Source organism: Periophthalmus magnuspinnatus, chromosome 3, assembly GCF_009829125.3.
Source record: "Periophthalmus magnuspinnatus isolate fPerMag1 chromosome 3, fPerMag1.2.pri, whole genome shotgun sequence".
In the NCBI taxonomy this organism is placed as follows: domain Eukaryota; kingdom Metazoa; phylum Chordata; class Actinopteri; order Gobiiformes; family Gobiidae; genus Periophthalmus; species Periophthalmus magnuspinnatus.
The window spans coordinates 9,980,756-10,052,844 of record NC_047128.1 but is presented as its reverse complement, the minus strand read 5'-3'; the positions used below and the strand labels follow the sequence as shown (position 1 = coordinate 10,052,844).

Genomic DNA, 72,089 nt, shown 5'->3' with positions numbered 1-72,089 from the left:
TGACTAGCACAGAAGTCCAGTAACAAAACACCACTCGGGTTCAGATCAGGGAGGCCGTTCTTCCCAATCACGCCCCTCCAGGTGTCACTGTCGTTACCCACATGGGCGTTGAAGTCCCCCAGGAGAACAACGGAGACCCCAGTGGGTGCACTGTCTAGTACCCCTCCCAGGGACTCCAAGAAGGCCGGGTACTCTGCACTGCTGTTTGACCCGTAGGCCGACACAACAGTGAGAGACCTGTCCCCAACCCGAAGGCGCAGGGACGCGACCCTCTCGTTCACCGGAGTGAACCCCAACATGAAGCAGCTGAGCTGTTGGGCAATGAGCAAGCCCACACCAGCTCGCCGCCTCTCCCCGTGGGCAACGCCAGAGAAATGGAGAGTCCAGCCCCTCTCAAGAAGTTGGGTTCCAGAGCCCAAACTATGCGTGGAGGCGAGGCCGACTATATCTAGTCGGTAACGCTCAACCTCCCGCACAAGCTCAGGCTCCTTTCCCCCCCAGCGAGGTGACATTCCATGTCCCCAGAGCCAGTCTCCATGTCCGGAGATCCGGTCGTCGAGGTCCAACTTCAACTGCCGCCCAGATCTTCAAGCACCGGCCCCTTACGGATCCTCTTGCGGGTGGTGGGTCCACATGAGGACGGCCCCACGTCACTCCTTCGGGCTGAGCCCCCACCAGGCTCTCGCTGTCGAGCACCCACCCCAGGCCTGGCTCCAGGGTGGGGCCCCGGTAACGCCGGTCCGAGCGACGTAGCTTGCCTTGTTTTTTCACTCTTCATAAGGGGCTTCTGGATGTTCACAACTCCAGCATCAAGCACGGCTGATCTGGATTCTGGATATAAATAATAATAATAATAATAATAATATAGTTGACTAATGGCTGCCGCAGCTGGCTGAGCTGCCATGTCATCATTACCGATTTGACCATGCAATCCCTTGTAATGTCTAATCATCGATGATGTATTATTGTTGTATGCCAACTGTTTGTCACAGACCAAGCACTTTACCTGTAAAATGAGTATCTATTAGCAGGAGTAAGACAGAAATTAAATAAATGCTCAGCAGGCTTTGTTGGTTGAAGGTTCACACTTCTTTGTACAAAAAAAGATTCAGTCAAATTTTGTTACATAATAAATTAGCTATGAAAAATGCTAAGTCAAAGGAATGGTGTTATTTTAAACAACTATGTTCCAGCAAACGATACAAAATGTAGCCTACTAAATGTCTTTTGCAGACCCGAATTTGAAAGTAATTGCGTTTGTTAATGTTTGCTGACTAGAAGTCAAGTAAATGCTTGTGGAACTGAGGCCTACATCAATTAGCTTACTATATAATTTAACCTTCTACTACAACAATCATTTCTTCACATTAGAGAGTTTTCAAATACAGTAAGTGTCATTAGGCTTAGCCCAATTTATTGACACCTTATTGTGTGAGATCATTTCAAAATATCTCCACACAGGGAAGTCTTCCTTTTTCTAGCAGGCTCCATCTGTAAAGGGAGAGGATTTATTTGTGCATTATGTGACAGCAGAATGTGTTCATACCAAAATAAATATAATTTAAAACTCAGACACCCATTTTAATCAATCACCAGAGTGAAAGAATAAAGTGCCTGTTACGTACACCAAGACTAGAGGAATATTCTTTGTACAAGTTCACAAAAGGATTCAGTAATTTCTCAAATACAGATTATCTCTCCAACAAGCTCACTCACTACAAACGCCAACAACACCCACGAGGGGTCGCTGCAAGCAGATTCTGTAGCAGTGGTGAACTGTAATGGAGTAAAAGTAGTAAAGTACTGTACTTAAGTAAAGTACAGATACCTAAAATGTGTACTTAAGTACATTTTAAAGTGGCTACTTTTTACTTTTATTTCACTGCATCTGAGAGCAGGTATCTGTACTTTCAACTCCACTACATTTTTGAACTGGACTGAAAAATAATATTTTTTATTCTAGTTTGAGACCTGCTGAAAAGGCTGAGGGTTTCATAATTTGAGCAAATAAAAATATAGAAATAAAATCAGCCTAAAAAACGATTGATTCAATGTCTGTTGAACAAAATTCAGCTCAAATCTTTATCAAAATCAATACATTTGAAGCGTTATTATAGTAAAAACTTATTATACTGGTACTTTAATACACAAACTAAAAATAATCACGTTCATCATTTGTTCATTGTTGTTTTTTTTGTTTTTTTAAAATCGAGTTTGACAGTTATTCACAGTGCTTCACTGTGAATAATTTGGATGATTGCCAATTGCCAATCTCTACTGAACTAAAGAGAAAAGGGGCAGTTAACTTGAAAATGACTGTTTCATGACATCAAAAGTTCTAACAGAGCATTTTGACCTTTGGAGATGTAGACAGACTAATAATAAAGGATTACTCAAACACATGTGAATGGAACAAAACACAACTCCAGGTATGTTTTTGATTAGGTAACAACATTCTAAAATGCCTTAAAGCTCACTAAAGTTAGTTTTGCAAAATATAGGACCTTTACGTATCAAATCAACATAATTTTTGACTGGATCCCTAAGCTTTATTCAGACCCACTGGAGTTTGTTTATGTCCTTGAGAGCGAAGACTTGCACATTAACCTCCATTTGGTCAGCACGGCTGGTGACCTCAGCTATGTGTGTGGTCTGCCTATTCAAAACAAAACACCATCTGGGGTTAACTGTTTGGGTTTAATGATCATAGAAACAAGTACATTAACCAAGACCACAAAGGCGCATCACATTTTAGTGACTTTACAAGAGGTCAGGCAGGATATATTATTTTGTATGGAGCCCTGTTTAATTTTAGTGATGGAAGAAAATACACAAGTACTACAACTACAGTGAGTACCACTGTCACTACTACATTACTACTACAACCACCACTACTAAAACTACCACTATAACAACAACCACAACTACCACTACAACACCAACCACTACTACAACTACTTCAACAACAACCACTACTACAAGTACCACTTCAACAACAACCACTAGTACAACTAACACTGCAACAACAACCACTACTACAACAACTACCACTGCTACTACCAAATACTACCACAACTACCACTGCTACTACCAGTACTACCACAACTACTACTACCACTACTAGTACTAGCACTACCACAACAACCACTACTACCATTACTACTTTTACTACTATCACCACTACCACTAGTACCACCACTACTACTGCTACCAAATGCAAATGCTACTAGTAATACTACGCTTCTACCACCACAATTATGTGGTACTACTAGTATATTGTATATTGTGGTACTTCTTGTGTGTGCGTGTGTGTGCTTCTGAGTTTTTAAGCTTACTATTTGAATGTCTTCGCAAATTCATGGTATTTATTTATTTAATTTTATTCTTAAAATTTTATCTAATCTCTGAGCAGCTTGATGTTCCTGTGACTATAGTTGTACATATTATTCAGAGATTTAAAATCCATGGGACTGTAGCCAACCTCCCTGGATGTGGCTGCAGGAGGAAAATTGATGACATTTCAAAGAGACGGATAATACGAACGGTAACAAAAGAGTCCAGAAAAACTTCTAATGAGATTAAAGGTGAACTTCAAGTTCAAGGAACAGCAGTGTCAGATCGCACCATCCATTGTTGTTTGAGCCAAAGTGGACTAAAGGGGAGACGACAAGGAGGACACCGTTGCTGAAAAAAATCATAAAAATCCTTGTCCAGGCCTGTTTCATGAGTTTATTTCTTTTTTATAATTCTGTTGAAGCATGGTTGAAAAGCAATGTCTGACTTTCATTGGTTAAATTTCATAGATTTTTTATTTATTAATACTTTTGTCAGATTCAAGTTATTTCTTACCATTGTGAGTTTTTCTTTCATTAACCGAAGGGTACCAACAATTTTGTCCACGTGTGTAACTGACTACCACTACTACAACAACTACTACGTCTACCCTCTACTCAAGTCACTCCAGGGCATCTGTAATCTAGGTCGCTGGTATGGACGCTGGATGGTATGGAGATTTGAGAGTGGGGGTGCGGTGCCGGTCTGCAGCTGCCTTTGTCCTGGCCACTGATTTGAGAAGAGCTGCTCTGGTCCTACCCCAGACCCTGCAGTAGCATTGGAGTACATACATGGTTGGCTATTTTGGCTATTTGGCGGTCGAGAGCTTCGGTAGGGCGATGAAATGGGCTGCCTTGGAGAAACGGTCAACAACAGTGAAGATGACTGTTTTACCTTGGGACGGCGGGAGACCCGTCATGAAGTCCACTGCCACGTGGGACCACGGTTGTTTTGGGATTGGGAGCAGTGGGAACAGACCGGAAGGTGGCGAGAGGGAGGCTTTACCCCTGGCACACACCTGGCACGCTGAGACATAGGCCCTGGTGTCTCTGTTGATGGTGGGCCACCAAAAGTGACACCTCAGGAGGGAGAGTGTGCGGTTGACCCTTGGATGGCAGGCAAACCGAGAGCAGTGGACCCATTCCAGTACCTTGGAGCGGACAGGATCTGGAATAAAGAGAGTACCAGGTGGGCCATTATCTGGATCAGGATGGGTGCGTTGAGCCTCCCGGACCAGGTCTTCAATTTCTCAGTGGACAGCCGTGATCACACAGGTAGGGGGTATGATGGGCTCTGGAGAGGTGGTAGTGTCCTCCTGGGAGAACTGACATGAGAGTGCATCTGGCTTGATGTTACGGGATCCTGGGCAATAGGTGAGTATAAAGTTGAACCTGCTAAAGAATAGTGACCAACGGGCTTGACGGGAATTAAGACGTTTGACGGATTGAATGTAAGAGGTTTTTATGATCAGTCCAAAACCAGAAAAGGATGTTCCACCCCCTCCAACCAGTGACGCCATTCTTCCAGAGCAAACTGGACTACCAGCAGCTCTCGATCTCCCACATCATAGTTGCTCTCAGCTGGGGACAGGCGACGAGAGAAAAAGGCACAGGGATACAATTGATTGTGGGGTTCAAACCTTTAGAAGAGGACTGCCCCAACACTGGCGTCTGGCGTCTCCACGAGGAACTGGCGGGAGGATTCAGGCTGACATAGGATGGATAGGTCCTTCAGCTTTTCGAAGGTGCACTGAGCTTCAGGGGTCCAATTGAACAGTCTGGAGGGAGAAGTGAGTTTAGTGAGGGGTGCGACGAGACGGCTAAGGTCCCTGAGGTCCCTGCCTGTAGAAACTGGCAAACCCAATAAATCTCTGTAGTTGTTTTCTGTTTGTAGATGTAGGCAAATCAGTAACTGCTTTGATCTTTTCTGGATAAGCTTTTACCTGTCCACGCCGCACAATAAACCCCAGGAAACTGATCTCATCTGCGTGGAACTCACACTTCTCTACCTTGACGTAAAGTAAATTTTTTAGTAGATGCTGGGGGACCTGGCACATGTGGTGTTGGTGTTCCTGTGAGGACTTAGAAAAGATTAGAATGTTGTCAAGGTATACAATTACAAAAAGATTAATAAAGTCCCGAAGCACATCATTGATGAGAGCCGGGAAGATGGCTGGAGCATTGGATAAGCCAAAAGGCATGACAAGGTATTCGAAATGTCCCAGGGGAGTTCTTCCATTTGTCCCCTTTGCCCTGTATGCGCACCAGGTGATATGCGTTCTGAAGATCGAGCTTGGTGAAAATGGTGGCTCTGTGGAGTGGTGATGAGTGGTAGGGGGCATTTATTTTTAATGGTGATACTGTTGAGACCCCTGTAGTCAATACATGGTTGTAGTGTTTTGTCCTTTTTAGCGGCGACAAAAAACCCAGCGCCCACGGGAAAAGAGGACGGATGGATAATACCAGCAGCTAGGGAGTCCAAAATATATTGCTCCATAGTCTCCCGTTCTGGTTTGGAGAGATTATAGAGATGGCTGGAAGGCAAGGGGCCGCCAGGCAGGAGGTCTGTAGCGCAGTCATATAGTCGGTGGGAAGGAAGCGATAGCGCCCGACTTTTACTGAAGACATCCCTGAGATCATGGTACTTATTAGATACGGAGGAGAGATCTGGCTCGTCCGGAGGATGAGTTGGGAGAGAGTTGGCGCCCCCAGTGGGGGACAGGGCAGACTGCAAGCAGTTAGTGTGACAAGAGGGGCTCCACTCCGACACCTTTCCCCTAGCCCAGTCAATGATGGGGTTGTGAGCCATCAGCCAGGAATGGGCCAGGATGGGCGGTGTAATGGGGGCGGAAATGACATGAAAGTGCCTTGTCTCATGGTGGTTGCCAGACAAAACTAGGTTGACAGGCTCAGTGACGTGCATTACCTTAGCTAGTGTCTCCCATTGAGCACTAGGGCTGTGAGGGGTTGATCAAGTGGCTCCAGCCTTACCCCCGACTGCTCGGCCACCTGCTGGTCCAGGAAATCCTTCTCTGCTTCGAGTCGATGAGGTCTTAGACTGGTAAGGTAATAGAGTGAAAGCACAAAGTAGCATCGAGTTGAAATCTATTTTTCCTCTATGGAATGTGATGCTGACCCACCACTAACCCCAGTCCTACTGATGGGTGCCCTCTTTTGGCTGAACCGGGCAGGTGGCTAAAAAATGTCCCTGTTTGCCACAATACAGGCACTCACCCCCCTGGCAGCGTCCCGGCTGCATTGGCTCCTCTGGCGAGGGTGACCCCCCTGGCAGTGTCCCGGCTGCATTGGCTCCTCTGGCGAGGGTGTAACGGAGCGGATCACAGTCCGAAAAAACGAGCGGCGTCTCTCTTTCTGGCGAATCATCACGAGAAACCAGTTCGCCTTTTAACTGTTCACTTAGTCTTTTCATGAAGATGGCTTTTAGCACGCTATCGGACCAATCCACCTCCGCAGCCATGTCCAGAATTCAATAGTGCAATCTGCCACGGACCTGGATCCCTGGACAAGGCTTAAAAGGTGGAGAGAGGCGTCAACTTGATAGTGTGGGTGATCGAATGCCAGTCTGAACTCTCCCACAAAACCATCAAAAGTCATCAGGTCTAAAACAGTGTTCGTAAATTTAGCCTCTCCTAAACGAAATTTACTGCCTCTGGGAGTGCTCTCCCCCTCAATAATCCACACATGTAATGTATTTTAGCCGCGTCAGATGTAAAGCTGGCTGACCAACATTGTTGAAACATGGAAGTGCATTGAAAAAGGAAGCCCTGAGGCTGCAGGGCTGCGGTGGTTCCAGACGGCGGCGGGAGCTGGTTAGAGAGCTGAGTAACTTACTGGGTCAGAGTGTGGTTACAGTCGAGCAGGGTCCAGATGGTTTGTTCGTGTTGTCCTGTGATTACTTTGTGATGCGAAAATGCTGGTGTAGTGTTTGATCCGGCCCCAAGTCTGATTGGTCCACTGTGGCCGGATCGTTGTGTTGTAATGACTGACAGGAACGACCAAAGAGACAGAACTTGGGGAAGGTTGAACAGTGTTTATTTACAGCTTTACAAAGTGCAAACGAAGGTAGATCGATCAGTGGTTTGAGGGCGGGTGTTTGCCATTGTCCAGGGGTTGAGCGTGAATAGCAGAATCTGAGACGAGGTGAACAGTACTGGTAGAGGAGAGCAGGGTCGAAGACAGAGGAGCTGAGTGGGTCCAGGGAGCAGGATCTGGTGAGGAGCAAAAATATCGAATTCAGCAAAAGTTAAAAAGTGCAAAATCATGAACTGAGCCAAGCAGAGTTGTACCACAAAGATACACAGCCGATCTGGTGCTGAGTATCAGGTCCTGTCTCCCTTTATCCTCCCCAGGTGCAGCTGATTGCGGATTAGGCGCAGATGTGCACAGGAGGAGCCCAAATCTCCGCCCAGCTCCAGGCTCAGATACAGAAGGAAGGGGGTAAAAGTGCAAAAGAGGGCAGGACAGACTGGGATCATGACAGCTTGTGACTGTAATGTTACTTGAGAGGGGCTTGCAGCTGAAATTGTGGAGGACCAAGGGGCCGAGGATCCAACATTCAGTGCCAGATCTCCCGTGGTACTGTTCTGCTTGGCTCAGTTTAGTTTTTGCATTTATGATCTTGATACTCAGCTGGTTATTTTTTTCATTCTTTGCCAGATCCCGCTCCTTGGAACAACTCTTCACCTCTGCCTCTGACCCAGCTCTCCGCGACTGGTACGAACACCTCAGCCTCCGACTCAGCTCACCTTGACCGGTACGAACACCCCAGCCTCTGACCCCGCTACCCATGACCTGCTCGAAGACTACAGCATACAACAACGATCTCAACTGTCTGCTCTGTCATCCTACAATTACATTTCCGTGTCTCTAAATGAACTTTGCTCAAACTTTTTACCCTGAGTCTGACTCTCCCCCAGTCTTTACGACACTTGGGTAAAAGTTATGGTTCTTCTTCCCACTGTGAGTAAGTCTAAAGTGACTTGAGCTTTATGTTGACAATATTAAATGATTTGAATATTTGTGTTTCTTGCAGCTCCTTCAGATATGATTTACTTTGCATCATTTTGTTTGTCCTTTGAAAATACCAGATTTTGTGCTTTATTTCATGTTTGTCCTTCAAATTACATTATCCTCAAATTATAAATCAGATGTTACTCTTGAGTAATACTTTTCCCAAATACTTTTTACTCTTTCTTGGATCACTACTTTGTATTTCTACTTGAGTAATATGATTTTGAGGTAACTCTTACTTGAGTAAAGTTTTGGCTACTCTACCACCTCTGTCCAAACATTTGACTGATACATTTGTTTCCTGGCCCTGCTCTTAAATTCTTCCTCTCACCTCTCTGTTTGGGTGTTTGCTCTGTTTGGTCCAACCCCGATAAGAGACAGAGCTAAAGTGGGCAGGTGTCTCCGAGCTCTCCTGCTGTTCCTGCTCTCCTCCCCTCACTCCCAGAGTCATGTCAGGAGATCTGGATGTCTTTGTCTGTGTGGGCCTGTTACAATAACATGTTGAAGTAGGGCTGCACAATATTGGAACATTTTGTTACTTTCTGACTCAATAATTTCAGTTATAATAAAACAAAAAATACATGCTTTCATTTACTGGTGAAACTTTATCAAAAAACAGGACTAAATCAAGGCTCATTTTGGACCAGTGGTGGAATGCAACAAGGTAAAAGTAGTAAAGTGCTGCACTTACAGTGAGTACCATATTTTTCGGACTATAAGTCGCTCTGGAGTATAAGATGCACCAGCCAAAAAATGCATAACAACCCTGAACAACAACTTTTGAACAACTCGCCAACTCCGGAGGAAATTCAGCTTTCCGCTTCCTCTTCTGCGTGGCTGTCTTCAGACTCAGCAGACTAAGTTTTTCCTTTAGGGGGCATTAACAAAAATCCAGTCTTTCTCAGAAGTCTTGAATTACCGTAATGTTGAAATTTTAAATTCTCAATGGTACAGGAGTAGTAGACATTGATACATAAGCCTCGAGTGTCCTTGTGCAGTTGTCTGTGTGACAGTAACAAAAAAAGGGAAATTATATACTCAGATTCGATTTATATTCCTAAGTATAAATTGCCAAACTATGACAAAAAAGTGTGGCTTATAATCTGGAAAATACATTTTAGGTATCTGAACTTTACGTAAGTACTTTGGATATGGATACTTTTTACTCTTACTTCACTACATTTGAGGGCAGATGTCTGTACTTTCTACATTTTTGAACAAGACTGAAAAGTAAAAGTATTTTTTAATCGTAATTTGAGACCTCCTGAAAAGGCTGAGGATTTATTTTTAACCTAGGAAAAATTGATCGATTCAGTTGTTTCTGTTGAACAAAATTCAACAAAAATCTTTATCACAATCACTATATTTGAAGCTTTATTAGATCTCAAAAGGTCTGTCACCTGCTTATTTCTATGGAGATGTTATTGTCTTGTCTGGAAAGTTCCACAGCGTAGCATTAAACCCAGTATTAGAATGCAATAAGGGGAGTGACTTAACATGGTTTGCAAAGGGAGGGGAGACTCAGAGCATGAAAAATTAAAGTGAAACTTAGAAAACATGTTAATACACTGTTTTGGGTGAATATAGACCCTCTTTAATGCCCCATAGAAGTAAAATACCTCTCTTTAATACCCCATAGAAGTAAAATACCTCTCTTTAATACCCCATAGAAGTGGAATATCCCCTCTTTAATATTTCATAATTCCTCTGGTGTAGTTTCTACTCAAATCAGTCATTACAGAAATAATGCATTCACTGTAAATTAGTTTGGCTTGGGTTTCTGGTTTGATTGTCATTATGATGTTGTTTGGTTGTGGCCTGTCCCAGTGGACTCTTCCTCCGCAGCTCCTCTGTGTACCTCCAGGGTTCCCGCCGCTCTCCCCCAGAGTCACATGCTAGATTAACTACACAACACTCAAACAAATGTAAACATATCTCAATGCTCCTTCATATCACCACTCATACCCACCCACTCCCTCTCACCCTCCTCCTCTTTCCAACTGTGTGCCTCGTGTCTGTCTTGTCACCATGGACAGCAGATCCTTCAGCTGCTCTCCCTTTCTCCCGACCTCCGCAACACTAATGCACTCCCACATAGGCTGCCAAAAGTATTAAAAATCAGATACTAATCAATACTGAAACTAGTATAGACCAGATATTCATTTGAGCAGGTATCAAAACTAAAAAAGGTGCATTCAAAGAGCAGATATTAACGCTTCATGGACAGCTAGAATGATCTTGCTCTTGTATCAGAGTATAAGACCACATAGACTAGTATACACCCATAGACCACCATGGACACACTTTGTTGTCTGACATGAAATCAAACTAAACTTCTTGTTTTAGGTCAATTAGGATTACCTAAATTATTTCTATTGGCTAAATTCCAGAACAATGCGAGAAGGATTTTTTAGACAATTTTTCATTACTTTCTTCAAAGTCAGAAGTTTAAGATTACTATGCATTTGGGAAAACCTAGATGATGATGCCATGTCTTTGGAAGCTTCTGATAGGTTTATTGACTACATTCGAGTTAATTAGAGACACAGCTGTGGATGTATATGAAGGCACACTGCTCCTTTGTGTAACATCATGGGAAAGTCAAAAGAAAGCCAAGATATCAGGAAGACAATTGTGGACCTGCACAAGTCTGGTTCATCCTTGTTCATCCCCAGAGATGAACGTGCTTTGGTTCAAAATTTGCATATCAACCCAAGAACAAAAGCAAAAGACCTTGTGAAGATGCTGGCTGAAACTGGTTAGAGGGTGTCATTATCCACAGTACAAGTACTGTACCGATATGGGCTGAAAGGCCACTCTGCTAGGGAGAAGCCATTGCTCCAAAAGAAACATAAAAAGCTGAGCAGATTTATTTAAGAGGGCAACAAAAGTGGCACAAATGAGAGTTTATAACTATTATCCGCATAACTCCTAAAGCTATGCACTCAATAATGCCTGCCTGATGGTAGAATTTCATATTCACCATGCAACAGGTGAGAGGAGTTCCCTTAAACTGGTCTGAGCAAGGACAGTGTTTTGAAAAATGGCAAAACTCAACACTGGTCTCTGAAAGTTGCGAAAAGTGCTTATAAACTCATTGTAGTGATTAGGATGCTCATTTAAGATAATGTATAAGGTCAGTGAGGAATAACTTTGGACCACTGCAAACAAATGAACTAGCTCTGTTTTTCATGTTTTTAAGACGATAAAAATCAGATACAGCACCTTAAGAGTTATGTAACTCTTAAAGGTGATTGAAACTGATTTTTACCTCTGCTGTTATCATCAGATTCAGAGTAGAAATGTTGACTGATGTTGATACATGACCTTTAGAGTGAGAATGCCATAGCAGCCAGCGCCGCCCTGTCTATTGTTTAACCGTTTCAATCGTTGAATCTACAACTCACATTTCACTGACTCATAATGAGAGAGAAGGAGAGAGAGAGGGAGAGTGACAGAGACAGCGAGAGGGAGTGTAAGAGAGAGAGGGAGAGTGGGAGTAAAAGACATAAGGAGGGAAAAAGAATGAGGGTAAGAGAATGGCAGAGGGAGAAAGAGAGGGTTAGAGAGAAAAAGAAAGAGGGAAGAAGGGAGACAAAGAGATAAGAAGGGAGGGAGTGAGAGGGTAAGACAGAAAGCAGGAGAGAGAGAGAGGGGGACACAAAGAGAGAGAGACAGAGAGAGAGGGAAGGGTGGGGCCAGGTAACTCTCACAGTACAGGAGGGAGGGGCCACCAGGAGCCATGACAACAGCACCGTATAAAAGCACACTCCACCTGTTACCAGTCTCAGTGTCACCATCAGACCAGGTCAGGGCATCTACAACCAGACCAAAAATCAGACCCACATCAAGACCAACAATCAGACCAGCGAGAACATCTACAACCAGACAAACAATCAGACCTACAACAAGGCCAACAGATCGGTGTGCGCATCTACAACCATACCAACAACCACATCTACAACCAGGCCAACAACAAGGCCAACAGACAAGCCAGTGCATCTACATCCAGACCACCAACCATACCAACAACTGTATCTGCAACCAGACCAACAACTGGGTCAACAACCAGACCAACAACCACATTTACAACTAGACCAACAACCACATCTATAAGCAGACCAACAACCACATCTACAACCAGGCCAACAGCTGCATCTACAACCGGCAAATAATCAAACCAGCAACCACATCTACAAGCAGACCAACAACTGCATCTACAACTGGGCCAACAACTGGCGCTAACAATCAGACCAACAACCACATCTACAACCAGACCTACAACAAGGTCAACAACCTGGCCCACAACCATATCTACAACCAGACCAACAGCCAGACCAACAATCAAATCTACAACCAACAAGGTCAACAATTAGACCAACAACGAGGCCAGCAAGGCCAACAACTGGACCAACAACTGGACTATGCACCAAGCCAACAATCAACAACAGTACTAACAGCAAGACTAACTGCTTCATTTACAACTAGGCCAACAACCCAAGAAAACAAAGCCATCAATTGTACCAACAGTTAGGAAAAAAAATCAAACCGCAAAGGCAACAACCGGGCCAACTACCAAACCAACAACCAGCCTCACAACCAGCTTCGACTAACCATGCTCAGCCTCATCAAACTACCTCCTGTCCTGTCCATCAAAGATGTGCCTAAAGTAAGTCCTTCCCAGCTTTACTGTTCTGAGGTCGCAAAAAACAGATATGTGGAAATATATACGTGATCCCTACAGCGGTGCAATACACCCCAAAATGACTGTTGTTGTTATATGCTATACTATTCATCATAAAAAATGAAAGGAATGCAACAAAGGTAGACATGTTTTGTGTTTTGTGACTGATTCTTTTAGTGGCCATTTACTGTTTCCATTATTATATTACGTTGTACAATACTTTTTCATAACTATCTTCGTAATTGCATAATCTGACTTAGAAACTGCCCCTCTGCAGGACTACCAAAAATATTCACCAAATTCTATATTAATTTTAGGATGAAGCTCTCAAAATCTGCACAAAACATTTTTGCTTTTTACTCTTTAAGTACATTTTTAAATGGGTACTTTTACTTAAGTACATTTTTTCATGAGATACTTTTACTTGAGTATTTTTTTCCCCAGTATCTGTACTTTCACTTAAGTAACAACATTGAATACTTCTTCCACCACTCCTAATCAGCGTCTAATCAGTTAGTAGTAGTAAGTAAGAAGTTGTTGTTTAATGACCTTTAGTATTGTAACAGTTTTTGTTCTTAATATTATTCTACATTGTCTAGTTGTATAGTTTACTTAAATACATGCCACTGTTTAAGTAAACTACCACTTTTTTTTAGTTAGAAAAATATATTTGGGAAATCAAAATTTGTATTGAGTATCAAGTTTTTCTATAAATATCAAAATAGAGTTTGATATATAGTTTGGTGACTCTAAACTACAGGGTAAACAACTTTCAGATTTTGTTCACTGCTAAATAATCGCAGTCTTTCAGTTTGATTACAACCATACAAATTGCTATTTTCATTTGATTGCCTTGACCTAACCGCCCTCTTCTCTTCTCTGCCCTAACCTGCTCTCTTCTCCTTTGATCTAATTCTTCTCCTCCGGTTACTCTCCTCTGCTGTGCTCTGGTCTCCTCTCCTCTACTCTCCTCTGCTCTCCTCTGGTTTCTTTCCTCTGGTTCCTCTCCTCTGGTATTTCTCCCTTGGTTGCGCTCCTCTGGTTTCAATCCTCTGGTTCCGCTTTTCTCCTCTGCTCTGGTCTCCTCTCCTCTACTCCCCTCTGCTCTCCTCTGACTCATCTCTTCTGGTTCCTCTCCTCTGGCTCATTTTCTCTGGTTCCTCTGGTTCTGGTTCTTCTCAGGTCTTTCAAGAAGACTCCATCATGTCTGGGTACCGGCCTCCTCGCAGCTCAGCCACAGACTGTGTCCTCAGCCTCTTCCAGATGACCAACGAGACACTCAACATCTGGACTCACTTCCTGCCCACATGGTAGCACCCCCACAGCAGCACACCCACAACACGTGCTAGAGCACAGGGGCACACATACAGGCATCCAGGGAACACTGTGAAACTCTGTACCTGGTTGGTTTAATATGACTTTGATTCAGAATATCTGTCTGGATTTGAAAGTACTTTTCCTAGGTAGATTTAATTGCCATATATAAATTACAGTGCAGTGACACAGTGACTCCAGTGCAGGGGTGTCCAAACTATGGCCCGGTGGCCCCCAGATCAATTTTTGTTGGTCCTCAGGCCTTCCGATGCACTGTGAAGATTATATGCTGGCAAAAGAACACACACACACACAAAAAAAATAAAATAAAATAAAAATGTTAAGTAATGTGTAGTGTATTTACAATATCTGCAAACTAAATATACTAGGGTATAATATGAATATTAAATTTGCCTTATTAGTAATAATAATAAATTTTATTCCGAGTCAGCATAATTTGCAAAGAAAATTGAATGGGTCAGGCTGGAATGCAAGGTTTGGCATGGATATGTTTGCACTGATCAATTATAGCTACTTAATGTAATAAAAAATATTATGGTTAATACCACCGTATTTACAAAAAGCTTGTCCAACAAGTTCATAAACATCCTTGTGTCTTGCATAAAGACACACCTCTCACTCACGTGGACAGAAGCTGTTGTGGTTTGTACATGACATCACAGTCTGAGAGTACAAGATGGATCTTGCAGAACTTGTATGACTCGTATTCAGAATCTTCTGTTTGTGTCCACAGTTTAATCTGTCACTGATATTGTGGAGACATGGCATCTGCAGCCATTCACCAAATACATGCTACAGTTGGATTTATGAAGGACATTTAATATTGATATTTCACTGAGTGGTCACATTATAAATTATATCTGTCTTATGGTACATAGGTAAGACTGGTCCAATTAGGCAGAACCCATTCTACAAATTCCATTCCCCCATTCCACAAACAAGGCTGCCTATTGTTAAAGGTGGCACAGTGGCATGGGCTAGCACTTCTGGCTCACAAGTCATAAGATAGCAGTCATAAGATAGCAAGCATTAGCCAACAGTTTGTCAGTTAGTCTCTCACCTTTTTATTGAAAATCAAATACCTAAACAGGAGCATGAATGCTTGGATTGACCAAGTTCCTGAAAATATGCTGTTTAGCACAAAATTTGAGTATGGTGTCACCATGTAACATTCTGCCATACAGCTCCTCTTTTTGATTGGATAAGGGTCTTCGACCAAGAAAACCAAATTATAACATAACTAAAAAGGGACATCATGTCCAATGTTTTTGTAACTAAATAAGTAAACACTTTTGACTTGAGCATATTTACCTTGTATTTAAGGCACACAGATAGTTCAAGTTTATGAAATTTAAAATCTAAATCTTACAGTTGCTTTCAGCAAAAGTATAAAGAATGCATGAAAAATACTACTCATGCATACTTACTGTCCATGCTATGTTATGAGCTTACATGCATGTCTGTGGTCTCAGGTATTTTCTATGGAAGCTGCTGAGCATGGTGTTCATGTACTCGGCATGGCAGGACTCGTACATGTGGCCATTGGTTGTTTACCTGATCTCCATCTGCCTGTACCCCCTAGCCTCCAGCTGTGCCCACACCTTCAGCTCCATGTCTGCCCGTGCTCGCCACATCTGCTTCTTTTGGGACTATGGAGGGCTCAGCTTCTACAGCCTGGGTACACACATATATAGATACATGCATTATGGACGCAGTTAGCAAATTGCAAAGACTTTAAACTATAGGTCTAGCTACTTTTATAATATTTAGTTTTCTTGCACAAATACTCAATAGTCAGACCTCTTCAAACATGTTCTAAAGTACATGAGATTCTTGGATTAGTTCAGATTTCCTGGACATGGTTGTGACCAAAAACACCTCTGAATATTTCAATGCTGCTGCAGGCTCAGCCATCACTTACTCCTTCTATGTGTTCCCGGACAAGTGGATCAACAGCTCCTTCCACCAATACTTCATCCCCATTGCCGTGTGCAACAGCATCCTGTGTACCAGCCTGGCCTGCTACTCCAGGTACCCCCACACGTCCCACAATGCACTCACGATTATGAACCTATGTTACCTATGTTATTAAAGGGGCACTATGTAGCTTGCCTGGAGGAGGGTCTGCCAACTGCTTGTCTCCATGGAGATGTTAAGGGTTTGCTATGCCTGGAATGTTGCACTGCATGGCATTCAACCTATTCATCTCCAGGAGACAAGCAGGTGGCACCGGCAAAGTTAAAGATCTGTGATCTGTGGGGGAAGCACATTCACAGTTTTCATGTTTCATGCTCACTTCCTATTTGGAATTCACCTGGTAGCACGTTAGCTATGTCAATTTACATATACTGTCTATGTGTTCCACTCACTAGAAAAGTTAAAGTTCAACTTGAACATAGTTTCATCACATAAAATGTTATGAATTTACAGTGTGTATGTTTTTGTGGCGCTTAATCCTGTACTCTCACACACTCTCACAGCCCAGAGCCAGCTGTATACTCTTGTGTTCCTCACATACTTTGATTACCTAGATAGAACCTTACTGTGTTCTTCTTCTGTGTTTCCTGTTCAGAGTGGGCCTTCCCTTCCTTCAGTATAATTTTGACTCAGTGAAGAGGTAAACAGATTTTGATAAGCTTATGTTGACTTTATTTTGCCTGTGACCTCTTCTGAATGTCTCATATGTCCTGCCTGTGTGCCCCGTTTGTGTTACTCAAGCTTCTCCTTACTCGTTACTCCAGCTGAAATAAACAAGTGATGCAGTGTCTTGACTTGACAGCACTGTTGGGAGGGTTTGCCAGTTTCATAAGAGATATTTCACCAAGGCCAAGGTCTTCCTGCCCAGCCCTGACCCGCCTGTCACTGTGACCTGCTGTCACCTCAGCTGTTTGGCCAACATGGCTGACCTGAGATCTCTACAGCAAAGCTATAAAAAAGACAAAAAAGTACTGGACTTTTTAATGAATACAATTGGAATGTAATCCTTACATTCCAAATGTATTTATGAAAAAACCCAAAACAAAAACAACAGGCATAGTGCACTAATAGTTTCCAAAAAAATACCATTTCTTATTATTCTTTATACATTATGTAGGCATTGTTGCAGCCTTATACAGTATGAGTGTATTATGAGTAATATTAGAATTTGTATTATTTACACATTTTGGTTCTTACAGACAACAGTGGCATGTGTTCTATGTATGACTTGCTCAGTATATTCTAGAACATTGTCTTTATGTAACAGTGAGCCTGATCTTTTCCTTTGTTTGCAGGTTTCCAGGGAGGCAGAGTTCAAGGCTGAGTAAGGCTCTTCGTGTTGTGGCATTTGCGTATCCGTACCTGTTTGACAACATTCCTCTGTTCTACAGGGTATGAGCCTGGCCTCCAAACACCCCCCCCCCCCCCATTATTGACCATAACCCTAATTTGTATTGACTGACAAGAATCCATGTTAGATCATACATGGAAACAGAACCTTTATTTGAAGTAACGATACTTCTCCATGAGTACACTGAAGTAACTCTTGCCCACTCTAAGTAAGTCTACAAATGACAAAGGTTTATGTTGACAGGATTAAATTGAACTTTTGTGTTTCTTGCAGAGCTTCTTCTTATGATTTTTTTTTTTGTTTTTGTGTGTGATCTATCCTTTGAACATAGCGGATTAGGTGCATTAATTCATGTTTTGTCTTTACTTTTAACGTAACTTCACATTATGAATCTGATGTCACGTCCAGACAGTTACTATTAGAGGGCCCATATTACACTATTTTCTGATCTATGTTGTAATGTTGTTTCCTCATCACAAACATACCTGGAGTTGTGTTTTGTTTCATTCATACACAAACCCTGCGGCTGAGGTGTTCTCTCAAATAGAAAACACTCTGTTCCGCATTGCAATGTCACGTGGTAATACAGGAAGTGCTCCCCTGTATTTTAAATTCCATACACCTTCACTAGAATCATCTGGATAACTTCAGCCCTGGAACTGAAAATCTCCACTGCTTCATGACATCACAAGTTGGAACAGAGCATTTTGAGTTTTAGAGATGTAGACAGACTAATAATAATTACTCAAACGTATTTGAATGAAACAAAGCACAACTCCAAGTATGTTTTTGATGACATAACAATATTATAATATGGCTTAAAGGTCACGAGAGTTACTTTTACATAATATAGAATCTTTAAAGTTACTCTTACTTGAGTCCCTGGCTCATTTCCCTTCTCGTGTTGACAGTGCTGATGCTGGTATACATGCTGGTTGCTGTGCTCTGACCTCCTCCTCTGTCCTCAGGTGTTCTTATGCACAGGTGACGGCTGCACTCACAATGACACAAACCTGCTCCACATGTACCAGATTGCCCTGGCCTTCCTCACTGGGTTCCTGTTCGCCACCCACCTCCCTGAGCGCCTAGCCCCCGGGAGCTTTGACTACATTGGTGCGTTTGCAACAACTAAAACAAACAACCGTGCTTTGGTTTAGTATGGGAATGCATAGATAACCTTAGTGTATACTGCTTAGTAAACACGTTTAATGTGAGACTAAACACCTAAACTCTACCCATAACCACATTTCAAATAGAGCTGCTAAACAGGCAGAGGACTAAAGGGGAGAGTGAGGAGGGAGGTGGGACGGGGTCTGGAAGACTAAAAAGGAGAGTGAGGGAGGGGGAAAGGCGGGGTCTGGAGAACTAAAGGGGAGAGTGAGAACAGTGGAGGAACAGTTGAGGAACAGTGCGGTTGGTCTAAACAGGTATCAAGACGTCAAATTCCAGCCCTACAGTCAAGGTGTAATCAGAAACAACTGTCTGCAATCAGGGCAAAAAACAAAACAAAACTAGGAACAGTAGATAGTGCTATTAAAACATCATACACACAATTTAGTAGCAAAGAAAAAGTTGAGTTAGAGTTTAGTTCCATTTTAAATATTAATATAAAATGTTTGAGTAACTTGGATTAAGTGAATAGTAACATCTGATATGTCTGATGTAGAGCTGTGTAATAAATCCATTTTGAATCAAGCTCCTCTTTCTGTCAAAGCATGTGGTTTAGAGCAGAGTTCACATTTTGGAGGAAGAAATGGCAGCGGTAAATGAAGTTCTGTCTCCACTAGTGTTTAGGAGAGAGCTTTACAGATGGAGAACAGCTGCTCCAGTTGCTGGATTTTCACTATTAATAATGTTTGTCACTAATAATAATGATCAGGTTCAACATTTGGCAGTTTACCTTTTGGATATTTCATGCTGAAGTGCCATATTATCAGTAGGAAAATCTGTCTCTCCCCATCTGAGAGTATAACATCATCACATTCCACAATATGAAAAGTGGTGTTTTGGAAGTTTACTTTAGTGTTGACTGTAACATACAAACATATAAATGTGTATTACAATCATGTTTCAGATATTCATACCAACAGAGAATGTGCAGAGCTACATAAACAATCTAATATATGCATAGCATTAGCTTCAGATTAGCTACAACTAATAACAATGTGTTTAAAACTAGAGATTAGCATTAGGCTAATATGAAATGAAAATCCCATAGACATGCTATCGCAATTAGCATCATATTTCAAGTATACAACAGCTTAAAGTGCCTTAAATGAGTAAGATAAGATCTTGTTACATTACAAATCAGACAGATATATATATATTGGATGGGGCAAAATGTCAGTTTACAGCCCATCACCGAGCTCTAAATGTGTATCAGCTAACACCTAAAGGGTTTTTTGATCCTTACTGTGAAATATTCCAGGCATATACAGTCTGCATGGAGAAAGCAGCTGATGGACCTGACTTGAAAAGTTACACACCTTTAATATCAACTATCAGATAAATTATCAAATCTCGGAATTAATGCCATGTTTGTTTTAACGGCCTGACTTACATTTGTACGGTGCACTTTGCAGGACTGAAATATTGGAAGGCAGCTGAGGTGTCCTTCCTAAATCATTAAACTCCACACTCCAAGATATTATGTCTGTGTTAACCATTGAGCGACGAAAGCCTTCTTATGCATAAACCTTTCACATTTCTCTATTCCTTTAAACTCCTTCCATGTCAATCATTTGCAACATCTACCGTTTAATGAATCACTCTTCTGCAGTTTGATGGAGAGAACAGCCGGTCACATTCTGGAAACATTTTAAAGCAAATTCCAAATGGAAAATCTACTAGGGTGTGTTCACGCCATAGCCTGTATAAAGAAGTGGACTAAGTGAGTGTGACATAACCCATAACGTTCAGCTCAAATCAAATGAGGCTCACATCATAGCAACCAAAGAGCCAATCTGGAGTGAGGGTGTTAAAAGTAGCGCTCCTTCCCGCACATCTGGTTTAGCTGGGAACGGGTGCTTAGCAACATTGTCAGTCAAACCTGTTGTTAAGGCTAGTGGGAGCAACCTCAGGGAAAGAAGGTACCTAATTTGTCTGTTATTAATTTTCATATCTTGATTTATGAACTAAATAGCACCAATAACACCAGGATCAATACGAACATTTTAAGACCAAAATGATGAGGCTCACTGCAGCAGTTACAGAGAGATGGGCCACAGTTTTTCAGTGTGAAGTGAATTGGAGCTGATGGAGCTGTAAGTGCGCCCATGATCACTTCCTATTTGGAACGTTGCGGCTTGCAGCTTGGCTATGTCCATTTATATATACAGTCTATGATTCTCATTTATCCAGGTTTGGTCCTAGTTTGAGTCCAGTTTAGTTCTGATGTAGACTTGAGTTGGGCTAGTCCAGTTTTAGTTCTCAGTTTAGTCCCAGTTTTGATGAGAAGTGTGTGCACGTGTATATTATTTCATGGCTTAAAAGTATGCAGTAACTTTGCTGGTGGAGGGATTCGCTACCTGTTTTTCTCTAAATGGGATGTTATTACTGCCAGGAAAGTCTCGCATGGCTTTAAACATATCTGTTTTGCATTTATTTAATTACAGATGTAAATTGTCCTCGACCTTCTTGTCTTCATGGAGATACGCAGGTTAAATGTCATATTATTATATCATATCCATGGAGACAAGCAGAACCCATGGCTATATAAAAGTTATGTAGTGCATCTTTAATAGTAAAATCTAACTGAGAATTCTGACAAGGATAAGAGCCAGTTGTCTCTATTGATTATATCATAGTTTGCCATGAAATATCCCAAAGGTAAATTCTGGATGTTGAACCTGATCATTTCCACTATTTATAAGAGCCAAGAACCCAGTGTATGACCCCCAAAAAATCTACATTTTGAAACTATTCACTTAAGCTTCCAACTGCATTATATATTATTGGCCTATAGAATGTTGTTATGTTATCAGAAACACCTACTTAAAATATCTTAGAACGTTTGATATGAACAGTCTGCTGAACTGTGGTTGTCTGGCTTTCCCTGCAGGCCACAGCCACCAGATCTTCCACGTGTGCGCCATCCTGGGCACCCACTTACAGATGCAGGCTGTGGAGCAGGACATGCTGGTGCGCAGGTCCTGGCTCCTCGAGCATGCCCTCCCGGTCTCCTTCGGCAGCTCCGCGGGCGCCACCATCTTGTGTCTGCTGTCCAACGTGTCCATCATCTTCATCTTCAGTCTCCCTCTCTTCCTGCCTGCCGCGTCAAAGAAGAAAGCAGCCAAGTAAAGAGGGAAAATGTCAAGCTGAGTTATAGTTTTGACCTGTGAAATAGGTCAGAGGCTCTTAAATGTTTCACACCAAGTTTCACCAAAGAAAAGATTTGGCTTTCTGAGTACCACCAGATCTAAACCAGGTCTATAGCAGGTCTAGGTCTAATCTAGAACTAAAACAGCCTTAAAGTGGATTACATCATTTTTTAGACCTATTACTAATATGACAGATCTTGAAGGATGGGTTTGATGCATAAAACAAAATGTATCGATTAAAAATAGTGTATGCAGTCACAGTGAAGTAGCTGGTGCCACGCTGGATATTGATGACAGGCCTTGCCTCATGTGAAAGTGCACAACATCCAGAATTCACTCAGTGAGCTGCAGAAACTGCACTAGCACTGATTAAAAGGCCCTTATCTACATTGCCTGGCCAAAAAAAAGTCACCACCACCAAAAAAAAAAAAAGGTCACACACTCTAATATTTTGTTGGACTGCCTTTAGCTTTGATCATAGCACACATTCGCTGAGGCATTGTTTTGATAAGCTCCTGCAATGTCACAAGATTTATTTCCAACCTATTTGCTTAGTTAAATTCAGGTGGCGACTTTTTTGGCCCAGCAGTGTATGTTATAACGTTATTTTCCGCATCAAAAACCCATAGTTGTGTTTTGTTTCATTCACACATGTTTAAGACACAAACCCTGCATATTTAGGCTGAGTTTTTCCCTCTAAAAAAAACGAAATGCTCTGTTCCACCTTGTGATGTCACGTGGTGCTACAGGAAGTGCTCCCCTGTGCTTTTAAACTCGGCACATCTCCACTAAAATCATTTCCAGCCTTGGAATTTCCTATTTCTAGTTAACAAAAGGTAAAAGATAACTGTTAACTTGAAAACTACTGCTTCATGACATCACAAGGTGGAACAGAGCATTTGGAGCTTTGGAGATTTAGACAGACTAATAATCAATGGCTACTCAAACATGTGTCAATGAAACAAAACATAACTTCAGGTATGTTTTTGAGGAGGTAACGACGTTCCAATATTCATACTGTATATCTAAGTTCCGATCAGTGGGCTATATGAAATGTGACTGTACTGAACACTTAGGCAGAGTCCAACTGTGGAACAGCAGTCAGACTGCAGGAGCAGTCAGAGGACAATGTTCCTGAAAAACTTTGAAATGCACAAATGTTGTTTCCAGAGAAATGTAGAATTATGGCCTTAAAAACCCATGATGTTTAAATCAACAGTGCTTTTCTGTTGAAAGAAAAACTTGAACCAGATCTATTCTGCAAAACGGACTTTTCAGAGCTTTTAACCATGTAATAGTCTTTACTACTCTACTACTTTACCACTATTTACTCATCCGAAGTTGCATTTGGAGTGATTAGCGCATACTTGAGCTATTTTCCTGCGAAGATGAATGCTGTTGTGTCCTTGAGCAAGGCACTTAACCCACCTTGCTCCCAGTGTCTTTGGACACAGGTGTATGAATGTGTGTTTGAATGGGTGAGTGGTTCCTTGATGTAAAGCACTTTCAGTCTTAAAGGTGGAAAAGTGCTATATAAAAATGTGACTGTTTACCATTACCAATTACCATTTTAAAAATGGCTTATTTTCAAAATGCCATATGGCCAGTCATTCCCCGTTTCGACACCGGTGTGCCGGCCCACTGCGACGTACTTACTTTGTTCTTTAATTTTATTAAAGATTTGTCTGTGACATCTGTGATACACATAGGACTCGACAGCATCACATAGTCATTTTGGTACAAATGAAAGAAAAAATGGGCTGCTCACTACTGTGATGTGCAGCTATCCATAGGGGGCACCGACACTATGCTGATGATGTTTACGGCGATGTCAGCTCCCCTTGGGCACCGCAGTTTTCTAACTCGGAAGTCAGCAGAGTTTTTTTCTTTTATTAAGTCATTTTAGATGAATTTTGTGATTTAAAATGTGTAAAGTTGTCATGAGGCACGTATCTCTGCTCCATTTTTGCCTTCCTGTGTGCTCTCCCCCCTCCCTCACCTGTCTGTACCTGGTGGTGGTGATTACCCTGATGGGACACAGGTGTGTGCGGGAGGAGCCGAGGGCTCCGCCCAGCTCCAGGTACAGACAGGTGAGGGAGGGGGGAGAGCACACAGGAAGTCAAAAATGGAGCAGAGATACGTGCCTCATGACAAAAGTACAACATATTTATCCACGAGTGTCATAGATTATAGCTCTATATATCAGACACAAGCAAAATATGTCTGCTTTAAGTTCTCATATATCAAGTTGAAGAGATTAAGAATGATCTGTGTAAATTGTATGAGTATTTATTATAATGTAGCCTGCAGTGTGAGGCTTTAGGCCCTGTAAGGGAGAGTGGGGTAATTGTAAATTCATGCAAGTATTCTCAACACTCGCTTTGAGGAGATACTGGATTTACAAACATATAAGTTTAATTTACAACATATGCAAACTGATGTTTCAATTAATTTGTCTCTTCTACAGACCTATATAATTACTCATTAATGATGAATTGTAATTTTCAATCATTTTGTTATTGTGTAAAGGAATACTTTAAACTGCCCATATTACGCTATTTTCTGATGTTATAATGTTGTTTCCTCATCACAAACATACCTAGAGATATTTTATTTCATTCACACAAAGCCTGCATATTTAGGCTGAGTTTGTCTCTCAAACAGAAAACACTCTGTTCCACTTTGTGATGTCATGTGGTAATACAGGAAGTGCTCACTGTATTTCCGAACTCCACCTTCACTAGAATCATTTGGATAATTTCAGACTTGGAAATGCCAATCTCTATTGGACTAAAGGTAAAAGGAGTTAACTTGAAAACTACCACTTCATGACATCACAAGGTGGAACAGAGCATTTTGAGCTTTGGAGATGTGCACAGACTAATAATACAGGATTATGTAAACATATGTGAATGAAAAAAAAACTAACTCCACAATATAGGACCTTTAAAGAAGACACTTGCTTTTCAGGACAATATAATTCCTCATGATAGGCCCCCTTTAAGATTTGAGTGCTTTTAACTAGTGTGATTAAAATATATGTTCAACTGTACTACACACGTGATATTTCTATTCTCTGCATCGTTTAAATTATTTATTATTTTGTACATAATGTAATAAAGATGAATTCTTATATTTTTGTCTGAGTTTGCAAGTTACTATGTGCATACTATGTGCCAGTTGTAATAGTAATTTAAGTATATTCATGTTGTGAAGAAAATATTCTTATCATGTTTTTAAATGCATTTGATCTATGTCAGTCTGTCAGACATTAACACGAGTGAAGGCTCTGTCTCTATCCCATAGGAAAGTGTAAAAGTTCATTATCTCATGGGTGTTAAACAAAAGTCACTCTGCTTTGAAATGTACGTAGCTTTGTCATTCTGGTATAAATACTCAGATTTTAGAGGCTCGCGGGAGACAGGGAGGTTAAGGACCAGGGGGAGATATGTTCTAGGAGAGAGACACAGAGAGACGTGGTACACCAGAAGGCTACCACTCTGTGACCAGGAGAGGCCTGAGCCCTGTCCTGTCCGTATCTGCTGTAACTGTGCATCTCAAAACTCACCGGACTTCACAAATGGATTACTTTTCATGTAAAATTGTAATTTTTCCACAAAACCAGTCAAAAGCCTTTTTTGAATGTAATTTTACTTTAAGCTTACCACTGTCTACTTTATGTATACAGAATCAAATCAAATATATGAAGCAAGATATATGGAATTATGTAGCAAAGGAAATACTTAAAATAACTCCTGTGGACAGAGATGCAAACCCTTGGCCTTCTCTCAATGAGCTTCTTAATGATGTCTCCTGAAATGGTTTTCACTTCACAAGAAATGCCAAGAGTGAGAACTAGGATCAAAGCAAGGGACAGCTATTTATAAAAATCTAAAACAAGTTTTGAAATAATTTGTATATTGTGTATTTCATAGTGTTAATGTCTTCAATGAGAATCTAGATAAATAATAATCATGGAAATGAAAATGGAGCACATTCTGTCATACACATACATACAGGACACCCTCAGCATGATGTCACTGCAAAGTATCAAGCTATGTTTCACATGACATCACAACATTTTGTAGGCCAATAATATTGAATACAGATGAGGGCAGCTAAAATGAATATCATTAAAATGCAGATTTTTGTCTTGGGTCTAGTCTGTAATAAAAATGATCAGGTTCAACATTTGTGCAGTTAACTTTTAAATATTTCATGGCAAAGTACAATCTAAGTAATGTAATGGAGTGTAATGGAGTGTTCTACATGTATATATATATGGTGGAATGTTCAACAGTTATCATGGTGACAAAATGCACACATTAACAAACACTGTCAAAAAACTTTTTAGAAAAATACAAAATGGATTTAAACAGCACATTTTCAGGAGCCTGTTCAATAGCCCTGATCAATACCAGCACCCTGTTTAGGAGTTTGCTTTTCAACAAAAAGGTGAAATTGACTAACTGAAAAAAAAACCAAACAAACAAAACAGTTGACTAATGCTAGCTATCTTGTGACTGTAATTTTATGTGTTCTTGGACTTGGAAGCATTGCAAGGGGGCCCCAAAGATTGTCCACAAAACAAGGAAGAAAGAAAATTGAGTTTTAAATTAACTTTGTGTAAGATATTTGTTTATATTTCTTTATATTAGTATTAAGCCCACAGGAATGTATTGTTTTTACAAAGAAATCTAAGGAGAAAACATTACACATGTTTTTATATATAGTGTAAAATATTAAGGGGCCCTGTGTGATCTTTACACATCAGATTTTGGGAATGACTGTACTGCAGATATTTTCTATTAATTTATGTTGTGTGTGTGGTAATCACAGTAACAATGTCCAAAACTTAAAAGAGGGGGTATTATGCAAAATCAATTTTTTCCATGAATATACAAAAAACATGATACAAAACTGTACATGACAACTTCAAAAACCTGATGTGAATGTGATGCAGTAGTTTCATTAGCGGGGTGCATGTTGACTGTGCTCAGTTTATTTGTAGTCATTGTCACAAAAGAACAATGAACTGTTACGACTGTGAATGACTGTGTTGTGATAGTACTCTGAAGTGGGAGTGACTAAACGTGGAAAGCAATGGGAGGGGAGACTCAGAGCATCATATAATTTATAAAACGTGTTAATACACTTTTGGCGAATATGGCATTTTCAAAACAATAAGAGGTAACATGGTGATCTAAATATGTTATTTGTTAGCAGTTAATACCCCATAGAAGCAAAATGCCCCCTCTTAAACATTACCATGACCTGGAAAGGCTCAGCTCAAAGTCATATCTGTTTTCAATGGAAGCTGTTGCTTGTCTCCTTGCCTTTGTGTGGCACTGATTAAATATTATATATATATATATATATATATATATATATATATATATATATATATATATATATATATATATATATATCACATATATATATCACATATATGTATCACAATGATATATAATATCATTGTGATACTGAGTCTATTTCTTAGTATCAAACTTGAGTTTTAAATAAAAACAACCTTACATTAAACAAACAAACAAACAAACACAAACAAAAAAATTCTATCAGCATCTTGAAGACACACACATTGCGTGTTGTGTGCATTTGAGGCCTGTCCATATGTTGAGAATAAAAAAACAAAAAACTATGTCCTCTATCTGCAGGTTAAAGCACTAGCAACCCAGGTTCAGCTGTAATTTTCTTTTTAAAATCTGTACAGGCTACAGACTGTTTCTTTAAAGGAAGCTGGTAAGTTTGTGTTTAATGTCCTACCCTCATGAAATAAAGTAAAAAAAAAAAAAAAAAAAAAAAAAAAAAAATCTAACTAATTCTTAGTGAAGGAGCAGCTCCCCTTTGTTTTTAAGTCTTTTAATTTGGACCTGTTGCATAGATGGGTGGAGACTGTTTTACACAATTTATGAGAATTCAGTTATTCTTTCAGCTGTAGAAAATAATTCACCCCAGGGGTTATTGAAGAGAATGGAGACCCCTACTGTCTATTGTAATGCATGGCTAAAAAAACACTGGTCACATTAGGATTAAAAAATATAAGTCTTCTTCAGTGTAATAAACACTTGCATTAAAGCCTGTAATGCTTTCTTAATTTGAAAATGATTTAAATAATGTAGGCTAATATGTTTTCAATCACATTTGCAATTTGAGTACAGTAACTGAAAAATTTAAATAAATCTAAAGTTTGAAGCATACAGTGTATGATTTGAACTTTTCAGACTCTGGGGGAGGGGCCATCCATGCGAGAGGCGGAGATACGTAACGGTCTGAACGCGGGACTTCCGTCTCTGTTTCCTTCTCTGTGATTGGATGAACAACAGCTGTCAGTGTAACGGCTCACTGAGCGAATTTTTCAAATCAAACGAAAAAGCGCCGCTCTTGTGAGAGTCGACACACCTCTGAACACAGCCATGCAGAGACAAGGGTGAGAACTAATTCTTTTATCGTCTCAACTTGTAACAGCGAGAGTGACTTGTTCAGAAGCGCACAGTAGTACATTATCTTCGGCGTTTTCTGTAGCTTCGGCTTTACTTTTAGCGCCTGTCTTCTCTGATGGCTAACATGCTAACGCTAGCACCGTAGTGTAAACAGATCAGCTCTGCATTTTTATATCTCTATAACGCCGCTTTGAGAAAATAATGTGTACTCTCCTTTTACCAAGCAAATGTCTTTACAGTCAAAATGTGTTATTTTTGTGATTTCCCCACACATCCGCAAGTGTAACTGCTTAAATAATACGTTTACGCAATGAACGTAAGCGCGTAACACCACGGCTCAATGGGTTAACGCTGACAAATCATTGAACGGTATTGGGCTGGGCGAGATGGACATTTTCGACAGTAACGTTATTGATACTCTGATAATGTAACGTAAATCAGCAGAAATGTGCTAAAAGATGTATCTGACAAATGTGAAATTGGTCAAATTAGGGCTGGGAGTCACAGGATCGCCCACAATTCGATTCAATACACGAAATTGACCAAATACCGCAACCCACAATACAACACAATACTCAATATTGCATCACCCAATTTCGTATCAAATTTTAGCACACCCCTATAAAATTACCAACACCAGTTTCAGAAGTAGCTTTTTTAATGAATAATATACAGAAAATTTAAATACTGCATATCTTTAAAACAGCATTCACAATATTTTGAAATATTTTCCAAATTTACGCCTCCATGAACGGAGACAGGACACATTTTTTGCCTCAAACTCAAATGGTGTCACTTGTCTCTTCAGCAAAGGCAGGACGCCCCGACGGCCTGGCCCAAAGAGGAGTCCAAATGTGGAGAAGGATCCTGTGGGAGTGAGTGCAACAGTTTTCTAATGTGAATTCATTATATTTCCAAATGTTGTGCAATATACAATTGTTTGTTTCACTACCGTGAAACATTTATACACTACCAGAAAGTTTAGATTCACCTTGTTTTTCAATGTTTTTTTTTTTCTTTATCAAATGTAGAAAGCAGTAAACTTATACATACAAAATAAATCAACTATATTATGTAAGATGTATAGTAGTAAAGAAAAAAGTGAAATAACACTATTAAATATTGTTTCAAATATTTTTTTTATTTAAATCTTAGTATCCACCTGTCGACAGCGCTGCAAAACCTTGTCCTTCTCAGTGAGCTTCATGATGAACTTAAATGAAATGGTTTTCACTTCATAGCTGTGCCGCATTAGGGTCAAGAAATGCCAAAAGTGCAAAAGAAATCAAAGCAAAGGGTGATTTTTAAATAAATCTAAAACAGGTTTTGAACTATTTTGAGTTTATTTTTTTGTTTGCTACGTTCCACATGTGTCATTCATAGTGTTGATCCATTCAATGAGAATCTACAGTGTACATAGTTATGGAAGTAAAAAAAAACTTAAATGAAAAAGTGCGTCCAAACGTTTGACTGGTAGTGTAGATAGTATGACTAACCCCACACTGTATATAATCGACACGCCAAACTGCTTTGTTTTATGGGTTTTTGGATGTAAAAATGGTTGACACCTACAAAGTAATATGTTTTGGGTCCAATCAGATAAATATTTTGCCCTTTGTTGTTTTTCATCTGTTTGCTTATGAAGGTATACTGTCGGATCCGTCCTCTGGGACTGGATGATCAGGAATGCTGTGTTGAAATGATCAGTAACACCACCATTCAGCTCCATGCTCCAGACGGACTAAAGGCCAACCGTAATGGAGAATACAAAGAGGTAATGAATAGGCTATAGTTGACTACAGACACGTCCCTGCAATTGATTACCGTAAATTTCGGACTATAGAGCGCACCTCAATATAAGCCGCACCAGCTAAATTTGAAAAGAAAATCAATTTTGTACATATATAAGCCGCAGGTTTTCATATTGTAACATGAGATATTTACACAGAAAGACGGTGCACCGACACCTGCCTGAAAATTGGCACCAACACGACATCAACACAGGATGAACACACCTGCAGGTTTAGAAAATAAAGCTGCACCAACACGGAAAATCTGCTTTTATTTCCTCTGAAAACTTTTGTCGTCTTTTTACATTGACCAAGTTGGATTCATTGATGCCGAGCTCACGTGCAGTGGCTCTATTTCAGGGGTCGGCAACCCGTGGCTCCAGAGCCTCTTTCATCCTTATACTGCGGCTCTTAAAATAAATTTTAAGTATTTAATTGAAGTGCATTTTATTTGTGTTAGCTCTTTTTTATTGTAATTTAAATTGGAAGATTATTATGATCTTAAAATAAAATTATATTTTCTTATTTTTCGTTGCTCAAAATAAGCGTCACACTCGCGGAACAATGTTCAAAACAAACACCGCTCACGTCTCACAGACACTGACACAGCTCACAGTCCTGCGTAAAGAGCCCTGATTTTCAGACGCTGTGCGCACAGGGGTCAGGAGCAACTTTCGCTCGTCCCTAATGACACACTAATAAGCTCATCCGTAGATGTATCATGAAAATCCTGCTGGAAATCGCCACAGAAATCTATTTGATGTAGTAGCAAGTATATTATCTGCTCTTGTGTCCGCGATGACATATCACATATAACACATCAGACATGTCGCCCAAAAGTAGAGCCACAAGCGAGTGAAAATGAGCCAAGAGCTTTTAACAAAGGGGAAAAGGACAACTGAGGAGCCAGAAGAGGAGACTACGGCCTCCAAGAAAAAGAAAGATAAATTTAACAGACAATGCCTACTTAAAATCTGGGTTTGTCGCTACAGGTGACTCTCACGCACAGTCCGCTCTGCGTAATATGCGGGAAAAGCAAATGAGGCAATGAAACCTTCAAAACTGCTTTGGCACATGGAGAATAAGCGTAAGAGTTTTTTTTTTTTTTTTTTAAAGAAACTGCGGAGCAGAGTAGACATAATCACATAATCAGCGCAGGGCTCACACTGATGCAGCGGTTTGGTGAGTTGTATTTTTTTATGCACTTAGTTGTTTTTGCCATATTTATCTGCCACGTGTAGAAGGCTTGTCCGTGAAAATAAAACCTACATTATTCCGTTACATTATTATTGTTATACACAGTGTTATCTTCATTTTAGATGTCAAAAAGTATTTGCGGCTCCCAGTGTTTTATTTTACATGGAAAGTGGGTCCAAATGGCTCTTTGCGTGTTAAAGGTTGCCGACCCCTGCTCTATTTCCTTCTTTATCTTAAAAACTGCAATATATCCATTTCATGATGCGCAAAATGATCGTTCAAAATCAAAACTAGTGTATTCTTCAGAGCAGAATCTTTCCCCACGTCTGTCTCACTTTTACATTTACAGCTAGAGAGCGCCCCCCAGGGGCCGTTATCCAGTAAAATTCTATAAATAAGCCGCACTGCTGTATAGGCCGCAGGGTTCAAAGCGTGGAAAAAAAGTCGCGGCTTATAGTCCGAAATTTACGGTACTTAGACTGAAAAGGGGCTGTGGAAAAAGGTAAGACTACACTTGCAGAGGAGTTCATACAAAAGCTACCATTTACACAAAAAGTTTGTATTTATATAAAAACGGATTCAATTTGCCTATCATGAGCTTAATCTGACTTTTTACATAAAAATGCCAAACGATACCAGATTTTGCCAACTCACTAACTTCTTTCTGCTAGTCGAATTTTGGCCGACTTAACCAGTGTTTCCCAACCAGACGTATGGGGATCCCTAGGGTATGTGAGCACTTCCCAAGGAGGTACTTGGAATGATTTCAGATTTAAAATAAATAGCACAGTTTACATCCTTAAGAATATTTCTGTAGGATGTTTGTGTAATCCCTCATTCATCCAGGTCTAATCCATTGTAAAAGCCTGCAACTGGAGACAATCGCTGTTTACAGTTTCAGTGTAGGTAGCCCCTCCATTTAGATATAAGGCAGTGTCGACCAGCAATCTGACCAGAACTGAAGAGTTCTGAGCAGCAAAACGTCTTCACTCTCTTTTTGTCCAGTTGATAGATTTAGATTTAACTATTACTACTTCTGTAGGATCAATTCTAATAATAATGGCTTACACTTGTAATGCACTTTTTCAAAGCCTCTCAAAGCGCTACACTATAGTCATTATTCATTCATTTCCACACTTGGCGATGGTAAGCTACTACTGTAGCCACAGCTGCCCTGGGGCAGACTGACGGAAGCGAGGCTGCCAATCTGTACCATCGGCCCCTCCGACCACCACCTATCATTCGCGCACACACCACTTTCATACTAGGCAATGTGGGTGAAGTGTCTTGCCTAAGGACACAACGACAGAACTTTGTCCGAGCGGGACTCAATCCTCCGACCTTCGGGTTGGGGGACCAACACTCTAACCACTGAGCCACTGTCGCCCCATTTTATTACAAACAAAAATGGCAATGTACTAGTAAATGGATGTATAATTACTAATGCAACTCCAGTACTGTTAATATGGGGTACTCGATGTGGGACAACAGTTAGGGGGTGCTCGAGACAAAGGTGGGGAACTAGTGGACTAAGACACCCTCGACTCATGAATCAAACGACTACAGGACTACAGCCCTAATAAACGGGTCAGAAATGAAGATGGACCATGGGATTCGATCTGTATCTAACATTCTGTCTTTTCTTCTTATTAGATGCAGTACTCCTTCAAAAAAGTATTTGGTGTTAATACCAGTCAAGTTGAACTGTTTGAGGATGTAGCCAAGCCTCTTGTCGATGACCTTATTCATAGCAAAAATGGTGAGTATTCATTTTAAATATCAGAACTCAAATTCATTCAAATCAATCTAAATCTATACTGGATATAAGAGCAACACTGTCATCTAATAACTCAAATATGACATTATTTTGGTATATGTAGTTTTCAAATGTTATGAATTACTGTATTTTTCAGACTATACGTCACTCCGGAGTATAAGTCTCACCAGCAAAAAATGCATAATAATGAAGGAAAAAAAAAGTTGCATTGGACTACCATTTTTTGGGGAAATTTATTTTACAAAATCCAAGATCAAGAACAGACATTTTATCTTTAAAGCCAAGTTATAATAACAATAGAGAACAACAGGCTTAATAGCAGTACACACGCTAATGTAACACATAGGCAGCGAATTGAATACATGTCTGATATGTTAACGTAAGAGTTTGGCTGTGTTTCATTTCGCCAAAATGCCCTTAGATGCACCATTCGAAGTGTGCGTCGAAGGGCAGTTACATAACTTCCGGCGGGACAAGGGCTGTCCCATTTCATTGCGCCTGACAAATGTGCCCTGCGATTCCAGCGTTTCCACAGAGATTGGCCATAACCAAAGCACTGCTTTATCCCATCATGCACTGCACCAATGCAAAAAAGAGAAGAAAATGGTGTGTGCTGTGCAATACATGTTCAAGTGTTTATACTGGTTTACTTCACCTACAGCTACACCTACACTTCACCAGTCAACGCAAGATATTAACAGTTAATCAGATAACTAAAGCTTAAAAAACAGCTAACAAGTTTACTCTCGATCTCACTCCAAATCACTAAATCCATTCAATTCTTCATTCTCGGTGTTGCTTCTGAACTTGGTCAACTCCTGAAGTAGATGAAGCGCCGTTTCCGTGTGGCTGTGTTACTTGTACACAACCCTAGAGTGACCTCGTGCAGTTGTCAGTGTGACAATGACAAAGTTGTGAAATGATATATTTTAATAATTTCACATATAACTTGCATCTGAGTATTAGTCGCACCTTCGACCAAACTATGAAAAAAGTGCGACTTGTGGTCTGGAAAATACGGTAGTTGCAATGTAACAAAAATCTTTGTCCATACATCTTGTAGGTCTGCTGTTCACGTATGGTGTCACTGGAAGTGGTAAGACATTCACCATGACCGGCTCACCTGGAGAAGGTGGACTCCTCCCTCGCTCCCTGGATATGCTTTTTAACAGCATCAGCCCCTTTCAGGCCAAAAGATTTGTATGATTCTTATACAATACAGAGCAGTTTTCAAGACTTTTAATACATTATAGTACAAACATTAAAACAATTGTAAATGATTACTTGTTAGGTGTTCAAACCAGACGATAAAAATGGGATGGAGATCCAGGACACTGTGGAGGCTCTCTTGGAAAGGCAAAAGCGTGATAGCCAGCAGCCAAATGTGCCCAAGACTCCCTCCTCAAGGTAAATTATTTTTATTTAAGCTATTATATTAAGTAACTGATTCTTGGTCATATTTCAAATATGCACTGTGGACAGAGAGACATTTGAGAGAGCACTGAAAAGAGTCTTAATTCCCAGTATGGTTGAAATTGGTTTAATTGGAACCTTTCCTATCCATGTGTTTGTAGGCAGAAGGCAGATCCTGAGTTTGCAGACATGATCAGTGCCGAGGAGGCCTGTAAATCAGATGGTGTGGATGAAGACTGCTGTTACAGTGTCTTTGTGTCATACATCGAAATCTATAACAACTACATCTATGACCTGCTGGAGGAGGCGCCATTTGACCCAATCAGACCAAAGTAAGATTCTACAGTGTGTTCTCCACTAAGGTTGTTTATGTGGAAAGACACTAAACGGTGTCTTTCCACATGTTCATCTGGATCACAGTAGTGATGGACAAAACTTTTTTTTGTTAATATAAAACCATTCTTTAAAAGGGCTCTGCATAACTTGTGATAGAGGGTCTGCCACCTTTTCTCTCCATGGAGACAGTGTTCTACAATATGACATTCAACCTTTCCATCTCCATAGAAACAAGCCGTTGATGCCACAGCCCTGGCAATAGTGCACATCTGTGGAGAGCCAACCCTCCTCACAATAAGAGTGCATGTTTTTTTTTTTTTTTTTTATTTTCAATCATGAAAAAAAGGATTAATTAAAGATATACAAGTTGTTTAACACCATATTGTGGAACATTTGATGTCATGTAATAATATCTCAATAAGACAAGTAGGTGATGAACTCCCTACCTGAAAAGTTGCATTGTGTACCTATTAACAACTGAATTTGTATTTAAACTACTCCATATATTACATCACTAACTTGACCTTCTAGTTCCATTTAAAGAATTCACTCTTGCGCCTTGTTTTTGTCAGGTGGCTTGATGGTGGAACTCCTGTGCGAAACAAAGAGTTCATGTATGTGGTGCACGACACTTTTTGCAGCCTAAACATGGCTATAGCTGCTCTCCCATAGTCCATCCACCCCATGAATCTAAACCCTAAACCTGCATGTAGCTCCTCACTAATTGGCTTAACTTAGATGCTTTGGTGGCTGTCTATGCAATCGATCATAAGTCATACTTCCTCCAATATGTCCTTCATCTGTATGTGACCGGCTTAAGCTGAACTAGGTCCTGCGCATGTGTGTTACTGTTGGTTACTCTCCATTTGTGTTTCCCTGTGTGTTTTGTGTGTATACCGTACATTTTGGACTATAAGCTGTGACTTTTTTCCCACACTTTGAACCCTGCGGCCTATACAACGGTACTGCTAATTTATAGATTTTTACTGGCTGACAGCCACTGGGGGGCACTCTGCTAGTGATTCCAAAAGTGAGACGTGGGAGAAGATTATGAGCTAAAGAATACACTAGTTTTGATTTTGAACTGTCATTTTCCGCATCATGCACACACCATCATCATGGAAAACACATGAAGAAATACATATGATGGAACTTTTAAGTTAAAGGCAATCGATCTGGCCATCAAGGAAGGAAATAGAGCCACTGCATATAAGCTTGGCATTAATGAATGCGATGAATGTGATAGCATTAAAGATGACAAAAGCTTTCAGAGGAAATAAAAGCAGATGGCCTGTGTTGGTGCTGGGTGCTGTTTTATTTTTTAAACATGCAGGTATGTTCATGGTATGTTGATGCCGTAATGCCGATTTTCAGGCAGTTTGAAAAAAAAAAAAGGCGTCTCATAAATTAAAATTCAAAAAACCTCCATGTACCGTCTTTCTGTGTAAATATCTCATGTTACAACATGAAAACCTGTGGCTTATATTCAAGTGCGGCTTATATATGTACACAATTTATTTTCTTTTGAAATTTAGCTGGTGCGGCTTATATTCAGGTGTGCTCAATTGTCAATTTACGGTAATAATGGCAATATTGCTGAACTTGTTTCAGACCTCCACAGTCGAAGCTCCTACGTGAGGATCAGAACCATAACATGTACGTGGCTGGATGCACTGAGGTGGAAGTCAAGTCCACTGAAGAGGCTTTCGAAGTCTTCTGGAAAGGTATTGTTTTCTCAGCCAGCACCACACGAACAGGCTGTGTTAATTATATATATATTATACAATTATATATATATATATATATATATATATAATCTATTAGTCTTTATGAGGGCATATTTGTATTTATTCAGTGTGTTTTATGTTTTATGTTGCACTTTATCACCAAAATAAGTTCCTAGTTTGTGAACTGTGTTCACAAACGATGGCAATAAAAGGATTCTGATTCTAAACCTATTGGGGTCTGCAATTCTTGTATTAGTTTAGCAGTTTTTATTACTGTGTTACTGACTCCCAAAACAGACTTGTGTAAATTGTGCACTGTGAACAAAGTCTTGATTTATAAATAAACTGCAAATCTAATGGCAATCCTAACTTTTCAGAAAATGAAAAATAGTTGCACTACCAGATGATTGTAAAAAACAAAACAAAAAAAAAAACAAGTTATGTCATAAAAAATTTCTTTTCATTTAGGATACAGAAGTGTTTGAATACTAACATTTCATTGTGCTGATTTCAGGTCAAAAGAAAAGGAGAATTGCCAACACTACACTGAACCGTGAGTCGAGTCGCTCCCACAGCGTGTTCACCCTGAAGCTGGCCCAAGCGCCTCTAGATGCAGACGGAGACCACATACTGCAGGTGTCACGCTGCTCTATTGCTCTTTAGGCCGGTGTTATGTGTGTTAGGCCTGTCTTATTCTGTGTTATGATTGTGTTTTGGCTATGGTACTCTGGGATGTTGATGCCGATGCTTCATTCACAGGACAGAAACCAGGTGAGTGTGAGCCAGCTGTGTCTGGTAGACCTGGCAGGAAGTGAGCGCACCAACAGGACCAGAGCCGAAGGCAGCCGCCTCAGGGAAGCAGGTATGGTTCACTTTACAACTCGCTTTATGTGTGATAAATGGCGCTTGAGAGGTGAAGCAACCATGGACAATCTTCTGTCCCGGAAGTAGAATGAGAGCGATAGTAGTTGGCCAGATAAAAAGTGCTTTGTTTTTCAGATTTAGTAATCAGTGTTATCTATTGGACATTTTAAATTGGTTCTTTTGAAATGGATGCCTCATAGAAGGAAATTAAGTGTTACTGCGCTCCTATAACTTTGCCGTATTTATCGGTTTAGTCAAATTATTCTGTTTTGATATGAAGGATTTTAGGAGGACTTTTGCCTGTTCAAAATGGATATCCAAAGTGAAAATCTAGAAATGTTGAGATTAGCTCCAGTGGGGTAAGGGCTCAAGAGAGACACAGACTAAATGTGTACTGATACTACAAAAGAGGTCAAGGATGCATTGAAACATAACTAGACTCATAAACTTTATAAACCTTATAAACTTTGCATAGTATTGAAGCATTTTAGCCACATATGGGTTTCAAAAATGTCTATACCTCTTCAGGCAACATTAATCAGTCTCTCATGACTTTGAGGACCTGTATGGAGGTGCTGCGAGAGAACCAGATGTGCGGCACTAATAAGGTTAGACATGAGGGTATTTCTTTTGTCATGTTCATATTGTCTAATGTTTAAATGGTGTTTGTATTTCAGATGGTGCCTTACAGAGACTCCAAAGTAACCCATCTTTTTAAAAACTACTTTGACGGTGAAGGCAAAGTCCGAATGATTGTCTGTGTCAACCCAAAGGCAGACGACTACGAGGAGAGCATGGTAAAAACAGCTCTAGAACAACACTGCTCACTCCCACTCGGAGGTGCTCACTGTAAAATCTCATACACAACAGGATCTTGTTAAGGAGGAAGCATTATGCAAAATCTTTTTTTTTTTCCCATCTACCAAGTTATAATCTTGTTCCCTTGTCAAAACCATACCTGAAGAGGTTTTAGATGTCATCTGTGCATGTTTGAGCATTTTGGCGCTCTCCCATGCCCCATTTAAACCCTCTTTACAGATGTAAGATTTTGTGCAAGGCTCCACCCACAACCCTACATCACCCATGCTCCCACCCGACAATTCTCCATAAATATACAAAAACGTGATACAAAACTGTACACAACAATTTTACAAACTTGATGTGATGTGCAGTAGTTTCATTACTGGGATGCATGCTGAATGTGTTGTGATAGAGCTCTGAAGGGGGAGTGAATTTTTACGGGAGAGCGTCAACAATGGAAATGAAAACATGTATATTTTTCTCATTTTCCTCACACCAGAACACCATACATTGCTTTTGGCTAGTATAGCATTTTCAAAACAAGGGAACATGGTGATCTAAAATTATGTGTTAGCAGTCAATACCCCATAGTAAAATGCCCCCTCTTTCAAGTTTTTGGAGATTCTTTAAAGTTATGCTTTATTGTGGCTTTTAAATGTGACATTATTGGCATTTAAATGTCTACATTTGGAAAATACTTTTCTCTGTTCATTCATTATTGGCCCCTCTGCTGCCAGCTGTGGGAAAGAACCATGAAAAAAAAAGTATTTTGTAATATCACAAACGTGCTTTACAGCCATGTGTTAGTAGTACTCAGAAGATGCTCAGAAGAAGTTACGGGATGGCTTTTGCACTGTTAAAACTGCTGGAGACCTGATGAGATTTTACTATTCATAACTGTCTGAGCCCTAGAAAGCACAGTTCGAATTTTCCCCAGAGGCTACCTTGTAAATATGATTAAAGGTCCTATATTACAGATAAATTGACTCATGAGCTTTTAGCCATGTTATACTGCTGTTTTTGTGTGTAGGCAGCACGGTGGCTGAGTGGCAACACTCATGCCTCACAGCAAGAAGGTTTGGTTCGATCCCCGGGTCGCCCAGGCCTTTCTGTGTGGAGTTTTGCATGTTTCTCTCCGTGTCTGGATGGGTTTCCCCCGGTTTCCCCCATCAACCAAAACATGAACGCCCTTCGAGACAACTGTTGTTGTGATTTTGGGCTTTACAAAAAATGAATTGAATGAATTACCTCCTCAAAAACATAACTTGAGTTGTGTTTAGTTTCATTCACACAAGTTTGAGTAACCCTCTGTTCCACCTTCTTATGTCATTAAGTGGTAGATTTAATGTTAACTATTTGTAGCATAAATTGAATTGCTATATACTGCATATGAACACAATACGCAGGGTTCTTGTTAAACATGTTTGAATGAAAGAAAATGCAGCTGTGTATTTGATGAGGATACAACATTATAACAGATACAAAAATGAGCATAATATAGGCCCTTCACACGGTAAATAAAGCAAAGTACAACCTTGTTTTAAATGTGGGAGTCAGTAACCTTAATCGTCACTCAAAAGCTCACAGTCCATTTTGAATCATGTAAAGTCATGATTTAGAAATGTGAAACTTTGTGTGGTGCAGTTGGTGATGCGATTCGCAGAGATGACCCAGGAGGTGGAGGTGGCGCGACCCATTGACCGGCCCATCTGTGGTCTGGCTGCCGGGCGAAGACACAGGAACCAGGCCTTCAAGGAGGAGCTGAGCAGGAGGCTGGAGGAGCGAGGAGGGGCCGCTGCTGCTGGTAATGCCACAACTCACACACATTTGCACCACACATTGAGCATTCTCTATTAGTGCTGTCATGATACTAAAATGTAAAAATCTATTTTGATACTAAGGAATAGACTTAATGCTGAATGCAGATTCTGATACCATAGTAAAAAAGCACTATTTAGACCAGGGGTCACCAACATTTTTGAAACTGAGAGCTACTTCATGGGCACTGAGTCATACGAAGGGCTACCAGTGTGACACGCTCTTCTGAAATAACAAATTTGCTCAATTTGCCTTTAGTAATACATTATTAATAATGATTAATGATAATCATCTATGTGAAGACATGATCACATTAATGATTTCTCACAATCAACAATGACAGCAAGGTGGGAAACATATCAATATTCAACACTTTAACTTTATTAATCTTAGTAATTGTTACATTTTCAGATGATCATTTACATCACTTCATCTCATAGTAAAAGTGTCCCATTTTCATTAGCCACTGAGAAACATTTTTAACAAAACAAACTATGTTGCCCCATGTTTCAAAAAGTTATCGATATTGTAATGTTAAAGAAAAATCAACATACATATTTTTAAATAAATCTCTGTTGCTTTTTGTGACTTTTCCCCTTTCGTCTCCGTGAGTACTTAGCATGGAGCTTTTATGACATGTAGTGAATTGTTCCTGCACATTCTGCCCCTTTGCCGTTGCCACAATTGCCCCGCAGATGAGACGCATGCAGATTTCTTTTACAGTCGTAAAATTCATTTTTTTCTGCCATGTTTTTGGGGTACGAAACGGCTTTCAATGTGCAGCTTCACAGTGCTCGTGAGCTGAGCACTGGTTTTGTCACACGTACAATATTAATCTTTGAACTGAGTAAGTCAGAGTTCACCTTAACTTTTCTAAACTTCACATATAATGAACATATTTTTAAGATATTGTCATTTTAAAATATATATGACTGCAAGGGTGATTAAAAGATAGCATCAGAATAAAATTTTATTTTAGATGCAGCTCATTAGTGAGTTGTGCTATTTTTAGAACCGGTGTGCAGGCAATTCATGTAGTCCTTGGTTGCGACCTGGTGACCACGGGCACTGTGTTGGTGACCCCTGTTTTAGACAATGGAATTTGATTTTCAACATTAAATGCACTTTCTTTTATGTTACCATGTGGCTTTATCTGTGTAATCCCTCAGTCTTCCAGGTAGGTTCCATAGTGGTCCATGGGCCTTTACTTAGTCTGTGGTGTTTTACTTGATCTGATGCAGCTCAAGATCATTCTAAAGCTATTCAGGAAAGGTTCATTTCTGTCCTGTGAGTGTGACTTGTCAGTATCGATACCCGCGCAGATAAGTTTGCCAGTTTTTGTACCGATTAGCATTTTGATTTCATTGGACATTTCCTGAAGAGTCTTTGAGCTACATAGTCTGAACTTGTGTTGAAACACATACTGCATGAGAAAATGCTATTAATTATTTTAAATTAAATTCTCTTTTATATTGTTTATTATCATTGAGGAATTGGTTGGCTATTGCATTTAGTGTCAAAATTGAGTTTTTAATATCATGACAAGTGTTTGCTCCCCAGTGGATGACCCAGTGCTGCTGACCCAGCTGATTGAGAGCCTGCCCCCACTGCCGCCCTGCACCCTGGTGGACCCTGCCGATGACCAGCTTCTGCCTCATCTCATCCAGGTCCTGGAGAAGAGGCAACGTGTCCGCCAGATAATGACCGAGCAGTTCAAGAAGACAGGTGCAGTGTCCGCTCTGGCTCCTTTTTTTGTTCTGAATCTCAGAGGTTTTAAAATGCATTAAAATTCACTCAATTATAATTGTGTACAATAAAGTCTTAAGAATTAAATGACAGTAGGTTAGATTTCATCAAGCATCAAGTCAAAAATTGAATGGATTCAATCTGAACAAGATTAATCTAATCTTGTGTGGAAATGGGTGCATTATTTTTTTTTTTATATTGTTAAAAATAACATCCTGCCAAGTCTAAAGTGGTCAGTTTACATGTCAGAGCTTCATTGGACATTTTGATGAAGCTCTTTCATGTCCTGTTTTTCATTGTTCCCTCTATCCTCCAGCCAGCACCATTCGATCCATGTTGGACCAGTATGGCTCCCAGATCAATGCCAAAGAAGCCCTGATCCACAACCAGCAGAGCAGACTGGGCGAAAAGGAGAAACTAATCCTCAATCAGAAGACTGAGATCGATCGCTTGGAGAAGAAGTCTAAGACCCTTGAGTATAAGGTAACTTTGCATTGGCACTAGCGCAGCATAGATGCCACAATACAGAGTAGGCACTGATGTCTATATCTCTTGTTTAGATTGAAATCCTCCAGAAGACCACAGACATGTATGAGCAGGACAAGCGTTCCCTGGAACAGAAGCTGGAGACCCAGGATCAGCAACTGCAGAAGGAGCTGTCTGAGCGCAGGCGCATGGAGCAGCGTATGCAGGGCGTGGTGGCTGACACTAAGCTCAAGTGGGAGAAGGAGTGTGTAAGGAATACACAACGAGAGTTGCCATTTCTTAGGGGTTAGTTTAGGCAGATAGTGACATTTTAGTGGCTAAGCTCTTCAGTGTTGGTCTAGAATAGCCCGTGTAAATGCTGTCAGGAGGTTTCCTTTGACCTCTGTGCAAAGTCAAATGGTCAGATATTGTCTTTAAAATAAGTGGGAGGGCCCTCTGTCTCCAGTAGAGCGTGGCTAGGGCTGTCATCTGTCACAGTGAAGATAATTTATCATAATTAGCTATACAGAGAGGCATGCATTACACTCTGGGGTTCTAGCTTAATTTTTGATATCGTGTTAAATTTGAAAAATGTTAGATGTTAGGTCATAAGTGTTACAAATATTGAGTTTTTTCACATGTAGCGTTTGAGCATTAAATGACCTCATGGTCTCAATTATAAGATGGTAGAGCTCTCCTGATGAGCACTACAATATGAGGGCAAATCAGGGCACTATGTCGGCTATTGCATTAATGTAGCACCTGGTACTTTTGTAGCCATGATCCTCCTGTTGCTTGTGTGTTCAGGTGAGGCAAGTAAATGCTAAGCAGCTGGAGATGCAAAACAAGCTGTGGGTGAAGGATGAAAAGCTCAAGCAGCTCAAAGCCATCGTGACAGAGAGCAATGGCAGCGCAGGAGTGCAAGAGTGCCCCCAGAGGCCATCCAGAGAAAAGGACCGTGCTGTCAGACAGAAGAGGTCTGCCTCACCCTCACCAGTGGCTGTGAGTACCCACATACAACTAATCAGACTCCTGTAAGGATGGTGATAGGAGCAAATACAAAACAACTGAGAACTCTGAAGAAAGTTGACTGGAATTAGAAGGATAAACCACAACAATGTGGGATTAAAAAAAAAAAAAAAATATATAGGTAGATAGATAGATAGATAGATAGATAGATAGATAGATAGATAGATATTGCAGGTTTTTCTTTGATTATTCAACATTGGTTGTGTCCAAATGTCCACCCTAGCCCTTAACACTCCTCACTAGATAGCGCTGTCCTGGGTGACAAAAAGCTAAACTGATCAAATTTGATTAATAATCTATAATAAGTATTAATGTACCAATAATAAACATACAAGCTTATGTCAAGCTGGATCACACGTAAAAGGACTAAATTATTCAACTTTTTGTCTAAGATGTGGAAATTGTCTCTTAACAGTTCAAACTAAGGCTAACACAAGAAAATTTATACAGCAACGGTTCATTTAAGTGTTTTATTCATAATGAGGGATCAATAGTGTGAAACTGATAAAACACTTCTGTCTGCTTCATTCAGTTGTGTGTTGTCCAATTAAAGCTCGGTCACTGTTGGTTTTCCAACTCATGCAGTGCATTGTGGTCTATATTGACTGATCTAGTGACCAGCATTTTCAAGGTGCATTATGGGGAATTTTGCACTGCTTTTTCACCACCTGGACATTTGGACACCACTAAAAATGGCGTGATGCCTAAATGGTGCCATTTGGATGCAGCCATTATAAAATTGCACATCTTTGAACCACCATGTTGGATTTCATCTTGTCTGTAATCCCCCACCTCTTTCAAATGGGCCAAAATGTATGTGAGCGGGCACTAATGAGGGCTGCATGTTTGCCTATAATAATGTGTGTTCTTTTGCTGCTCTGTCACTGAGCCCCGTCACAATTACCTTTCAGGCATACAGCCAGACCACCTCTCACCCACCTCACCACTCCCACAACCGAGCAGTGCAGGTCTCACCTCCCCCCTCCTCCTCCCCCTCTTGCTCTCCTCCCTCGCAACGCTCAGTGGCGTCGTGCATCTCTCAATGGGAGCAAAGATGTCCGATGGAGGTGGGGGAGCAGAGCAGGCAGGGCACCCCCCAGCACAGGACCCCCATGTGCAGCAGCGTGGGGCGCAGGAGAGGCAAGCACTGGGCTCCGGGCTCCCAGGCCCCAGCCACGCCCTTGTTCTACGGGCTGGGACTGGAGACAGACATCAGGGTCAGTGTCAGAGTGCTACTGTAGGCTTCTTTTAGACTGGGTGTTAAAGTGCATATGACAGTTTTTTATGCTTTATACTTATTCCTTGGTTTGGTCGGATAGTACCAGTGGTAAATATTTATCATAGCTTTACATCAGTTGTGTCAGTGTGTGGAAAAAAGTTCAAGTACAAAAATACAAGAAGTAGCAGTGAGTTCTAAAACGACATATCTCTGTCAAAGTCATCAACACAGGAAAATGTGTTTATATTGTTAAATGAAGGCTTAAAGTGTCAGAAAATTCAATCCAAGACAATTTAAAGGTATTGTCTTAATTGTACAATAATCGATTAGTCTAATACAAATAGGCTCGTGTTATCACTAAGGTTGGTAAGTAACAGTAACAGATGTACCTCCTATGTATGTTGCATCCTGTCCAACCAAAAGGTACGTTTTTAAACTTGACAAAATAAAAAATTTTGTGAAGATTTTTTATTCATTCTTAAATGTAATGTTAACTGTCAAACCTGCCTTATGCACTTTAAACCATAGTGTGTAGCTTGTGTGTAGTCTTTGCTCGTTTCTCCTTTTATAAAAACTCACCCCTTCACTGTGCAGTCATTGTACTGGTGTAATAATTACATTTTAGTTCCCATAAAGTTAAACAAAGGCTCACCATTCTTGCAGTTCTTTGTATTACCAAACTGTTCAGGATGCAGCTCAGAATCAGTTTTGGAGAGCAGGAGGGCGGACACATCACAGCTAATGTCAATGCCTAATTTTCCCCTTCCCCATCATCATCATCATAATTATTATTACTACTACTAAATTCTACTGTTGCACATGAACACCACTGAACCACTCAACACATTTCAGACCATTTCTTGCATACATCTTGATGAGTTTTCTTTGCATGGTTCTTCTGGTTTCTCCTATAACTAGCTGTACTGTTTGTAAGCACAGATGTATTGCTGGAGATGTAAGTATTTCATCAAAGAGCTTTGGCCATAAGTGGGGATGGAATCTACAGTCCCTGTTTAGAGAAGCCGCCACTGCTGCTGCCATCCATGTGAACTCAATTTCAATACTAATAGATTTGATACTTGGTGCTCGATTCTAATACCACAATGATAATAAAGAATTTTGTTTAGACAATGGAATGTGATTTTCAACATTAAATGGTAGTACTTTCTTTTATATTCCCATGTGGCCTTATATCTGTGTAATCCCTCAGTGGTCCAGGTAGGTTCCATAGTGGTCCATGTGTGTATACTAGTCTATGTAGTCTGATACAGCTCAATATCTTTCTAAAGCTATTCAAGAAAGGTTTGTTTCTGTCCTGTGAATGCAACTGAAAGCGCTTTAGATCAAGGAAACACACACACACCAGTGTAAAGTCTATCATGTATTGAATAAGTGGATATAGTAATTATCGTGAGACGCCTAGTTTTAAACTAATTGCGGTGACAACTATCATATATTTTTTTAATCATTCTTAGACCCATGGATAACAATTTTTGTTTTTGTATAAATCCATGAAATTGAACAAAATCTAGAGCATGTTGTTCTCAGGGTTGTCAGACTAGATTTGAGCAAGTATTGATACTTGAACCTTTTCTGAATAGCTTTTGAATGATTTTGAGCTGTATCGTGTCTACACATGGTAATGTAAAAGAAAGTACTATGATTTAATGCTGGAAATCACATTCAATTGTCTAAAAGTCTTCAAAATAATTAGAAATTTTAGTATGGTGACAACACTACTATGTTCATATCTCCAGCATTACAGACTAACTCTAATCACCCTTAATCCTTAACACATGCTGAATAATTCTTGGTGTTTTTGTGCACTTGAATCAGCCCATCCCCGTGCACCCCACACACCGGCGTTCTCACTCGTGCGGTGCAGAGAAGTGGGTGGATCACAAGCCCAGCACAAACCTGGAGCTCGACACTGTCATGCAGCCCATCATCCACAATGCCATCACAGTGTCCAGCCCCAACGAGAAGGCCCTGTCCAAGTGCCACAAATATATGCTCAGGCACCAAGAGCTGGCCTCAGATGGAGAGATCGAAACCAAGCTCATCAAGGTACAGCTCACTCACCCTCCCATGCACTCTGAGAGAAGCAGAAGCAGCACCGGCCAGAGGGGGACTCTGACAAACAGGAGGACCGGGCTGCATAGGATTCTGTTACATGTCAAACTGTCCCACCAAACTTATACAAGTGAAACTGGAGTCAAAACAAAGCTAAATTAAAAGTATAGAAGGATTTTGATTTTAAATTCCATAAACATTACCTCGTATCTGGGGACGCAGTTAGGTCAACATGTTCAAATCAAATGTAGCTTTACTGATAACAACTGTAATGCTGATTTATTCTGAATAACAAAAAGGATTGGCAATGAACGTAGTTGTTTATTATTTGGTGATTTGGTCCTCAATGCTGTCCAATCAGAAGGCAGAATAAAAATTCATTTGGGTTGCCAGTTGCCAATGCTGAAATCCTGTCGTTTTAAACCTAAAATGCCTCTCTGATCTGATCACTACCTAAACCCCAGCACCTGCAGACAATCATGAGACCTGTTCATACACTGAGAATGTAGGTTAAGACTCTGGCAACACAGGATAATTTGATTGTGTGTTTCCTTTTTAAAACTGCAAGTGACGAGTTCAAGGTGCATACAGCTCTTTTAATGCTGAACAAAACTGAAAACTGAGGACATTATTAGGCCCATGCAGTTAACATTGGTGGTAACAGCTGTTAGGATATTAGGGCTGCATGGTCTCATGTTTATTCTCTTTTTCTATGCCATGTTGAAATGAATACTACGGTCTTGTGTTTCAGGGTGATGTGTTCAAAACCAGAGGAGGAGGACAAGCTGTGCAATTTACAGACATTGAGACACTGAGACAGGAGAATCCCACAGGCCCCAGGTGAATTGCACTGTACTGAGACTAAACATCTGTCTATCACAAGTTCTGTGTTATATTTCATTTGCTTTGGTTTTCCAGTCGAAAGCGGAGATCAGGGTCGGCAGATTCCCTTCAGATGGAGGACAGAGAAAACAGGGTAAGCATGAGTTCAAAATCGAAATGTGTCAATGTCTCTGTTTAGAGCCTATAATGACTATTTGATCTTTTTCCCTTTAGCCCCCTGTGACGAGTTCGGGCCCTGCATATCAGAAGTAAGCTTAAGATTTGGATGATCAAGTGTTGAAATACCACTTCATTGTTGGCCAGACCTTTTGTTAAAGCAGTGCAAGCATTTTATCAGTGCTGTCAAAACACGTTAACTCATGAATGAACATAAATGAACACACGTCTGCTTTGTCCAAACACACCCCAGTAAATGAAGCTGTGAGGGTTCCATTAAAGGAGGAGCTCTGGTTGCTTGTGTTTAAGTGTGGAGCAGTGGAGTATGGTTTGTTTTGCTGCACTGAGCAGAGCCAATATGGTGTTGAAGATGTAATTAAAGGTCATGTGAGTGCTAAAACTTACACCAAGCTACTAAAGAACACTGGAAGATGCCAAGCCAACCCTAGTAGGAGCAAGGGTCATACATTTACCTGAAACATGATTCATAATAAAATATAATATCAAGACTTTAAATAAATAATTTGAAAGCTCAACTGAAATTATTAGATTGGTGAAATTTATTATTTTCTTAAGAAAATGTAAAAACATGTTTCAAATTTGGTTTTTTTGTTACATTTAAATATTGATATTAAAAGCAGCAATGCTTGTAATGTGGTTGGGTGGGGAAAAACACAAAACACAGTTGTGATCTTCAATATATTTGACTTTAACACATTTTCTACTATCTACTACACCTTTTTATATGGAGATTTAATAGAATTGTGTTTTGTTTCAGGCGGAGGAAGCCCTGAGTTGCTGTTGACCACATATCTGGATCTTCTTGACTTGTTCCCCTCGAGCCCACAGGAGGCGCTCCAGAACAGAGAAGACATGTGGTGGAAACTGCATTATCCTGAAGGCATTACTGTGCAATTTTAAGTCACTTATTTGTAATATTTTGTTGGCCATGCAGCCATGAATCCTTTCAGTGTATTCTGTTTTTTGCTTTATTTTATTGTAGCTTTTAAATCCATTTTGTATCCACCCAAAGAGTACACCTCCTGCTTTAGAGATGTTGAGAAATGCTTTTTGAAAAAAACACTTTTGTGTTGGTTTAATGGACTTTGAATAAGAAAAAAGAATGACTTCATGCTGGATGTATATACTGGCTAGTTCACTCGTTGTACGTTCACTACGTTGTAGAGGAGCTGTTTGTATTAAGTACTTTTAACATTTGTATATTCAACATCGGTGTAGCTGTAGCACCTGTTCTTTTTGATAAGATTAAATTTCTTTAAACTAAATTGTGATTGTGTGCCTTTGTATAAGTCTTTCACTTCTCTATAAGTTAGATTTAGAAGAATATTAAAATTGTGTATATGTATAAGGTAAAAAGTCATTTTGACCTTATACATATACACAATATTTAAACCATAGTGAAGCATTTCTAACTGGTCTAATCGAGTGGTCATAGCAAAAGCAGAATCTAATAGGTCCAGAACACAGTTTTGTGGAGGAAAGGAGGGTCATAAAAATATCACAATAATTCATAATTGTCCTTACTCATGAATATAAGTTAAAGATAAATTTGAAATAAATATAAATAAAAATTACCACACCAAATGTCCACATGCTTTGGGAGCTTTAGACAGATTTGGGAGTGACAACTAAAATATTAAGTAAACGTGTACAAGTTTTAAAGAGGGGATATTACACAAAATCTACATTTGGAGCTTTATCATGTTATAACATTGTTCTCTCATCCAAAACATGCCTGAAGAGGTTTTAGGTGTCATCCATGCATGTTTGAGTTGAGGCTGTATTCCCTCCTCCTTACAGTTGGCAGTACAATTCTGTCCAATGCTCCCACACAACAGTTTCTCATAAATATACAAAACATGATACAAAATGATACGTTACAACCTGACAAACCTGATACAATATGCAGTAGTTTCATTAATGGCTTGCACTCTGGTTGAGTTGTGATGATGGTCTGAAGGGGGAGTAACTTAGTGCAGGGAGCATGGGGAGGGGGAACTTAAACCTGTTAATATGTTGTTTTTGGCTTATATAGCATTTTCAAAACAATAGAAGTTAACACGGTGAGCTAAATAACTTATGTGTTTTGTAAAACCGTTCCTGTCTCAGTCCCCTGACCGTGGTGGGAGGACAGGAGGAGAATTGTTTATTTTTCTGTACAATGAGATTTGAGCTATAGAAAGTTGAATTCTGGACTTCTAAGACTCATTATAGATACAAACTAACTTCTAAATTGTCGCTTTCTGTTATTTATTCATTGAAGTTTGTGGTTTTTTAACCAGTAATTTAAAGGTTTGTGGGGAATAATTCTGTTTTACAGTTTGGTTTCAATATTATGGTTTATCGTGTATATTTTCTTCAACAATATATCACTCTTCAAAATGTGTTATCGTGTCAGGCCTAGGTACTCACTCCCTAACTCACCATTGTTACCGCTCCCACACTTGTTTGCTTCATGGGATAATTCAGATATATTGATTTAATTTTTGTATATAGGAGTTAGACACACATCGCACAACAGTTAGCAATTAATACCCCATAGACAAACAATATTCGTCCTTTAAAAACACAGAGGAGCAGTACATCGTGACAACTGGAAGAACAGCATTGTGAGCTCCAGGTATGTTTTTGATAAGGGAAAGCCCTTTAAAGAGCCACTATGTAACTTTTCTGGTGGTGTGTCTTGCTCGTCTCCATGGATGTTACTGCTTTGCCCTGGAAATGTACTAGCACATAGTTTGGCACTAAACTTTTCTATCTCCATGGAGTCGAGCAGGTGAACTACAGATCAGATCTATGGAGGAGCAAATTCGCTCACAGAAAGAATGCATATTTTTTAAGAACTCAAAACAGTTCCACTTGTGATTGAACAGGATAGACAGATTTAATGCCATACTAAGGAACATTTCAGGCAAAGCAATAGAACCTCCAAGAAACTTAAAATGATTCACTATTAATGCATTTACTACCAGCATGTTTATAGCACCAAGATACTCACATAAACATAACAGCAAGGCTTATTCATCTCGACTCCAACACATTTTTACATGATTATCTGAAGTGTGGCAAGTCACAAACACGTTGTAGTTTCCATTTTCACCAGCAGATAGAGCCAGAGACTGCTATAAAGAAAGACTAACGTTTGAGAGCATCTAATGGATTAACGTGAGGTCCTGAAAAATGTTTTTAACCTATGCAACACAACTGCAGTTAGTCAGGACCCACGCTCACAAGGTAAGGTATATGCTAGAATCCTTTGTTCCCATAAGTATCAGAATGTGCCCTCTACATTTGTCCCATCCTTCACCCATCTCCAGATCCTGATGAACTTAAGGCTAGTGTATTTCATGATCTATGTTTTAATGTTGTTCCTAAGTGCAAACATACCTGGAGTTGTGTTTTGTTTCATTTACACATGTTTAACACACAAACCCTGCATATTTAGGCATCACAAGGTGGGACAGAGCATTTTAAGCTTTGGAGATGTAGACAGATTTATAATAGAGGGTTACTCAAACATGTGTGAATGAAACAAAACACAACTCCAGGTATGTTTTTGAAGAGGTAACAAAATTATGACATGGCTTAAATCACACAAGAATCCATTTAATCCATAATCCATAATGTAAGACCTAATGCGTAGCTTTAGCATTGGCTGCATGTTTTATATGAGGCCATTTACTTTTCTAAAGGTAAATTATGTTTCTATAATATTAAAATAAATGGTAAGATAGATATTACAGGTTTACATGTTTTGTTTTTCCTCTAATTATTATTTTATTTTGCTAATTGGTGAGATAATATTAGTGGTAGTGTTATATCAGGTAGTAAAATTCTTAAAAGGAATCCTTATGTCATCAATAAACAAAGTCCAATCCAAAATGCATTGAATTTACATCTAAGGAACACATTTTTCTCATTCATTTAGAGGGAGAATTATGCAAAATAGACATTTTTGACATTATTTCATGTTATTGTTATTGTTATTACATTATTTCCTCATCAAAAACACGCCGGAAGAGGTTTTAGATGTCATTCATGCATGTTTGAGTTATCCAGAGATCTCTCCCGATCCCTATTTAAACCCTCCTAACGGTTAGCTGTAAGATTCTGTGCAATGCTCCGACAACAAGCGTACATCACCCATGCTCCTACACGACAAATCTCCATAAATATACAAAAACTATACATCATAACTTCACAACCCTGATTCGATGTGCAGGACTTTAGCAGAATGTTGATTGTGTGGAAGGGGGGTGACTTAGCACAGGAAACAAAAAGAGGTGAGACTCAGAGCATCAAAAATGAAAGTGAAACTTATAAAACATGTTAATACGTTGTTTTCAGTGAATATAGCATTTTCAAAAAGATAAAATAAACATGGGGAACTAAATATGTTATGTGTTAGCAATTAATACCCCATAGAAGTAAAACACGCCCTTGTTAAATGAGATGAACTTTAGCCATGGTTTACAGCATCCATCCATCTATCCATCCATTTTCTTCCGCTAAAAGATGATATTGTGTGAACTTTAAATAAAGGTCTTTGTGTGTGTGTCTCTGCATATGTATTGCATGTGTGTGCGTATATATATATATATATATATATATATATATATATGTGTGTGTGTGTGTGTGGGGGGGGGGGGTGTGGGTGTGTGTGTGTGTGTGTGTGTGTGTGTGGAGTGTGTGTGTGTGGAGGGTACATATTGACGGCCTGGTGCTTTGTGATTCTGGCCAGCGGACACGCTTGAGCTCGGTGAATGTGCTTTTAACAGCCCCACCAACACCGCTCTAATGCACATGCAAACAGTGACTCCTGCAATCTGCACCTCCACTTCCCCCTGCTCACCTTCTGCTTGTCTATCAACATATTGTTGGGTCTATAGCTGTGTGTGTGTGTTTTTTTTTTTTTTTTTAAAGATACACAATTCTCAATACACCACACAAATTCACTATTGGAATTAACTAATCAATCAACGTGGTTAAGGGGTTTGAGCACCCGAATGATCCTGGGAGCTATGTTGACGGGGACTTCATGCCCCTGGTAGGGTCACCCATGGCAAACAGGTCCTTGGAGACAGGTCTGACTAAGAGCGGTTCAGAAGCCCCCGTGAAGAGAGAAACAACAACGCCAGTTACGTCGCCCGGACTGGCGTTACCGGGGCCCCACCCTGGAGCCAGGCCTGGGGTGGGTGCTCGGCGGCGAGCGCCTGGTGGTCGGACCTTTCCCCACAGGGCCCGGCCAGGCCCAGCCCGAAGGAACAACGTGGGGCCATCCTCCCGTGGACCCACCACCTGCGGGAGAAGCCATGAGGGGCCGGTGCAGAGAGATCCGGGCAGCAGTCGAAGGCGGGGACCTCGACGACTGGACCTCCGGATATGGAGACTGGCTCTGGGGACATGGAATGTCACCTCGCTGGGCGGGAAGGAGCCTGAGCTTGTGCGGGAGGTTGAGTGCTACCGGCTAGATATAGTCGGCCTCACCTCCACGCACAGCTTGGGCTCTGGAACCCAACTCCTTGAGAGGGGTTGGACTCTCCATTTCTCTGCCGTTGCCCACGGGGAACGATGGCGAGCTGGTGTGGGCTTGCTCATTGCCCCACAGCTCAGCCGCCACGTGTTGGAGTTCACCCCGGTGAACGAGAGGGTCGCGTCCCTGCGCCTTGGGGTCGGGGACAGGTCTCTCACTGTTGTGTCAGCCTACGGGCCAAACAGCAGTGCTGAGTACCCGGTCTTCTTGGAGTCCCTGGGAGGGGTACTAGACAGTGCACCAACTGGGGACTCCGTTGTTCTCCTGGGGGACTTCAATGCCCATGTGGGTAATGACAGTGACACTTAGAGGGGCGTGATTGGGAGGAATGGCCTCCCCAATCTGAACCCGAGTGGTGTTTTGTTATTGGTCTTCTGTGCTAGTCACACTTTGTCAATAACAAACACCATGTTCAAGCACAAGGTTGTCCATCGGTGCACGTGGCACCAGGACACTCTAGGTCAGAGGTCGATGATCGACTTTGTTGTCGTGTCATCTGACCTCCAGCCGCGTGTCTTGGGCACTCGGGTGAAAAAAGGGGCTGAGCTGTCAACTGATCACCACCTGGTGGTGAGTTGGATCCGCTGGCGGAGGAGGAAGCCAGACAGACCTGGCAGGCCCAAGCGCATTGTGAGGGTCTGCTGGGAACGTCTGGCGGAGCCCTCTGTCAGAGGGGTCTTCAACTCACACCTCCGGGAGAGCTTCTCCCTTATCCCAGGGGAGGCTGGAGACATGGACTCCGAGTGGGCCATGTTCTCCACCTCTATTGTCGATGCGGCTGCTCGTAGCTGTGGTCGTAAGGTCTGCGGTGCTTGTCACGGCGGCAATCCCCGAACCTGGTGGTGGACACCAGAAGTAAGGGATGCCGTCAAGCTGAAGAAGGAGTCCTATTGAGGTTTGTTGGCTCGTGGGACTCCTGAGGCAGCTGATAAGTACAGGCGGGCCAAGCGTGCCGCGGCTCGGGCAGTTGCAGAGGCAAAAACTCGAGGTTGGGAGGAGTTCGGGGAGGCGATGGAGGAGGACTATCGGACAGCCTCAAAGAGATTCTGGCAAACCGTCCGACGCCTCAGGAGGGGGAAGCAGTGCTTCACCAACACTGTTTACAGTGCGGATGGAGAGCTGCTGACCTCGACTGGGGATGTTGTTGGGCGGTGGAAGGAATACTTTGAGGATCTCCTCAATCCCATTGTCACTTCTTCCGAGGAGGAAGCAGAAACTGGGGACCCGGTGCCGGACTCGTCCATCACCCTGGCTGAAGTCACCGAGGTGGTTGACAAGCTCCTTAGTGGCAAGGCTCCGGAGGTGGATGAGATCCGTCCTGAGTACCTCAAGTCTCTGGATGTTGTTGGGCTGTCTTGGCTGATACGTCTCTGCAACATCGCGTGGCGGTCGGGGACAGTACCTGTGGAATGGCAGACCGGGGTGGTGGTCCCTCGGTATAAGAAGCGGGACCGGAGGGTGTGTTCCAATTACAGGGGAATTACACTCCTCAGCCTTCCCGGTAAGGTCTATTCCAGGGTACTGGAGAGGAGAATCCGACCGATAATCGAACCTCGGATTCAAGAGGAGCAGTGTGGTTTTCATCCTGGTCGTGGAACACTGGACCAGCTCTATACTCTCCATCGGGTCCTTGAGGGTTCATGGGAGTTTGCCCAACCAGTCCACATGTGTTTTGTGGATCTGGAGAAGGCATTCAACCGTGTCCCTCGTGGTGTCCTTTGGGGGGTGCTCTGGGAGTATGGGGTCCGGGGCTGTTTGCTAAGGGCTGTCCGGTCCCTGTATGACCGGAGCAGGAGCTGTGTTCGCATTGCTGGCAGTAAGTCAGACCTGTTCCCGGAGCATGTTGGACTCCGCCAGGGCTGCCCTTTGTCACCGGTTCTGTTCATTATATTTATGGACAGAATTTCTAGGTGCAGCCAGGGGCTGGAGGGGTCTGGTTTGGGAACCACAGGATTTCATTTCTGCTGTTTGCAGATGATGTTGTCCTGATGGCTTTTTCGAGCCAGGACCTGCAGCAGGCACTGGGGCAGTTTGCAGTCGAGTGTGAAGCAGCTGGGATGAAAATCAGCTCCTCCAAATCCGAGGCTATGATTCTCGACCGGAAAAAGGTGGTTTACCCTCTCCGGGTGGGTGGTGAGTCTCTGCCTCAAGTGGAGGAGTTCAAGTATCTCAGGGTCTTGTTCACGAGTGAGGGACGGATGGAGCATGATATTGACAGGCGGATCGGTGCAGCGTCTGCAGTGATGCGGTTGCTGTATCGGTCCGTTGTGGTAAAGAAGGAGCTGAGTCCAAAGGCAAAGCTCTCGATTTACCGGTCAATCTACATTCCTACCCTCACCTATGGTCATGAGCTATGGGTAATGACTGAAAGGACAAGGTCGCGGATACAAGCGGCTGAAATGGGTTTCCTCCACAGGGTGGCCGGGTGTACCCTTAGGGATAGGGTGAGGAGCTTGGTAACACGGGAGGAGCTCGGAGTAGAGCCGCTGCTCCTACACGTCGAGAGGAACCAGTTGAGGTGGCTCGGGCATCTGCTTAGGATGCCTCCTGGACGCCTCCCTAGGGAGGTGTTCTGGGCATGTCCCACCGGGAGGAGGCCCGGGGGAAGACCCAGGACATGCTGGAGGGACTATGTCTCTTGGCTGGTCTGGGAACGCCTTGGGGTCCCACCGGAGGAGCTGAAGGACATGTCTGGAGTGAGGGAAGTCTGGGAGTCCCTGCTTAGACTGCTGCCCCCGCGACCCGGCCCCGGATAAGCGGAAGAAAATGGATGGATGGATGGATAATCAAGTAGCAAGTATTATACACCCTGGTCACCATTCCCTCCGTCAAAAATTCACACAGTACAGTCCAGTCAGATTTGGTTATTTCAGTGACAATGTGAAATGAAGAAGCTTTGTAATAAAAGGTAACTTCTCAGACGTCAGATTCGCTCACTGATTCTGCAAATATTCGCTATGTTTTTCAGTCCCTTGTGATATTTTTTTCCTTTCTTTTTTCCTCGTAAGCAGCCATATTTGTTTTGATACGAACAGACCATGCTTATATTGGAGAAGTGCGTATTCTGGATCCAGACAAATATATACATGTGATAATATAAATCAGCAGACCTGTATTATAACAACCATTAGCATAGATGTAGGACTAGCTTAGTTCATTTTCTGTTCATTTTCTTGATGGTAAACTACAGAAAGATGTGTGGCTGCCGGTCTGCAAAATTACATCATCACCAGTCGCTCCTGTAACACATTCCTACATGGGGCAAGATGGGTGAAGTGTCTTGCCCAAGGAAAAAACAACAGCCACTGTTCCCAGAAAGTAACACAGAATAAATCTATTCTGAGAAACAAATCCTGCATCCTTCTTTAAGTGGGACTGATGGACTGAAGGGGAGAGTGAGGGGGGAGGAGGACTAAAGACGAGAGTGAGGGGGAGGAGGGGCAAGGTCTGGAAGACTAAAGGGGAGAGTGAGGGGGAGGATGGGCGGGGTCTGGAGGACTAAAGGAGAGAGTGAGGGGGAGAAGGGGTGGCAGCCGAGCCTCCATCAGGGTGCTCCCTTTTTCTCTGTGACCAAGATGGGGTCGCTATGGTTACACAGATAAATAAACTGCACTGTCTGATGAGGTAAACATGGGAGAAAGAGTGTGGAAGCTCAGAAGAAATTAAACTGTCACAGACAGATACCACAGTCAGGCAAGTTTGAATGTGCCAAGATCAAATATGACAGTCTATGGTGGCAACCCAAAAAGCTCCTTATTGTAGTACAATGAGAACTCTCTGATATGTAAAGTTGTATGAAACACAAAGGTTGAAGTTGTGGTTGGCACTTTCCTCTTCAGAGTGGTCCTCGGTCTCCTCATCCTTAGACATAGCCATCACTCCGTCTGCTCTGGTCTCACACTTTGGATGAATATAAATGACATCTTTACCTAATATTCAATCATTGCTCACAGTTAGGCCCGAATGCTGCACTGCCCCTCGCCTCTCTGAACTGAATATTAACGACTTCTTAAATGAACAGCTGCTCGCTGGTGCATGTGATTGCTGATGTGAGGTTTGTGAGGGGAGAGGAGGCGAGAGGAGGGGAGATGAGGAGAGAGCAGGCAAGAGGAGAGGAAAAGGCAAGAGGAGTAGAGGAAGAGAGAGGAGGGGAGAGGAGGCCAGAGGAGGAGGAGAGGAGGGGAGAGGAGGAGCAGAGGGAAGCGGAGGGGAGATTCAATTCATTTCAATTCATTTTATTTTTGTAACGCCCAAAATCACAACAACAGTTGTCTCGAAGGGCGTTCATGTTTTGGTTGATGGGGGAAACCGGAGTACCCGGAGGAAACCCATCCAGACACGGGGGAGAAACATGCAAAACTCCACACAGAAAGGCCTGGGCGACCCGGGGATCGAACCAAACCTTCTTGCTGTGAGGCATGAGTGTTGCCACTCAGCCACCGTGCTGCCTACACCCCCCCCCCCCCCCCCCCCCCCCCCCCCCCCCCCCCCCCCCCCCCCCCCCCCCCCCCCCCCCCCCCACACACACACACACACACAAAAACCTGAGGGGGGGATGACAAAGGAGGTGAGGAGGGGAGAGGAGGAGACGAGGTGAGAGGAAAAGAGAAAGCGACAGGAGGAGAGTGAAGGAGAGGTGACAAGAGGAGGAGGGAGGAGGGGAGAGGAGGAGAAGAGGCAAGAGGAGAAAAGAAAGTGAGAGGAGGGGAGAGGAGGAGAGAGGGTATGGTTCACACTGGGCAGAGTGGAGGCAGAGTGGGGGCAAAGTGGGTGCGGTTCACACTGGGCACAGTGGGTGTGGTGCAGACTGGGCAGAGTGGGGGCAGAGTGACCAAAGAGTAGTGTTAACCTACTTTGGTTTGCAAACACAACACTTTGGCACAATGAGCCTGAGCTGTTACAGTGTGGTGACTGAGCTCACTTTGTTTAACAGAGTCTGTGATGAGAGACAGACTTGTGAGGGAAGAACCACTTACACTTTCTTGTTTGTTCACCTGATCTGTATACATATTTAGGTTCACGATTCATTTCTAGGATTTCAATAGCTACACCTGTAGTCTACACATTTGACATTTACTGGAGTATTTGCACATTACAGACTCACTCCACTGCTCTTCTTCATCAGTAATGTTCTGGACCTGTCTGTGGAGCTCCTCTTCATTCATCAGTTGCAAGAGGAGTAAAGGAAGGAATTTTTGTATAGAAAGAGAATCCCTCTTTGAAGAGAAATGGTGGATTGAGGTTTGACCAGCTGTTTACAGACACATTCTCAGTCTGTGGACAGAGACCACACCAAGCCAATCATACGGTCATCAGGGACTTAACAAGACTGAAGGTGAGACAGCTGACACACAATAGGGAGATTATGACCCATAATGATGTTAACTAAGCTATCGGCAGAGGACTACTAAAACTCCTCCCTTTAGGGCTGATCTTAGTAACTCGGATACATAGGATACATTCCCAGTGTCTCAGGTCAGTATCACACAGAGTCCAGATGACCACTATCAAAACCTTCTGTACCTTCTCTACAAGTGAAGGATTACACCGCTCCGTTTATTAGGGATGCTCTGGGCCTGTCTGTGGAGCTCCTCTTCATCAGTGATGCTTTGGGCCTGTCTGTGGGGCTCATCTTCATCAGTGATGCTCTGGGCCTGTCTGTGGAGCTCATCTTCATCAGTGATGTTCTGGGCCTGTCTGTGGGGCTCATCTTCATCAGTGATGCTCTAGGCCTGTCTGTGGAGCTCATCTTCATCAGTGATGCTCTGGGCCTGTCTGTGGGGCTCATCTTCATCAGTGATGTTCTGGGCCTCTCTCTGGAGCTCCTCTTCTTTTGGAGGACCATGTGAGGTACCTGATCCCAAGATGTTTCAGCCTCCTTTGGGTCGACAGTTTAACTTTTCCTGACCCTCAGGACGCCGCCGCTTTTAATTATTTCCTCAAAATTGCTTTACTTGGTTCATGCTCGATTAAATATTCATTATGTTAAACGGGGCACTTTCTTTGTATATAAATCCATATTAGATTGGGCTGGCGTGCGGGCTGCACACGCACAAGAGGATTTAGCAGCACACAGTGCACATCCCCAGGCTCCAGGGAGACTAATGGACTTCATCTTCTCATTTATGAACTCAGTTTTGAACAACACACAGTATGTAGTAGACCAGTATTAACACCAGTGGTTTTTACACAATGAAACTCATGCTACTTGCTTCTTCTTTTCAGTTTCATTGACGTTAACATGTTTTGCTCTTTGTTATTATATTGCAATGTCTGAGCTGCTGTGTACAAGTAATTTCTCTTGTGAATGAATAAAGTTTGTCTAAGTCTAAGTCTTCTCTGAGTAGTTCCATGTCATGTGGTCAACTCTGGAAAAATTACAATTTTAAATAAGATAATTGAAAGTTGAAGGTACAGTATGCAATTTTCTGAAGGGGGCACGTCACCTGCTTGATTCCTTGGAAACAGAAAGTCAAAACCATACTTTGGAACATTGTCCATGGACATAGATAAGGTTTATTTCATACTGTGGATGATTATAGCTATAAAGAACATTTCTATGGCAACAAGTGGGAGACGGTCAAGTTTATGGAGATGCAAGCCCCCCCCCAAAAAAAACAAACAAACATGCTTTTATTTTAGTCTATATTTTTGGCTGTACTGTGGCTTTAATAAGTTCTTGAATCAGGCACAAGTAGTGATCTTGATGTGAGTATATTCTGAGGATCTTATAATATAATATATAATATAATATAATTATAATCGTATAATAATACGATTTAACAATGAAACAAACACAACATGTCTTGTTTTATTTAAAATAAGAAAAAAAATCACTTTCTGCATTTAAAATGAGAAAATCTTGACAGTGAACATGAGCTCACATCAAAACTACTGTTGCTTAAATCAAGCACTTTTAACTATTAACTATTATTTAAGATTTTTTATTTTTTCCATTGTTACAGGTTTAGTCCTGTTTTGTGCTGCATTCTCTTGAAATCTCAAAACTCCCACTATAAAACATGGTTCATGGTGGTAGCAGTTAGCTACTTCTAGAGCCACTGCTGCCCTGGGGTAGACTGATGGAATGGAACCAAGGCTGCGCCATCAGCCCCTCCTCACCAATCACTCACACAAACACAAAGGCGGTGGGCTGAGAGCCTCCATCTGCTTTCTTTGGTGAAAACATGTCCTCATTGAGGGAGGACACAAACTTCAACATAAAAGTATAATATATTTGACTCACTGAGACACATGTTATCACCACTCAAGATTCTTGCACATTTTCACAAAATTCACACTCAATTTTTTAGTGCCATGAATCTGCACCATGAGTGGGCCATGAGTCTGCACTGATAGCAGAGGATATGCCTCACATTCCTGTCATAGATCAACAAAAACTATGCAAAAAATACGACTTTAGATTCCATAAAAAATTAGATGATGTCAGCAGTAAACAGGGTCCTCCTCAGTGGAGATCTCTGAACTGCATGGAGGGGGCGAAGTGTCTTGCCCAAGGACACAGCATACTGGACCAAGTGGAAATCAATCCTCCGAACTTTGTGTAGGTGGATGAATGTTCGGACTACACACTGTTGGATGTTTTTATTGCTGTCAAGTTTAAAAATGTACATAAATGTATATAGAAATGTGTGAATGAAACAAAATGTGTTTGATCAGGAAAAATAACATAGAATACTATAGTAATATTAGCATAAAACAGGAACTTTAAAGGTGCACTATGTAACTTTTCTATGTATGTATCTGCCATTTGCTTCTCCATGGAGAAGTTATCACTTTGCTTGGAATGTTCCACTGTATGCAGTAAATGAGAAACGTTACATAATTGAGCTTTAAGAACAACAAGACAGTCCCATAGGTCATAGGGTCAAAAGAACATCTCTCCTTTTTCCTGTTGCAAACCATTGTCATAATATTATCCCTGTCTCTGCTCCATCGCCCTCGGAGATCAACCCCCCTTACACAATCTGTACTCTCACTATTTGAATTTCCTGTTGAGGTTAGGCCACGTTTGTTTAGCCTCTGCAGGAGGGATGAGCCAGTTCTCCAATAGGACAAACCCTGAACATCTGTTTCTTTTCATTACACCCTGTTTCACTTGTACTCCTGCCAGCTAATATGTTTTATAGTTCACTGCAATAACCTCAGCATGATACTGCCTTTTATTGTTGCTCACCTGATTGTGAAGGCTTTACTGGGGCCCGGGGCTGGTCTGGGTGCTTACACTGCAGGGAAAGGCTCGTGGTGCATTCAAAAACATCAGGAAAAATAACAAATCTGGAAGTGCCTTAGATCCGGTGCAGACTGAGTTCAAACAGGTAATCCCCGCAGTCTCAGCGACCATGTTTGATTTCCCGAGCGTAATAAAATGTGTCATCCAGGATCAGCTTGGAATGGTTTAAAGGAATACTGAAAACGGTACAGTCCACACGTGTCCTAATACGGTACTGTAAGAAAAAATAAAAGCTTTTGGTCTTTCAGGTTACTCATTTTTGGTTGAATTTTGCATCACACAATAATGGTTTTGGGTTCAATGTCCTGACAAGGTGGGCATTTTATGTAAGTGTACTTCAGATGCTCCAGTTTTGCCTAAGTGAGCCATCCTCCAGCTGGGTACAACCTTGGTCTTGTGTGGATGCAACTTTCAGGAGGTGGCAAGTCTCTTATGTAATTCTATTGAAATAGAAAATTAAACCATACTTTCAAAATAGATTGTGTGTGAGTGGGACTGGAGGGGCCAGTCTAGCACAGGGCAGTGGTAGTAATCAGTTGCAGCTTACCACCACTGAGTGTAGCGTGACTAATGGGTTGTTGTTGTTCTTGTTGTTAAAGAGGTGGCATTATGCTAAATCAATTTTTTGAGTTTTCTATCACATTATAACACTCTAAAACATGCCTGGAGGTTTTAGATGTCATTCCTAGCGATCTAGCAATCTCTCCTGGGCCCTATTTGAACCTTAATGTTAGCTGTAAGATTCAGTCCAAGGCTCCCCCCACAAGCCTTTTTCACCCATGAGACATGACGATTTTCCATAAATATACAAAAACATGATACAAAACTGTACACAGCAACTTGACAAACTTGATGCAATGTACAGTAATTTTATCAACGGGATGCATGCTGACTGAGTTGTGTTAGTGCTCTGAAGGGGGAGTTACTTAACTTAATTTAACCTAAGCAAAGGGAGGGAAGATTCAGAGCATTAAAAATGGAAGTGAAACTTATAAAACATGTTAATATGTTGTTTTGGGCAAATATAACATTTTCAAAACAATAAAACATAACATGGTGATCTAAATATGTTATGTGTTAGCAGTTAATACCCCATAGAAGTAAAACACCCCCTCTTTAACAAACTGTTAATTCCAGGCCTGCTCCACTCCTGCTCTCCCCTGCTCTTCAAAGCAGCAGCCGCTTGTGCAAATGGAACAATTAGGATAATTGAGTGTAGGAGCCCCATTAACAGAGGCTGCTGCGGCGCTGAGCACTGATTAGATTCACTTTAATGGAAAGCACATTGTTCAACATTCAACCCTGTCACTGCCTCTGCTCTAGGTACAAGGGAGAGGTGGCACTCCTCCTCACACACAAATACAAGATAAATGCCACAGATTAAAGGCACTGTGCCTGATTTTTACTGTCTTAAAAATGTGAAAAACAGAACTAGTTCATTTTAAACAGTTTGCGGTGGTCCAAAGTTTTCCTCAATTACCTTATGCATTCACAGTCTAACAGATGCAGATAACATGCTGCAGTCTTATTTGGATTTCAGGCACTTTTGAGCTTTCTACCATGTTCATGATTAAAAACATGTCTGAAGAAGTTTTAAACAGTTATAAACCGTTCTAAGGGAAGAAGGAAGTAACACGATCCAGGATATAAAAAGGGTAAATAATAAGCAGCTCTTTTAATAACAATATAAATGAGGATATTACAACAACCATAAACTTAAAATTACACTACACACAAAAACTAATGAAAGAATGCTCACTGAGTACAAAACTAGTTCAGGGATAAACACATAGGATCACCATAGATGGTCTCAAATATAAATCATCTCTGTAGGTCACAGGATTTACAAGATTTTAAAGCTCACAGAAACACAAATGGCATGCAGTTCAGTTTGAAATCCAGCAGCCAGGAGTGGCAGGGGTGGGTCCTTTTAAAGGGGTGCTGCCACAGGTGGAAGGCCAGGATTGGCCAGGCTCTTGATTGTAGCTCCAATCACACACAGGGTCCTTCAGTCAATCAGCTGCCAGCTGGAGGAGCACACCTGGAGAGGTCTGTGGAGAGACAGCAGGGGCAACACTTAGGCCGTGTCCCAATTCGCCAAATGCACCTTTTGAAGGGTCAATTCGAAGTACTCCGGACGAGGTTCCGGACGAGAATCTGCCCTCCTCAGTGTAGCCACCATCTTGCTGAAGTGGAACAGGCCTACACCACGGACCGCACTTCCACCGCTGTCTTTGAGCATACGATTACGATTACGTAAGTTATTTTTTAATGATTTATTATTTAAGATGTCATCGTCACAGCCGTTTCTTTTTGTTTAGATTGAATATCAATAGGCAAATATAAGTTTCAAGGTGATTTTTTTCTCAATTGTAGCTACTTCATAACTTTAACAAAATATATCTTGTGGAAACGTAATAACAGAGACAGAGGTAACAATATAATTTTTACATTCATAGTCTATAAACCAGAGAACACTGAATAGTTGTACATATAGTGGGATATTGCAGTTTAACATTCGGTATTTTGGCCAGTTGCTACACCACTTTAATAACAGTAGAGAGCACTGTTTCCATTCTATGCCGTGCCGGTTCTTTTCATATTATTATTGTAAAGTATTTTCTAGCAGTGCAGCACTACATCAAACTAGCATCTTGACTTACTAACACTAAGGTAAATGACACGTGCCCACGAGGGGCGCAGATGTATGGAATGTACCGGAACACATGAAGATTTTGTGCACGTCTCAGGACTCTCTTCTGTCCTTTCTGGAGAGTCCGTTGCTTCATTGTTCACATTACCTGTGTGGAACTCATTAAACCTTCTGACTTTATGTTTCAGTCTCTTGGTCTTTGACGCTTACAATAGAAACGAACATTCTTACATTATTCTTATTGCAATAATAATTTCTCATGATAATAATGTCTTCTTATTGTCTAGCAATAACTGCACATTCCTTTATTCCATGTAACTCCCCTCCTTTTTAATCATCAAACACACGGCCTGTACTTATCTTTATTCAGATTTAACAGTTTCATATCACACTGTTGTATATGAGGTAAACCAGTATGAACATTTGAATGTGTATTGCGCAGCGGACTCCATTTTCTTCTCTTTTTTGCGTAGTTGCGGTGCATGATGGGGATATAGAAGTGCGTGAAGTGTGCATGGATGCACACTTCGGTTACGTCCGATCTCCATGGAAACGGTGGAAAGGGAAGGGCAGGTTTGTCGGGCGCATTCAGTAGGGTGCGTTGAAATGGGACAGCCCTTGTCGCGCCGGAAATTACGTAACTGCCCTTTGATGCACACTTCGAATGGTGATCCTAAGGCCAGTTTGGCAAATTGGGACACGGCCATAGGCCTGTAGGAGGAGCTGGAGGCCTAGGGCCGTAACAAATGCATGTTTGAGTAGTTTAGTGATCTCTTTCATAAATACACAAAAGCATGGTGCAAAGCGATACACTTCAACTTGAGAAACCTGATGCGATGTGCAGTAGTTTCATTAGCAAGATGTATGCTGATTGTGTTGTGATAGCTCTCTGAAGGGGACTTGGTAGAGCAAGGTACAAGTAAACTGACTGTAACACCAACAAAATAAAAACAAATGAACAAAAATGGCAATAAAAAAAAAAGACAAAAGTTATGGAATATTCAAAATGGCGCTAATCCCAACTTCCTAAAAGCAGACTTGTGTTCAGTCAGAGCTGTTAATCATCCCAACTCGTTTATTAAAAAGGCAAACAGCACAGGGCCGATCTGAGCCACTGCTTCATAATTAACCCTGGAACTCAACTCATCAACTCTATTAAAGCGGCTACTGAGCTCAGGTGAAGCCCGGCTGCTTGTGTGCAGAGAGCAGCGTGACACAGCTGTGAGGGGAGGACGCTGCTGGAGAACGCTCACATAAGCACAGCTAAAGGCCGCAGAGGAGCTGCACATTTCTGCTCGGGTTCACATGTTAATTAGCCCGATGCTTTGAAAATAAGTTCTCGCTCTGTTATCGTGCTGTGGCTGAGTGACTCTTAAGCCCGCTGCTCTGATCATAGACAGTGTGAGCCAAAGTGAGCTCCTAATGATTTCCTCTGCCCCGGTGCACATAATGCTGCTATTTAAAATGCTAATTCTGATTAGTTTATTCAGACAGAGTTCCTGTTTCTTTGAACAGAGTGGAGATTAAAGTTAGAAAGGACTGCAAGGTAAGCATTTAGCATTTTTCTTTTTCTTTTTTTTTCTTTTTTTTTTACTTTTCTTGAGGTTTTTTTTGTGTGTTGTTTTTTTAATAAAAATATAGCATGCATCTGTAAATTTTTGAATGGAGGTCAAAAAGAACAAAGCATTTTTACATGTCATATGTACAGAATATCTGCCAAGGAACATGATTGCAGCCAATACTAAGCAGCTTTGAGTGTCTTGAGAAGCAAATATTAAAATTTAAAGCCGCAAGCGGCGATGGCCCTCGCCCCCCGCGCAACCGCCCCCCCCCCCCCCCCCCCATGCGACCGCCCGGGGCCGGCCACCGCCCCCACGCACCATTTTCCCTGCCTGGCCACCCCACGGCCGCAATCTGCCCCCCTTCACACAGTTTCTATATAAATATGTGTGACCAACACATTATAATGGAGGTCCACGGCGTTGAACCGGCAACCTCGTGCACAATACAGGTATGGTGTAATAGACTTTTTTGCCTCTTTTGAGGTCCACAATGATATCACCAACTTTCATGCCAATCGGACAAAGTTGAGTTTTTTACCTGTACAGTAGGGGGCGCTATGGAGGTCACTGGCCACATGTTTATAATGGTTCTCTATTCACAGTTTTAATCCGCATCAGTGATTAGAATTTGAGCTTTTTAGTCTGATCCACGTGTCTGTGAGAGGGAATCAAATATGCAGGAAAGCAGTCATATTTTGACAGTGTGCTGTGCATAAACCAGAAAGAATATCCCCAAAACGTGGATGATTATTGACAATAATCATGTGTACATGCTGTATGTGGAGTTTGAGGAAATTTGGATGAAAAACCTAGGACTAGATAGGTTTAATTTGCACTTAAGGAAAAGTCGTGTAGGAATTTAAATCCAATGACGAAGTCATATTTTGAGGGCATCCTACTCATGAACCATAAAGAATATCCCCAAAACGTGGATGATTATTGACAATCGACATATGTACATGCTGTATGTGGAGTTTGATGTAATTCGGATGAAAAAACCTAGGAGTAGATATGATTCATAGACATGCAAGTCAAAGTGCCAAGTGCCAATTTCTTTTCAATTCATTGCGCCCCTGGTGGCCAACAGTGGAAAATAACCCATGGCCATAATGTAATATTTTGTTTCTTCTGAGACCATGAATTGATGCCCCAAATTTCATAGGAATTGGATAATGTTGGCATTTCACCTCTATGGTAGGGGGCGCTATAGTGTTCATTTTGATTAAAATTAATATTGCATTCCATTCATGCCCCAATCTCGCATATGTGATGTGAATGTGAGCTCTGTAGGGCAATGCCTGTGTTTGCGAGAGGACATCGAAACAACAGGAAACGAAGGCGTTTTTCGGCGGCGGTGTACGGGCGAACCGTGTGGAATTTGAAGAAAACGTGGATAATTTATAAAAACCCATGTGTCTGGATGTGGCATGTGAAATCTGAGCTCATTTGGACCAAAAACCTGAGACTAGTAGCGTTTTGAAAACACGCTGCGAATGAAGTGGCGAATTTTTGAGCCAAAATGGCCGACTTCCTGTCTGTCATAGAGCAGTACTTCCATTCATTTTTATGCTTGTCCCCCCATTATCTATCACTGTTCTGATTTTTGTGTGTGTTTTCCAAAATAAACCAGGCTCCTCTCCCATAGGGGTGAAATTTTAGGTGGCGCCGTCGAGTCAGGGGGCATGGGACATTTTGCCGACACCAATTTTATGAAATTTTTCGCAGAGCCGGTCGATTCTATACCCCCATGTGAGACTTTTCGTGAATGTTCAGGGGGTGAAAAATGCGATTGTTTTGGCGGAAAAACGAAGAACAATGTTAATATGCAGTGTGGCCCTGGGCTGTGTGGCCCTGACTCTATATGAGAGGGGTCTGTGGCTTTGCACCGGCAACCACGTACATAATACAGGCATGGTGTAATTGACTTTTTTGACCCTTTTAATGCCCACAATTTTCTCCCCAAGTTTCATGCCAATCGGACAAAGTTGTGTATTTTACCAATACTGTAGGGGGCGCTATAGTGTTCATTTAGATAACAATTAATAGTGCATTCCATTAATACCCTGATATCACATGTGTGATGAGAATTTCAGCTGTCTAGAACCATGTATGTGCATGTAAGAAATTTTTTAATGATTTTTTTTTTAGTATTTGCGCCCCTGGTGGCCAACTGTGGAAAATGACTCATGGCCATAATGTAATTTTTTGTTTCTTCTGATGCCACTGATTTATTCCCCGAATTTCGTAGGAATCCGATGATGTTGGCGTTTCACCCCTATGGTAGCGGGCGCTATAGTGTTCATTTTTATTACAATTAATAATCCATTTTATTAATACCCTCATATCACACGGGTGATGTGAATTTGAGCTGTGTAGACCAATGCATGTGCGTGTCAGACATTTTTAAATGATTCTATTTGGAGTCTTTGCGCCCCTGGTGGCCAAGTGTGAAAAATGACCTATGCCCGTAATATTATTTTTTGGTCCACGTCATGCCCCCAATTTATTCCCCGAATTTCGTAGGAATCCGATAATGTTTGCGTTTCACCCCTATAGTAGGGGGCGCTATAGTGTTCATTTTAATTAAAATTAATATTGCATTCCATTCATGCCCCAATCTCGCATATGTGATGTGAGTGTGAGCTCTGTAGGGCAATGCCTGTGGTCATGAGAGGACATCGAAAAAACAGGAAACGAAGGCGTATTTCGGCGGCGGCGTACGGGCGAACCGTGTGGAATTTGGAGAAAACGTGGATAAGTTCTGAAAACCCATGTGTCTAGATGTGGCATGTGAAATCTGAGCTCATTTGGACCAAAAACCTGAGACTAGTAACGTTTTGAAAATACGCAGCGAAAAATTTGGCGAATTTTTGATTCAATATAGCCAACTTCCTGTCCGTCCTAGGGCCGCACTATGATTGGCTTTTTTGCTTGTCTCCATGAGCTCTATCACTGGTGTGAATTTCGTCAAGCTAAGGCGAAAAATGCGTGTTGGCCCCCAATTCATTGTAAAATTTTGAATTTTCTAGGTGGCGCTGTCGAGCTGGTGTGCTTCGGACATTGTCGCGATGCCAATTTTATGAAATTTTTCACCGAGCCGGTCGATCCTATACCTATATGTGGGACTTTTCGTCGACGTTCAGGGGGTGAAAACTGCGATTGTTTTGGCGGAAAAATAATAATAAGAAGAAACCCAGGAAGAACAATGCCCCTCGCCATCACTTCGTGAGTGGTGAGGGCCAATTAAGGTAACTGTAATCCTGGTGATGATCTTCAAAATTATTTTTACAATCACAAATAATTTCATTACCAGTCATGACTTGTAGCATTGGAACCTTTTCTTTAGAGTAGCTGAAATTGTAATTTTAACTGTGCAACCACTGACAGATACACTGTGCTACTTTTCAGGTGGAAGGTCTGCAACCTCTTCATCTCCAAGGAAATGTTATTGTTTTGCCAAATATGTTCCACAGTATTGCATTAAATGCTTAAACGCAAATCTACATGAAGACAAGTTTTAAGCAGGGGCTAGGGACACTGCAAGATTTTTATTCTAAATTGAATCTAATTGTGTTTGATTGTGTTCAAATCATGTATCTTTTACTGATAACAATTGTAATATCATATCCTACTTTTCAGCCTTGCCCTTAACCAGTGGACAGATTAGGTTACACTGCCAGAATATACAGACATACAGCAGTGTGCTGTACAATCCTATCAATATCTTTCATTTTCTCTCACAAAATCCTGTTGAGGAAGTGGGATTCACCATGTTCCTGTGCCTAAATACAGCACCAGCTCCAATCCAGCCGCCTCTGTCATTCCCACAAAGGCCGTGCTGTCATCACGTTCAGAACAAAGCAACGCACTAATCTGGTACAGCTCCTAGCCTATGACTCAGCCACAGTTAAAACTAGCACTGTCATCTCTACCACTTTACCAGGCTCGTTACCCTCTGCAAACCAATTAAAACACTGACAACACTGTCGGTGCATTTGCATAACAGCTTTTGGCGCTAAAACTGTTGCAATTGGTGTTGATCCACTCCCTTGTCAACAGTGAACAGGACACGGTGAGCCCTGCCAAGAACAATGAGAGCCATGCCATTTGTACTCTCAGAAATGTTGGATGGTACAGAGGTTGTACAGAGAAAGGTTCAGAGAATTTTACAGAGGATGCGAATGGTACAGAGAATGATATAGAGGATGGTGCAGAGGGTGGTACAGAGAATGGTACAGATGATGTTTCAGAGGATAGTGCAGAGAGTGATACAGAGGATGGTACAGAGAATGCTGCAGACAATTTTGCAAATGACGGTGCAGACATTAGTGCAGAGGGTGGTACAGAAATGGTGCAGAGGATGGTACAAAGATGGTACAGATAATGTTGCAGAAAATGTTAAAGAGGATAGTGCAGAGGATGGTGCAGAGGATGGTACAGAGAATGGTGCAGAGGATGGTACAGAGAATGGTGCAGAGGGTGATACAGAGGATGGTGCAGAGGGTGATACAGAGGACGGTACAGAGAATTGTGCAGAGAATGGTACACAGGATGGTGCAGAGGGTGACACAGAGGATGGTGCCAAAGATGGTACAGAGAATGGTGCAGATCATGTGCTCATTCAAAACGATTTACTTATTAAGGGAAAATGCTTGCGGTCTGTTCCGGTGTCCAGCAAAAATACAATCCGAAGGATTTCAACCAGAGCTCCGTGGCACTTCCACCACCACCTTCGTACTGCACAGCGTGCCATCTGAGCTTGGTATTTTATACTATATGGAATACTTGCGGCAACCGGATCAGAGCTACATTACATGCAGTATGAGCCTGGGATTATGAGTAGAAAAGTAAGCTAACACACAGGATGACTGAAGAACATTGCAGATTTCTATAAAATCAACAATTGAAGCATCAGATTAATAGATAGATAGATAATACTTTATTGTCAGATCAGAGATCTGAAATTTGTCTTGCACATAAAAACAGTGGCTCTGTTGCTACACATTAACATCACAACACATGCGACACAAAAGTGATACAGTTGAAACCAGAAGTTTACATACACTATACTAACCTCACTCTGTCCCGCCCACTTTTTCCGTAAATGCAACTACACTGTGCTTTCATTGTAGTAACACTTTTGGTTGAGTGGAAATCCTGTTCTTTGTAATGGAAAATTTGCGAAAAGTTTTGGCACTAAAATATTGTATAAAGTAGGTTGGTTTGTGCAAAATGTTCAATGTTTATGTGCAACAAAGAGTCAACACTGCACCGATTCTCTGGGAAGCTTTAAAGCAGATCTGTAGTCCCTATATAACTTATTTGCTGTCAAGATCGGGAGATCTATACAATATAATACAAACCAAATGACGATGGCGTCAACTTCCGGACTAGGGTGAATAAAAATACTTTTTTTTTTTTTTTTCTCACTGTCCGACATGAAATCAAATTAAATATTTACTGTTTTAGGTCAGTTATGATTACCAAATTATTTCTATTTGTTAAATGCCAGAATAATGAGAGAATTTTTTTTTTTAGTCAGAAGTTTACATACAGTAAGATTACTGTGCATTTAAACAATTTGGGAAGACCCAGATGTTGATGTCATGTCTTTGGTAGCTTCTGATAGGCCAAGATATCAGGAAGAGAACTTGCACCTAAGTTCATCCTTGGATGCAATTTCCAGATGCCACATTCTTCTGTTGCCACATTCATCTGTTCAAATAATTATACGCAAGTATAAATATCATGGGAATGTCTAACCATCATACTGCTCAGGAAGGAGATGGATTCTGTGTCCCAGAGATGAACATGCATTGGTCCGAAATGTACATAACAACCCAAAGAATAAAAGCAAAAGACCTTCTAAAGATTCTGGCTGGAGCTGGTAAGAGTGTGTCATTATCCACAGTGAAACAAGTACTGTACAGACATGGGCTGAAAGGCCACTCTGCCAGGAAAAAGCCATTACTCCAAAAGAAAGCATCGTTACACTTGGAGGAAAAAGGGTGAAGCTTGCAAGAGTGAGAACACCACCCCAACTGTGAAATACGGGGGTGGCAGCATCATGTTGTGGGGTTGTTTTAATGCAAAAGCGACTGGTGCACTTCACAAAATAGATGGCATCATCACATCATCCAGGAGGTTAAAGCTTGGGTGCAAATGTCTGTTTCTGTTTCACTGATGATTTTCTAACTTTCTGTTGGTTAAATCAGTTCTCATGTTCAGCCCTAAGAGGAAACTTATTTTTGTAAAGCCCAAAATCACTTTGGGCTTTACAAAAATAAGTTGAACTGAATTGAAATGGGTCTTTCAAATGGAC

General features: G+C 41.4%; 2 protein-coding genes across 8 annotated transcripts; both read left to right on the top strand.

The window, feature by feature from the left end:
* The first annotated feature begins 12,174 nt into the window (after positions 1 to 12,174).
* On the top strand, positions 12,175 to 22,113 carry paqr5b (progestin and adipoQ receptor family member Vb). 2 transcript variants are annotated; one of them, XM_033988454.2, is made up of 8 exons: positions 12,175 to 13,032; positions 14,230 to 14,357; positions 15,855 to 16,060; positions 16,287 to 16,413; positions 16,955 to 16,999; positions 17,655 to 17,751; positions 18,679 to 18,823; positions 21,771 to 22,113. In XM_033988454.2, exons 1-8 carry the CDS (start codon positions 12,979 to 12,981, stop codon positions 22,007 to 22,009), a joined length of 1,041 nt encoding a protein of 346 aa, XP_033844345.1. In that variant the 5' UTR covers positions 12,175 to 12,978; the 3' UTR covers positions 22,010 to 22,113. The 2 variants fall into 2 exon arrangements, with proteins under 2 accessions (XP_033844345.1, XP_055076939.1); XM_055220964.1 differs by lacking the exon at positions 16,955 to 16,999.
* Positions 22,114 to 28,346: 6,233 nt separating this feature from the next.
* On the top strand, positions 28,347 to 49,027 carry kif23 (kinesin family member 23). Of its 6 annotated transcripts, XM_055232588.1 has the most exons (24): positions 28,365 to 28,477; positions 29,299 to 29,365; positions 30,136 to 30,264; positions 33,131 to 33,236; positions 34,318 to 34,454; positions 34,546 to 34,661; positions 34,829 to 34,999; positions 35,576 to 35,617; positions 36,615 to 36,727; positions 37,245 to 37,366; positions 37,490 to 37,592; positions 38,123 to 38,202; positions 38,272 to 38,391; positions 40,040 to 40,199; positions 41,774 to 41,938; positions 42,276 to 42,442; positions 42,520 to 42,693; positions 43,232 to 43,426; positions 44,365 to 44,670; positions 46,509 to 46,739; positions 47,497 to 47,585; positions 47,664 to 47,721; positions 47,802 to 47,836; positions 48,523 to 49,026. In XM_055232588.1, the coding sequence occupies exons 1-24, from the start codon at positions 28,464 to 28,466 to the stop codon at positions 48,536 to 48,538; spliced, it is 2,916 nt and encodes a 971-aa protein (XP_055088563.1). In that variant the 5' UTR covers positions 28,365 to 28,463; the 3' UTR covers positions 48,539 to 49,026. The 6 variants fall into 6 exon arrangements, with proteins under 6 accessions (XP_033847388.1, XP_055076937.1, XP_055088563.1 ...); XM_055220960.1 differs by lacking the exon at positions 44,365 to 44,670 and having other exon boundaries at positions 28,393 to 28,477; positions 48,523 to 49,027; XM_055220959.1 differs by lacking the exon at positions 35,576 to 35,617 and having other exon boundaries at positions 28,415 to 28,477; positions 48,523 to 48,895.
* Positions 49,028 to 72,089: the final 23,062 nt, after the last annotated feature.

What these genes read in the sequence shown, in the direction of transcription:
- paqr5b (XM_033988454.2), top strand. Translation starts at nt 12,979, where the DNA reads ATGCTCAGCCTCATCAAACTACCTCCTGTCCTGTCCATCAAAGATGTG. An exon ending in ACATTCCTCTGTTCTACAGG is followed by an intron (nt 17,752 to 18,678) that starts GTATGAGCCTGG and finishes CTCTGTCCTCAG; the next exon opens with GTGTTCTTATGCACAGGTGA. An exon ending in CGGGAGCTTTGACTACATTG is followed by an intron (nt 18,824 to 21,770) that starts GTGCGTTTGCAA and finishes CTTTCCCTGCAG; the next exon opens with GCCACAGCCACCAGATCTTC.
- kif23 (XM_055232588.1), top strand. An exon ending in CAGCCGCCTCAGGGAAGCAG is followed by an intron (nt 37,593 to 38,122) that starts GTATGGTTCACT and finishes ATACCTCTTCAG; the next exon opens with GCAACATTAATCAGTCTCTC. An exon ending in GAGAATCCCACAGGCCCCAG is followed by an intron (nt 47,586 to 47,663) that starts GTGAATTGCACT and finishes TTGGTTTTCCAG; the next exon opens with TCGAAAGCGGAGATCAGGGT.